The 65,172-nt window shown below is 40.7% G+C and overlaps 2 protein-coding genes across 3 annotated transcripts; one reads left to right on the top strand and one right to left on the bottom strand.

Annotated features, from left to right (window-relative positions):
* Positions 1 to 10,023: 10,023 nt before the first annotated feature.
* On the bottom strand, positions 10,024 to 54,731 carry nisch (nischarin). 2 transcript variants are annotated; one of them, XM_033626841.2, is made up of 28 exons: positions 54,500 to 54,731; positions 53,327 to 53,410; positions 51,193 to 51,375; positions 48,759 to 48,807; positions 48,056 to 48,219; positions 47,867 to 47,962; positions 46,524 to 46,619; positions 46,276 to 46,428; positions 45,884 to 45,952; positions 45,473 to 45,658; positions 43,582 to 43,710; positions 43,117 to 43,230; positions 40,041 to 40,215; positions 35,610 to 35,728; positions 35,246 to 35,337; positions 32,841 to 33,116; positions 30,587 to 30,936; positions 29,282 to 29,493; positions 26,468 to 26,931; positions 24,489 to 24,673; positions 24,288 to 24,351; positions 23,317 to 23,455; positions 22,994 to 23,144; positions 21,173 to 21,292; positions 20,829 to 20,990; positions 19,002 to 19,174; positions 16,531 to 16,721; positions 10,024 to 11,498 (listed from the first exon to the last, which is right to left on the bottom strand). In XM_033626841.2, exons 1-28 carry the CDS (start codon positions 54,578 to 54,580, stop codon positions 11,171 to 11,173), a joined length of 4,605 nt encoding a protein of 1,534 aa, XP_033482732.2. In that variant the 5' UTR covers positions 54,581 to 54,731; the 3' UTR covers positions 10,024 to 11,170. The 2 variants fall into 2 exon arrangements, with proteins under 2 accessions (XP_033482732.2, XP_033482734.2); XM_033626843.2 differs by lacking the exons at positions 10,024 to 11,498; positions 16,531 to 16,721; positions 19,002 to 19,174; ... (9 more) ...; positions 32,841 to 33,116; positions 35,246 to 35,337 and having other exon boundaries at positions 35,617 to 35,728; positions 40,033 to 40,215.
* Positions 54,732 to 62,294: 7,563 nt separating this feature from the next.
* Positions 62,295 to 64,091, top strand: LOC117256321 (uncharacterized). Its single transcript, XM_033625665.2, has one exon. The coding sequence runs from the start codon at positions 62,756 to 62,758 to the stop codon at positions 63,443 to 63,445; it is 690 nt and encodes a 229-aa protein (XP_033481556.1). The 5' UTR covers positions 62,295 to 62,755; the 3' UTR covers positions 63,446 to 64,091.
* The last annotated feature ends 1,081 nt before the right edge of the window (positions 64,092 to 65,172 follow it).

Below are 65,172 nucleotides of genomic sequence, written 5' to 3'. Positions count from 1 at the left end.
TATATATATTTTACTCACCGGGGCAGGAGTGGTTCTTGGCTGTGGGTGTTCCTGTTAGGCATGCCGGTGAGCCCACATGAACAACACCAGGATCCTGGCTAATGTTAGTCATCACTAAAGTTAGTTTCACCTTTTTATTAACAAGTCGAACTGTCAAATACTGTGAAAAAAGTCATTCATACACTGGTGCGAGTATTAAATCATTTAAAAGTAACAATACTACACAATGTAAACATGAAAATCACTAAATTTCTCCATTTTTTAAAACCAAACAAACAAAAGTAGGTATTGTGAAGAATGGTTTCAGTATTGTACTCCAGTCTGACCACATTATAAAACACTAACAATGTGTCATGTTGTCACTGTCACGCATCATAAGTTGTGATAACTTCAGATCAGTTGTGGGGTCACATGCTTCTCTACAGGTTGAATGTATTCTTTCTATTCACTTTGATAACCTAAATATTGTATCAGAGTACAGCAAGTGAGTAAAAATACTCAGTTAACGTCCACCTCTGCAGCAACGTTTGGTCATGGACTTTCCACGTCCACATACGACATGCAAGGTGCATTGGTTGTTGATGTTCTGGGACGCCGTGTCAAGTTCTGCCTGTTACATGCATTGTCTTCTTTCAAAATAAACTTCCATTTTTACAGGAAATTTAACATTTACATACAGTCTCTTTCAAAATAAACGCACTCCCTCGGTACAACACCATGAACTGATGTTTTTGCCTCCAACAACAAACACACGTGGTTGGGTTTAGGTAAAAAGAACAGTGTTTGGCTTTAGAATCTTACAGGACGCAAACACTGCTCTCTTGGGTGAAATTCGGGGTTTGTTGGACCCATTCAACATCTGCCGCCCGCCCCAGTTGCACTTTTGCCACCTTAACTTTCATCCTTGTCCCGCCACGTTTCCCCCTGAAGCCAACGGGCGCCATTAAACTGTAACAGCAACTGGCTGTGTATCGTGCCGACAATAAAGAATGCCTTTTTTCAATGGATTCTGATGCTGCAAGTCACTGCCCAAGATTTTGGCGACTTCGGAGTGAGACTGGGCTTGTTATAGTCGCCGTTTGACACACAGTAATTTATTTTGTAGCTCTTTGTAACAGTGCTGTAAAATAAAGTTTATTATAAAACAAAATGAGACACAATGACATCACAGAAACTTCAGTTAGAAATATGAGCGTGGAGCTGCCAGAGGAACAACAGTCATAGAAACACTCCGACCTTTGGATTTAATCACTCCGGTTTATCACTTTGAAACTGTTTTAATAACGACATAAATAAAGATTGGTATATTTTGTAAGTCATTTGACACATTTTCTGTTTATCTTTTGTAATTTGTCTTTTCCCTCTGAGGTCTCCTGCTGCAGGTTGTCTGAGGACATAAACTGTTGCTGCTATAAACCCTTTGACACACCGGTGGTATTGGATGATTCAGATAAAGTGGATATACTGTATTGGTAGAAAAATTTACTCAGTGAGTATTACAGCAGGTAATACAATGTTTGACCTCTAACTATGAGGTTTGTCTGAGAACAGAGAGAGAGAGAGAGAGAGAGAGAAAGATTGTGAGAAATCCTCTCTTTTTCCTGACAGGAAGTTTTGGGCGGACTTCCTCCCCTGGTCGTCCCAGTGGAGCGCTGCAATTTGGACGGATTTCCTCGTCAGCTGACACAACTCCTCATCTGCTTCTCAGAATGAAAAGGAACAAATGTGAAAGCCGAGTTTCTTTTCCTGTTTTAATTTAGTTGGACTCTACCAACAGATGACAGACACGGCGAGGTGAGACTGACCAGAGAGAGGGTCAAAGGTCAACGTGCAAGCAGACAGAACAATAGCAGGAAGCAGGCAGTCAAACTGCTGCAGTACTCAGAGGTTTACTACCTTGCTCGCCAGCAAGGAGATTTTAACCAGCAACTTTCAAGCTACAATATTCTATCACCTTTTTTTTTTTTTTTTTTTTTTTACAAAAATGTATATTTAAAAATGTCTCTGTTGTTAAATGGTTGCATCAATGTAATCATTAATGATGCATCTTGAGCTGGTAAAACTAATTTTGAAAGCAAAGCAAGCATTTTCACTTCTTATTTGACCAAATTGGAGGACTGCAGTGTTTTTGCAGTCTGTATTTACTTGTTCCAGACAACTCATTTCTACCAACTTTATTGAAATTAACTATGGCTAGCTAGCAACATACACACTGACTGTGTATATCTGTTGCAGTTCAGAATCTGACTGATCTCAGAACTCACCAAGAACTCCAGTTCTGTTGTTTAGAGCCAACAGAATTTTAAATTTTAGATGCCCTACAGGAAAAGTCAGGAGATCACATAAGTCATTAGATTTCATTGTCTGGGAACCATTTCATGCAATTCCTTAAATACTTGCACAGATATATTGTCTGGATCAAAAGACATACAGACCAACTTTGCCATTCATGGAGCCACACCACTAAAAAGAAACCTAGGTGGAATTTGTTGACCCCACTGGCAAATTTACTTGGACAATACCAAGTGGTTCATAATAATAAGGCCTTTAAAGGAGGTAAAACAGTGATTGTTCTACATCTGTATTTCACACATTTATGATGAGAGTACAGACCGACAAAAAAGAGGTCACTGTTGGACCACATTCAATGCCCCAAATAGACTGCGATTTGTTCCTCATAAAATCATATTACTTGCATGTTTATGTTTTGTCAGTAGTTGGAGATAATGTGTGTCCCTGCGTGCTGCTGACCAGCGGATACTGTGTCTTACTATGTATGATGTATTTTGTTTTGGCTTCTGTGATGTGGTCTCTCATCGGTGATACCTCACAAATGCCTGATTAAATACAAGTTAAGTGAATTACAACACTGTGTCAAGGACGCCATGGTAATTGTTATATTTGAGTGTTGCATAATGGCATCAACACACACACACACACACACACACACACACACACAGTAACTCACTACTGACTCCTGAAAAGTGAAGAAAAAACATGAATCATTAAGTAAAGAAAGAAAAAGAGGCCCGAGCCAGAGGTCGTGGATGTATCTCAGCCCATGTCCCGGTGACCATCTCAGCTTCAACAAATGCCTCCAATCAGCACTCTGAGCCGGAAAACAGCAGGACAGACAAGAAAAAACATGAAAGATAAGAGGAAGTGAGAAAGGATTTACTATCAGTGCCATATCCTTCTGGTGTTCCCTGTGCTCCAACTGTTTATCAAAGGAGACTTTTAAATGGTTTCAAAAGAATATTCAGAACACCTCACAGTACCATGAATACATACACCAGGGCCAAAATGTGTAATGGAACAAAAATATTCATTTACTTTGGTGTCGGCATGTTTTCTACCAACTTTATATATATCATATTAAATACAATACACCTATCTTTGTGCACTAAGATACTTTAACAGTTAGCACAAAGGAAAATTTAACCACTGCGTCATTTAGTGCAAAATGGTGAATGAATCCGCTGTTAAACTAAACTGTTAGCAACCTTAACTGTTTCAGCTGCTGAACTGAAATGTTAAAAAACCTGAACAAAGTATCAGGTGCTAAACTGACCTGTTCATCAGATGCCAACCTAAACTGATAGCTTACCTGATCCAAATATTAACTGAAAAACCTAGTCAAAAACCAAACTATCTCTCCTGGTTAATCAAACTATTATACAATGTGAATAAAACAATTTGCTGCTATTCTGTACCAAACTGTTATAGCCATTAACTTGGACCATTAAGTTAATTAACTTGTACCAAACTGTTATAACAATTCCTATTAAACTGGACCATTAGCTAACCTGTGCCAAACTGTTGTAGCCGTAGACCTGGACAGTCAGCTAACCTGTAGCAAACTGCTTTCGCCATTAACCTGGACTCTTAGCTAACCTGTAGTAAACTGTTGTAGCCATTAACCTAGATCGTTAGCTAAGCTGTACCAAACTGTTATAACAATACCTATTAAACTGGACCATTAGCTAACCTGTACCGAACTGTTATAGCCATTAACTTGGACTATTAATTTAGCTAACCTGTACAAAACTGTTATAACAATACCTATTAAACTGGACCATTAGCTAACCTGTACCTAACTGTTATAGCCATTAACTTGGACTATTAATTTAGCTAACCTGTACGAAACTGTTATAACAATACCTATTAAACTGAACCGTTAGCTAACCTGTGCCAAACTGTTGTAGCTGTAGACCTGGACTGTTAGCTAACCTGTAGCAAACTGTTGTAGCCGTTAACTTGGACCATTAAGTTAGCTAACCTGTACCAAACTGTTATAATAATACCTATTAAACTGGACCGTTAGCTAACCTGTAGCAAACTGCTTTAGCCATTAACCTGGACTGTTAGCTTACCTGCAGCAAACTGTTGCAGCCGTTAACCTGGACTGTTAGCTAACCTGTAGAAAACTATTGTAACAATACCTATTAAATTGGACCATTAGCTAACCTGTACCAAACTGTTACAGCCATTAACTTGGACCATTAAGTTAGCTAACCTGTACCAAACTGTTATAACAATACCTATTAAACTGGACCGTTAGCTAACCTGTGCCAAACTGTTGTAGCCGTGGACGTGGACTGTTAGCTAACCTGTAGCAAACTGTTGTAGCTGTTAACCTGGACTGTTAGCTAACCTGTAGCAAACTGTTGTAGCTGTTAACCTGGACTGTTAGCTAACCTGTAGCAAACTGTTGTAGCTGTTAACCTGGACTGTTAGCTAACCTGTAGAAAACTGTTGTAAGCAATACCCATTAAATTGGACAGTCAGCTAACCTGTGACAACTGTTATGGCTGTTATCCTGGACCGTTAGCTAACCTGTACCAAATTGTGAAAGCAGTTAACCTGGACCACTAACCTATTCCAAACTGTTATAGCTATTAACCTGGACCATTAGCTAACCTGTGCCAAACTGTTGTAGCTGTAAACCTGGACTGTAAGCTAACCCGTACCAAACTTTTGTAGCTGATACCTTGGACTGTTAGCTAACCTGTATCAAACCATAATAGCCCTTAAACTGTACCAGTGGCAAACCTGTACCACACTGTTTTAGCGTTAGCCAATCTTAAGTGGACCACTAGCCAACTGGCATAGCTGTTGAACTGAAGTGTTAATTAAACTTTTACAAACTGTTAAACTGCTAACCTGTGCCAAACTTGTACGGTCGTTAAAGTGGACCATTAGCTGGACCAAACAGGGTATGCACCAAGGTAAGGGCCTTTTGTACTAGAGCTCACACAGCGTGTAATGCCACCAAGGCAGCGCAATCCTTTAAATTTGTCAGTTTAACAACAGAATATGTGTTCAACATTTTAATCTGCATATGAATATACATCAAAATTCAAATACAGCATACATGAGCCGATTGTTTTCATTTAAGTAGGTCCAGCACTTTGTGAGAAAATAGTAAAAAGTTCCTAACTTGCAATGTGATTCAGCATCAAATTGTCCAGTGACCAACAGCTGAATTTTCCACCAGATTAAATGTAAATATGTTGAGAAATTTAATGCTGATAATGAACGTATCGGATAAAAAAAAACATCCTTGGCAGATGTGAAATGTGAACACTGATGACCTGAGTAGTTTCCCAGCCTCACTGTAACCCTGTTTGCTCTTCAAAATGCATTGTCATGTCATCTTGGCACATTGTTGCTTTGTTCCAAACAGAAATCCTGTTTGGATCCAGTCTCTCCATGTGATAAAGATTTGAACAACGTAATTTGTTTCTCTCTTACATTTTTTTCTTGTGAAAACAGAGGCTGGAACTGAAATTCATTCCTATTGGTAATCTGACCTATTGGCACCCAGAGAATGCAAATGCAAGGTCAGTTAGCCAGTTTTGCTGATCGCACTTCCTCGTACAGTATCTCTGCCCTCTGTCTGTTGAAGTGTCCCTAAAAAGGAAATCTGCCGAAATTCATGGTGAGCAGCTCCGACAGACAGGAAATAGAGGAAGTTGAACAAGTTGAAAGGTGGCAGTGGGTTTCGTGCTTCTGAAACGTCTAGTCATCAAAACCTCACAAAGCGTCGAGAGCAATTAAGTGCTGACTAGAACTTTTGGTCAACTTTTGGTCAATTTTTAATGTCTTTTTTTCTCTGGAAAACAATATGATTCACAACAGTCAGGAGTTAAAAAAAACACTGAGGTCATAGATCAGAGTCCTCTCCCAACAATCTCATTTTGAACTTCCCTATAGTTAACACAGAATTACATATTGTAGGTCTTTCCAGTAAACTTACTTAGAAATTAATAATTAATAAAAGCATTTTGCAAGTGTTTTAGATCTAAACATTATGGTCTAAATGCCGTTGCAAAAGCTCTTTTCATATTGCCAGGAATATTTTCTGTTGGAGAATTTCTGAATACCTTATTTTGTTGGCCTAAATTTAGTTTTATAAAAGTATTAGGTCTGAATATTTAAGACTCCGGCTTAAAAAGGTTTTAACCGAATGTAAAGTTCCCAAAGTTGGACACGAACCTCAGTGTCCTCAATGGTATCTACGGCACTGCAGGACACAAAAAGTTCTCTTAATGTCTTTTTAGGAACTGCTATCATTACAAAATATCGAAAAATCTTAACTAAGCGCTAAATTATTTGCACAAACTTGTATCTGAAGTGCTGTGCTGGCTCACATTGGGAAGCATGTAACAGTGACTGTCACTGTGTTTTTCTGAGTGATATTGTTTATTGGGTGGGAATGCTGTAAAGTATGTTATGTTATTCTATGCAAAAATTTTTCCCACTTTTTTGTCACGCTACTGCCTCCACGTTTTTCAACACAGAAACTTCATTCAAACATCAAACTATTCAGCTCAATTAGGACGTGTGCTTATATTTTTGATCATTCATATCTTTCAAATTTTCTGAAATATTTACAATTTTCTGGGAAATTTAAACCATTCAAAAAAATGAAGGAATGTTCAAATTTGACACAAATTCAAGGTTTTTCAAGCATTTTCAAAGCCTATGTCTTCATTCAGAAACTCCATTCAAACTTTAAAATGTTCCCCATCTTTCGTACATTCTGGCTTGTATTCAACTTTCAAATGGCATTCGAACTTTTCCAAATATTCAGATATGTTTGGAGCTTGGTAATAATGCCCTTCTCTGATTTTTACATTGGTTTCTATTGGACAGAATGTTCAGAGCTAGAGTGGGGGACTCAATGCGCAGAGAGCTTATTAAACATCTCTCTTTAACCCACCGTCACGCCCACAATATTCCCTCTACATACACCATTTTTGGTAAAAGTGGAGTAAAACTTGTGCTCTTTAAAACAATGTTGCTGTAGAAGCAAACAGACTTACACATTTGGCATAGTGAGCCTTAAAGTGAGAGATACTCCACCAGGCAGGCAGCTTTTAGCGACAGGCTGTTTGCTGATAATGTCCTCAGCTTCTCAGTCAGATCCACCCCTCGCTCCTCCACAGCTCCATTCTCTTGTCCAAATATGGTCACTTCTGGCTCCAAAAATCCAAGATGGCGACAACTGAAATGCTAAGGCTTTAAAACAGTAGTCCACAAACCAATGGGTGACATTATGGTAGCTACATCCATTGTTTTTTTAGTCTATGGTTATACTCAAGAGTTGGAAATGACCTTTTTTTGACCACCAGCAACTGTAGCTACTGGATTCCAAAATCTACCAGTCACTCAATAGATTAGCATTGGTTTTTTTAACTAATGAGTGAAGAAAATCTGGCAGTCACTTGCATATTTTACGAGCACGTGGCTGGTGCTAATTTAGAACCCATTACATATGCAGTAACATGCAGTTGATGTTGTAGCTGGTCAAAAATAAGCAACTATTAACCACTTCTTATACAGTTCAGTTAATAAATCTATAACAAATATATAATCAAATCATAATGCATCATAAACTGAGCATGTATTTTGTATGTGCAGTATAACCTTGATCTAAAAAGTAACTAGAAACTAAAGCTGTCACATAAATGTGAATTGTCTCTAAGACGTATGGGTGTGGAAGTGGAAAATAACATAAAATAGAAATACTCAAGTAAAGTACAAGTACATTTACTTGAGTAATTGTCATTGTAATACACTTAATATTTCCAGATTTAATAATACATGTCAAATAAACCTTTGCAGTAACTGTGTCTATCACAGTGTCAGTTTCAGTTGTCATTCCCACAGAAACATGGAGTGACTAACATCTTGTTGGTCAGACTGGTTTTCTGGATAAGTCGCTGCCTCAGCTTAAATGTTTGCTAACTGTGGTAAATCCTGCTGATTTTCTAAGAATCAAATCACTGTCACTACACCAAACGGGAAATATTCTTACTTTCTTCATTTTCATTTTAATTCAGTGGCATTCCCCTTTAACAAGACAACAAGATGTAACGTAAACAACAAGTGGTGAAGAGTGGGTAGTCCATTGCCGGCTGGTTGGCTTCCCATTTGTCCATAATAATAATGTATGAAAAACAAAACATACAATAAAACAAAACACAAAGAAAATATAAAAAATAATACTCAATGATAATACTTAATATGACATTTAAGAGTTCTTTTTGGAAACATTATGAAGACCTCCATGTTTAGTACAAAATCTGCTTCAGGATGGAAAACATCCGTCTGTCCCAAAACATAATTATATTAATATAATATTAATAAAAAGCTTCAATATACAGTTCAATAATACTGCTTCATTAATTACAATGTGCAAGGGATAAAATGTTCAGAGAGCAGATTGTGCCGAGCAGCAGTGTGAGTGTGAATGTGTGTGTGAGTGTGTGAGAGAGAGAGAGAGAGAGAGAGAGTTTGTGTGCTCCTAAAAACAACATTTTGGGATATCATCTTGTGACCTCGTCCAGAGTCAGATTGCGCACATGTGAAAAACGTTTTTGGTTTTAAGAGCAACTTTACACAAACACCAACATGTAAATCAAACAACTTTGGAGATTTTTGGAGGGTGGATTTGTTTTATCCTTTGATGACGCTAGGCTAGCAGTTTCCCTCTGCTTCCAGTCTTTGTGCTAAGCTAGGCTGAACATATCCTGGACAAACAGAGATGAAAATGATGCACATCTTACAGTCTGACTCTGGAGAGGAGAGAGAACAAGAGGATTTACCAGAAATGACAAACTGTTCCTTGAAGGTAAGGTTGATTAAAATCTCGTAGGACTCCTGTGGACTGTCTGCAGCGCCCCCTGCTGTGCAACATCAGTCTGTCTGTCAGTCTGTCTGTCAATCAAGTCTGAAATGTGAGACACTTTGCAAGAAAGAGAAGTTGTGCCAGAAACTCCCAATATTTCGGCTTCTTGTGAGGTCACAGGTCTGTAGTGGCAGTCTGGTGTCTGTTGAGTCTGACTGAGCCTCAGTTTCTTTTCTGTAGTGGACACCAAACAGTGTGTGCAGAGCCACATCCCTTTCAAATGGAGTGCGACTAAAGGCCCCAGTATGCTTCAAACTGAGCACCTGTTGGATCATCTAACAGCATCTGAGACCACCTCCAATACCAACAATCACTCCCACTTACTTCTGTCTCTTTTCATGAATGACTGAGTGCAACAGGATGAATTCCTTCGAGAAGAGTGTGTTAAAGTGTGCACTGTTATCCCCATTTGAGTGAATCAGGACGTCAAGACTACAAAGACACACAAAAGACACAGAGTTGTTAGAGAGTAAGTGAGGAGGCAGTGTGACACAGCCAGGACCGCCTAATGACAGGGGGCATTTCACCCCATTTTAAGTGTGGACGTACAGAACGAGAAGAAACATCTATTAACGAGTTCCTTAGAGGCATACTGAGGCCTCTGCAGTGGTCTTCTTGGACTGAACATCTTTTTTCAGTAAGGTGCCAGCTCCCCAAAAGTGAAGCCAGAACATCTTGATCGCCCCCTGGTGGCTGGCTGCAGTATAGGTCGTAAGCCCCACCCTCTCTATGCTAAAAACTTAGAGGTAAACGTCGATATCTTTTTCCCAAAATGGTTTCTGTCATATTAGGTATTCTTATCATGCTTATGTTTGCTGGAGTTTTCATTTTTCCCATAAGTGCAGTTTAATTTGTTATTTGATACTATAAAAAGGGGGTTGAATGTGCCCATCAAGTGGAGATCGCTACTGTGCAGACTCTGTCTCCGAGTGACATCACCACTACAAGATGGCGGCGCCTGTATCTGGGTTATTTTGGCTTCATTTTTGTCCAGCTGGAGGTAGCGGAGACGTGTCGTCCATCTTTATATACAGGTATTAGCTGCAACACAATGTGACGTCGGAACACAAACCCCCTATTTGTTTTCTCTGGCGTGCTCACTGAGAGTGGGTCCGCTCCATTTCAGTGCACTGGTGCACCGCTTAACAGGTAATGGTGAAGGCCAGGAAAACTGTTTAAATGAAGTGCTATCTGCCAGCGGCAGCAACAACCTAATGTTCAGCTGACAAAACATCAGCCTACAGGGCAAAAGCCATAATAGCTTTCATAGCTGACAAATAATTGCCTCTTCACAATATGATTTTAGCCTGAACGACATTCACCAGTTCTCTGTCTTACCATTATCTTGTTTGTGTCCGTATGGGCAATGTGGTGGTGGTGTTGTAAATGCCTCTCTTGCCACTGAAATTTAGTGTCAGATCCGGCATATCTGCCAGCTACAATAAAACTCAGATTGTGTGCAGACTCCGTCTACTCAGTGCACCATAGGAATACACCAGCAGGCTAAAGGCGCGGACACAGTATAAATCAGTAACACACGGTGAGATGATGCGACTGGCTTGGAGTGTGGAGCTATATAAGTAGGCCGCATTTAAACTTCTCTCTTACGTAACTGTCTCTGTCACTGTTCATGTGACCAACCAAGGGCAATGATGAATGCCTTCAAGGCGACACTGAACGTGTGCATCTTTATCCCCATTTAATTGATTCATTGCAGCTCTTCGTCTCTATGACGACAGGCTGCCTTTCAGTGAGACCATTTGGAGCAGCTAGAAAAAGCTTTGTCTTTGGACGGTTTCAGACAAGACTTTACACAAACTACTCGGTTTGAAGCATATCAAGGCCTTTAAACAGCCCCCCACGCCCTGAATCTGTATGTTAATTATCCTGGTCACATGATGACTCCACCTGCCAATCAGCTCCCAACGACGAACGAGGTGCTGAACAGTCAACTGTCTTTCCATCATCCAGCAATCAGCCAGTGAGCTCCACAGGAAGCTCCCGGCTGCACAGCGCCTCCCACTGGCGGGCGAGGAGAGAGATTAGCCTCTCTCTGCTGTCGGCTCCTGGGACAAAGACGCACCACTGGACTTCACCCTCTGCCCCACTGCTGGCTCCACCTTCTCTGGGCAGGACCTCCTCCCCTGCAGCAGCAAAGTGGTCCATGGTGAGATGGCAGAGCAGGTCGGGGCCGGGCAGGTCATCAAACACCAGGGTCAGAGCCTGAGGGTATGTCTGGTACCCCAGCAGCACTCGGTCCAGGTCTCTGATCCTCCGAGCCTCACGCAGCTGGTACCGCTCCCTGATGGGGGATGAGGAAGATGAAGATGAGAAGGAGGAGGATGACTACTACCACACTGTAAAAGGTTGTCATAAAGACGTCACTTCTGTCAAACACACAACAATCTTTTCTTTGAGAAAAGGGGTTCATTAATAATTATTATAAATAAAATTAATATTTAATCAGTCAAAGATTTGTGATTTTATCATAGAAAATTTATATGTTTTAAGATGATCCATGGAAGTCTGTAACTAATATTTCTCAATTAAAATGATCTGCAACAAGTGGAATTTCATTTCCCAAAGTCATGAAATAAACCTTGGATAAAACTAAGGGCAAAACAAGTGTTGGGTTATTTAGAATCTGATTTTTTTTTGTAATAATATTTTTTATAAGATTCAAAAATATTTAAAATTAAGAAAGGGCACACAACAAGAAGCAGCTCTGAAACAGAAGGGAACAAAGGGTTGTGCATCTTCTTCATCAGGCTCACAATGAATGTATAAAAAGTAACCAACGTGCCTGTGAAACTGGGGCCATATTCACACACATTCAGAGAATGCTCTGACAGAGCTCCTAACTTTGCCTAAAAATTTTTTAGTAAGGAGTCCTAACTTAGGAGTGATTTAGGAAAGTTCTCAGAGCAACGTTTACCTTAGTGAGGAGGTGTGGTTGATCCTGTTGCTAGGTGTAACACACTCTTTTAACAGATGTGATTGGCTGTCACAGACACACCCTTTTCCGAGCCTGCATGGCGCAGACACCCAGTGGGAATGAAATGAAATAAACAGCCAACTGTGAAAGGGTTGTCACTGTTAGTGTGATCACTCTGCTGATGAAAGGGTGAGACAGACCCAAGTGATCACTGCTGCACTCTATTGCATCATCCAGTTTTATAAATATCTTGGTGTTGGTGGTTTATGTAATAACTATCTCTGGCATTATAGCATTATTGCGTTGGGTGGGAAATGTATGCATACTCTAATGAGATCAACCACATATTATCCCTGCACGATCTAATCTGTAGCATTTCATTAACATTACTGTCATCAAGCGTTTAGAGAACATTTCTCCCACTTCTTTGTGTTTCCACCACTTTCTCCTCTGCTAAAGAAACTCTTAAGCCTCTTAAAAGTCCTCTCTCCCTGCTCCTAACAGTTTTTCACATTAGGAGCTCTTTTAAGGTCTAATATACTCTGTAAATAACTTTTACCTTTAAGGACCTAGTCTTAAATTTAACTGGTAATTCTAAGAAAACGTCACAGTTCTAAGAATTCTCTTCGAATGTCGTCACTAGGAGCAACTCTTGGCACTGACATTTGAAACAGTTTTACAGAAAGAGAAAAGGCAGATGTTTTGATTTAAAAAAATAAAAATGAGATACTGATACTGAAAACCTCTGTACTCTGTGACCACATGATGTCACTGTGGTGGTTACAGGTACAACAAAGAACACCATACGGTCCTACACTCATTCTCTTTAAGCTCTCTTTTTAGTCTCTACCAACTCCTGAGGAAAATATCTGTCTTGAGCTGCTGAATGATCACTCTTATCTCACCTCAAAGGTCTGGTGCTTCATTTTCAAGTGTCTTTTATTAGGGATGCTGGTTGATCAAGACATTTTCAAATGGATCTGTATCAGCAGTTTGAAGCTCAGCTGAGCTCAATCACTTTCAGATTGTTACTCAGTTTGAACACTGGAACAGTCCCCTCATGAACGACACAGCGAGTCAGTAAACTGCAGAGCAACACAAACAAACACCGACCAGCAGTTTCAGTTAATGATCTCCACGCTGAGAGAGAGTGATGCAGCAGATCTGCCCTGCCTCTGGGCTGATAAAACTGTCACTGCTTCTGTATCAGCAACATTTCTCTCAGGTGCATCTCTGAAGTACCGCATTTGGAATTTCAAGTGTTTTGTTTACGAGGAAAATAAAAAGAGAGCTGTTTTAAATGTGGTTCGTATTTTCCAGCTGTTACAGATCCACAATGGCAAATATTACACAGCCACCCATATCTGACCTGTGTTTAAAACAGGTCTGGTAAAGGCTGTTTCCCTGGTTGGAAAACGTACTGAGCAAATCAGAGCTCAGTAGAAAGGGTTGAAAATGGGGACATCATCTTCCTTTGCCGGAGCCAGAACACAATGACATAAATATGGATGATATGGACACAGCTCTACAAGTAGTTGTATGTCAGCTTACAGAATCAAAAACCTGTTAAATCAACACATTTGTTTTGATCAACAAGAGATACACTCCAGTCCAAGTCAATGAAATAGACGTCAACAGGAGAGAAACATCATCACCACTAAATAATTGCCCTCCCGAACGAAGATCAACTAAAGCCGGGCTCAGACTGCAGGATTTCTGGGCCAGTTTATCCCTGATTCACCCCTCCAGACAAACGGAGGATAAATCCGGTCTGGGACTTTGGTTGGTACTGATGCTCGGCCCAGATTATCTGGTACTGTGAGAGGTTTACAAATCTAGTTTTAAACCTCTTGAACTGCTCACAGACTCATGGAGGCCACCCTGATAGCTTCACACATGAACATGTTTCATTTCCTCCCGGCTCGACTATTGCAATTCGTTATATTTTGGTATTACTCATTCTTGTTTATCCCGTCTTCAACTTGTCCAAAATGCAGCAGCAAGAGTTTTAGCAAAGTCAAAAAAGAGGGAGGGCATTACACCCATTCTTTCCTCCCTACACTGGCTGCCTGTTAGCGACAGGAAGCATTATAAGATTCTGATGTTTGTTGATGAAGTGTTAAACAGCCTCGCCCCCTCTTACATTATAGAGCTCCACTCCTGGCTCTGGAATTCTCTTCCTCCTGCCATCAAGATTTTCAAGAATCTTCTTACAACACTTTTATTCTATTGCCTTTAATTGCGCATAGTGTGACTGTCTTTGTTGGTGTTACTGTTACACTGTGGTGACAAAAAACCCCACTTATACTATAGGTGCGATAACAGCAGAAGTGATATGTTATCATTACTGTTATTACCACCCACCTGGATGATTATGTCGGTATGCAGCAGCTGACGGCTTTTCCAACCACTGATTAACATTATTGCCTTTAAAGCTAACAGTAGCTACTATACTACTGTTGACAGGTATTAAAACTGACAGTTAAAATCTCACCTTCAGTTCTTCCTGAAGAACAGACAGCCCATGTTGACCATTTTCTTATCCAGACTTGTTTCGCAATCTGCTTTTGTTTTGGTCACTGCAAAGCATTGTTTACATTACAGGAAGTTGTCGCATCCTCTAAAGTGTCCTATTTGTTTATATCTGCTTCCCTATAATATCACGGGAGGTGGTGCATTCATGTTCCCTCTAGCACGATAATCTCAGTCTTATCTTGTAGCGTGTGATGTGCTGTTATTTTCAAATCTTGTGGTGTGTGCATGTTTGTGATAAGATAGAGGAACGTCTTGTCAATGTGTGTGTGATGCAACCAGATTTCAAAGTTCAGGATTTTAAAACCACTGTATTCTGAGCCCGCCTTAACACGGACATGATGTTGGACAAAATGTGTATCCACCTTATTCCTAGCTCCCATGATACCTTGTGCAAATTATGGGTGCAATTTCCGGCGTTGAACCAAAACCGGCTATTTCCAATGGCAACCGTTTGTCTCCAGCACTCTATTCTTCTTTCCAAGAGCAATTGGGAAATAAAACATGGAACACACCACCTGTTATAGCTCAAACGGGATTATGTGATCATACCTCTGCCATCTCTGACAGCCATCTCAAAGCATTGTTTTTTTTTCCTTTTCAACCAAGCACGCTAGCAGTTAGCTTGCCTTGCTCCGTTAAAATATTGTTAACTTTAACATGGCCCGAGCTAGCTTAAGGTAAACACCTGTTCCCTCTAAAGATGATTTATGATTTCTGATGACTTATTAAGGGATCCTAACACATGTGGAAAAAATGTAACATAATTCGGTGCTAACTGTAGCTGCATGTAAAGTGAATAAATGTGATGTTTCCAAGCTAATCCTCAGTTTTTTTTCAGCCATTTACACGTTTCTTTAACTTCTGATTTATTAAAAACTGTTCTGAGTGACACATGATGCTGAATTTAGCAGCAGACTTCAGTAACAGAAATATAAAGTGGTAGTAAAGATAGGAATATCATGTACTGACGTTGAGGTACCAGAGCTCCGCAAAGACATTTTAGAAAATGCTAGTTAACATTAGTTAAATATTTGTTAAAAAATAAATCAGTATTTGCTAAACTGAAGGCAAATTACTTTCGAAAAGAACCAGCGTTGGTGGTTTGCCACCAAGAGTAGCCACTGGGATGAACCACAGACAGTCTATGGGACTAATTAGCTTACTGCTACTTCCGCTATCTCACTGGAAGTTGCGCCCATAATCATTTCTCCAGTAGCACCCTCAGGGATAAGGTGGATACAGACTAATATTTTCTTTAGTTAAATAAAGAGCACGTTTTTTTGTGAGCCTACTGTAAGCTCGCTCTGCAGCTGTGTCATGTAAGAAAATGTAAACACCACAATGTGTGTTGACCAATAGTCACTTCTTCAGGACTCAGACATCCCTTTAAATTATATCTCACCAGCTGAGCACTGATGAATCAAAATGTGTGTGTGAGTTATCTGCGACTAAATAATTAAGGGACACAAAGGGACTGATTTGATGCTCTGCCTCTTGGGCTTCAGTGAATATTGATTTCAGCTTTTCTTCCCCCCGAGTGCCCCATGTTCCCTGTAACTAAACTGTCTACGCGTCTCTCACAGTATGTCAGTCAGTCACTGTCTCCTCTTCTTCCTCTTTTCCTGCAGCAGACGAGTAAGAGGGAACAGTTTTTTTTAACTTGCTGCCAAATAACAACTCTGCAGCGTTCACTGGAGATGACACGTGTCACTGATGTTATTGTTAAGTGTTTGTCCACCCTGCCTCCCAAACCTGAGGGCCTTTACTGTGAATAATTCTGCTCTTAAGTGATCCACCTGGATAAAGACGGATAATGACTTTGAAATGTTGTGGTATTGGAGGGTAGGGCTTCCTGTGTGCTCACCTGGAGGGAGGTTCTTTGGCAAAGTCGGGCAGAGGATAGCTGACATAGTCCTCGTCCAATAGGAACACATCGGTGCTGGTCAGGATCAAAGTCCTGGGCTGGAGTACTGGAGATGAGCCGGAGCCAGAAACAGAAGAGGAGTGGCCTGATAGAGTGGAGCCTTGGCTGAGCAGAGTGCTGGGGATCTGCACCTGGAGGAAAGAAGAACAATTATTTCTGTAAGAGTTTAAAATAATAAAACAGAAGCAAATACAAAGAGTGGAAATATAAAATCAAGGCAAAACCAGTTAAGAAATTATCAATAGGGAAGGCAAAATTATTTATATAACACATTTCAGCAACAAGGAGAGTCAAAGTGCAAAATAAACACATTACAAAAGTACATTTACATCAAATTCAAAAGGAAAATAGAAACAGGGCAAAACAGAATAAGACAAAAATGAATGAGTAAAATTTCCAGAGGAGAGTAAGGAATGAATATTTGATTTAATAAAATGCAGCAACCAACAGAAAAGTCTTCAGCCTTGATTAAAAGGAGCTGAGAGTTGGGAGTTTGCACACCAAACCAATTACTGGGTTTTTTAAACCTGCAATAACTGATGTCTTTAAACACTTGGGGGTGATGGAAAAAGGCTGTGAACACAAAACTGACATTAATATTACCCCACATGTAAGCAAACAGTGAACCAGTTACCCTGACTCCCCCTCACAAAAAACTATTCTCATAATGTTCTTATGGTTATGCCACTCTCTTTATCTGCTGGCCCTGCGGTGTCTCCCTGGCAGAGCAGGGCTGCTATTGTGACTATTGACCTGACGTACACTTTGGTATGTTTTTTTTCTCGCACTTCAGTTTTTATTGGCGACGGTTTCATTTGCACTATTGTATTTTATTTGCACTATCTATATTACAGTTTTTTTTGCACTTTTAATTATGATCTCCTGGGCTAGTGCAACCTTAAGGAGTTTTATTCTTCTAGCCTTACCTGTTATGACAAAGTTGATGTATTTATTTCGCCCAGAAGTCCTGATTGTACAATCATGTTATTCAAATCTGCGTTCTTGACGTACTACATCATTGCCTACTGTGTGTCTTGATTGTCCATGATTTTTGTATCTGCTATGCAGCTATGTGTCCAAAACAAATTTCCCGTTTGGGACAATAAAGTTTATCTTATCTTATTGCCAAAAACATGGTTTGTGAGGTCAGTGACCTTTGACCACCAAATTCAAATCAATCGAAATCCCTTCAAGACGTTCTTGAGATGTCGTGTACTCAAGAACTAGACAGATGCAAGATCACAATGACCCTTCATCCATTTTCATTCATTCACTCATTTACCATAACCGCTTGTCACATTAGGGGTGTTACTGTGCGAGAGGCGGGGTACACCCTGGACAGGTCACCAGACTATCACAGGGCTGACACACAGAGACAGACAAACATTCACACTCACATTCACACCTATGGACAATTTAGAGTCACCAATTAACCTGCATGTCTTTGGACTGTGGGAGGAAGCTGGAGTACCTGGAGAAAACCCACAATGACACAGGGAGAACATGCAAACTCGGCACAGAACGGCTCCCCCACCCTGGGTTGGAACCAGGAACCCTCTTGCTGTGAGGCGACAATGCGAATCACTGCAACTGTGTGCAGCCACAGTGACCCTTAACCACCAAAATTCAATCACTTAATTGTTCAGTCCAAGTGGACATTTGTGCCAAATTTAAGAAATTCCCAAAAGGCATTCTCACGATATCACATTCACAAAAACGGGACAGACATAGGCACATACAGAAACCCCGAAAACATAATGTCTCTGGCCACGGCTATCACCAGCATGGAGGCATTAAAATAAAACTGATCTGATTGTTTCATGGTGGTTACGTTCTAAAGCACAAATAAACACACCCAAACAACCCTGTAGGAAGCTGCTGCATTGCTTGACTTTGTTTCTTCAACTAAGGCCCATGCTTGTATATGTGTCTCAAACAGACACACGGACCTGCAGCCCATATTCACAAAGCAGAGGAGAGAAACGGCTGGTCGCGATTTTTTTATAGTCCCCTGACCTTGTGCTGCTATTGGCTGGGGGCTACCCACCACTACCCAAAGCCTGATACCTGGAAACGTCCCAAACAAGCAATAATAAGACGAACATGAGAAAATCCAGGTAGGGGGGTAGGTCCTCTACAGATACAGACACCGCCACACACTGAGAGTGGGTCATAAGTGATGATTGAGAGGGTTTACTTTTTTGTGAGTCTATATATTGTTTTTTTTTTTAAGGGAATCCTGCTTAGTGTGCCTTTAAGCTCACTGAAAAACATTACAAAGCTTCACATGATTGGGAGGGGAACTGTAGTCAGGTGAGGGCAGCCATGGTCCGTTGCTAGAGGCAATGCTAAGAAGGACTTGGCGAATGAATACGCTGTTACTTGTCTCCCCCATCACAAAGGGTTCTTACCTGGAAGACCAGCAGGTACAGCAGGACGTTGAAGGAGCGTGAGGACGATGATGCTGCACTTGCCACAGTCTTCCTCTCCGCAACAATGAAGGTCAGGTCTCCCATCTCCTCCTCACTGGGATAAATAAACTTCACCCTGCTGCTGTGCACCAGCTCGTAGTTCTGCATTTTACCTGCAGGGGTAGACAAAATCACATCTGTCACCATCATCAGCTTAATAACAGGTCAGCAATTTAGATCAGTCTTCCAAACAATTTGTGCACAGATGTATTTTGGGATAGGATTTTTTATTTAAACAAATTCACATATCAGGATAAAAACACATATTAAAATAGGTAAATCTAAAAATAACATGTCTGTCCACATTCTGACATTCTTCTTTGTACCAAAAGGGGCTGACGATGATGTTTAAATGTCAAATAAGACAATGTTTTTTCTGGATATTACTTTGAAAAAGGTGAGGTTGTATTATTATGATTTGAGGACTAGATACTCTCTGTTCTCTCTCTGGTCCCTGGGTTATAGAGCGAGCCTGTTACATTAAGAGAGAGTAGCATTTTGTGTTCTTGTGGCCTAGATGTTGCTAGGCTATCATGTTTCTTTGTGTCTGTTAATAGTGTGTCTCTTAGAGTATGTCAGACATGAAGTGTCTAAGGAGCCCAGTTGTACCTTCAGGAGTTAATGTAACATGTGACATGTTTCAGAGAAGCTAATGAGTTGAAAGTGTCTCCTGGCGTCTGAGAAATGAATTCTGACCCCTTCTAAGAGCCTGACAGGTAAGAGTGTGAGTACTGCACATGACTGATAAACAACTTGGACAAAATATGGGATTCATACTGTAATAAATGTTTTTCGTGTTTCACTTTTATAAAGAAAAGGCTTCAAGGGTGATAAATATCTCGTCCTTGGACAACATGTATCTTGGCAAAAATGTCCCCAACAGGACTGGTCTGTTTTTAGAGCTGTTAAGGAACAGCTGCATCCAGTGGTTGTTGAAGATTCTCTTTGAAAGTATTAAATGTAAATATAGTTGAAAGGCCATGGTACTTGACCGCAGTTGACAAATTTGTAGGTTTTTTTTTTACACTTTTTGACGCATTTAGAGATTTTATTTTTTCCCAAGAAAACAGAACATGAACATTGGCAGGCATTATGACAGTTATCTTACCTGGATAAAAGACATACTATGATATGGGTTGTAAGCAGGAGGCCCTACTACAGCAGTTAATAATTTACATATAATTTACCTTGATTATCAAAGCAGACAGCAAATAGGAGGTAAATTATATGTTGGGTAATGAGGATGGGTGGGGTGAATCAGCAAACACGTTCCTTATTCCAAGAAATATGTCATCCATTTTGTCTGTCTTGTAATTTATAAATAATTTCTCAATCTTATTGGGAAAGTCTGTCTTTCCATCTCATGAATCTCTTTTGGCAAGTTGCCCAAATAAAGTCACATGCATGTCAGTGGGATCTGTAAATCAATGCAACCTCCGCGAGCTGTTTGTTGCTGTTGTTTTCATGTTCTGTCTCTCCACATTCACTCCTCTCAGTAGTATAGTGGTAGTTGAGTGGGCATCAGAAAGCTTTTGTTGTTTTGACATGATAACGAAACAGCGTGTTTCAGTGTTCACGTGACGTTGGATAACTTGCCCATCTTCCCCAGTAACGGACATTTTTGAAGTTTGAGTGTCAGCAATGTGTTATATTTACATGTAGAGGGAAGCACTTTGAACAGATGATCATGAACCAATCAGGTTGTTCAGGTAGGATTTGATGTCATCACAGATATTCAACTGCCTCTGAGTGTCCCTGCATGGTTACCTGTGTTTGTGTTGGTGAACTGAGAGTAGAAGTCCTGATCTGACGGCTCTGGAGGAGGAAGCTGCTGCTGCAGACTGAGAGCCGACATCAGCTCCTGAAGGAAGACGCCCGTCCCGTAACTGTCCCTGCTGAGGCAGCACACAATGTGATCGGCCGAATGACCTGCAGATACAGACAGACAGAGAGAGAGAGAGAGAGAGAGAGAGAGAGAGAGAGAGAGAGAGAATCCATGGATAGACAGTAGGAGGATAAAGAGGATAACACAGGATAACATCAGCATTAAACAGCAGATTGGTGTAAATTTGTTTATACACCAGAGATAAGGTGTACAAACATTCACTGACCTACGACTCTGAAGTACTGGTCGAACAGTCCCACGTTGACAGACAGCAGATCAGACAGCCTGATGGACAGACAGCAGCATAGACAGACGTCTGGATCTCCAGAGTCCGTTATGTCCAACACTGACAGACAGACAGACAGAGAGAGAAAGACAGACGGAGATAAAAAAAAAAAACAGAAGAGATTAAACAAAGATGACAGTGACACACTCTCTCAGAGGGTGAGATGCTCACTACACAACAGAAAACAAACTGTTGAGTGACTGAAAAATAAAAGAAACTCCTACTGTTTTTCAATTTGTACCTTTTTATTTCTTATTAGTTTTAAGTGTGTTTGTCTGTTAGGATCCTCATTAGCTTAGCATTCAGGGAAAATAAACTAAGACAATTTCTATGTGATTACATAAATCAAAGTAGGTGAAAATAACATTACAAACACTACTACTACTAATGTACCCTAGTGCATTTTTTACCTAAATCTAAAAGGGTTGGATAAATATTATTTGGACAATAAGCAAAAACATGGCAGACAGTTGGGTTCAAGTGATTTATTACAGCTGTAAGTTCAGACGTGTTATTTTGGGCTGTATAAAGAAAACTGACTTGACTTAACATCCAACTAAACAGGAGAACCAGCAGTAGATGTAGAGACAGTAGTATCAGTTACAGTGGCACAGAAGTAGTAGTAGTACAGTTTATTTCTCTGTGCACCACAGAAAATGAACTACTAAATATTTATTAAAGCAGTGGTTCCCAACATGGTCCAAAAGTGGGTCACAGGTCCATTCTGAATGGACTGCAAGTGACTCGCGAATGTGTCAAGTTTGTAAAAGACACATTTTATTTTAAAGCACAGTGAATTTCCAGCACAGAGCTTTTATTGTGAAGTGCCGATTCCTGTTGAGCGAGTGAATAACAGACAGCTACTTGACAGAGACAGCTAACTAGCTTGACGACATGGCCAAGCACAAGTATGACACTGAATATTTTAAACTGTGTGGACCTTGAACTAATGACTAAGGACAAATCTTGACCCTGTGGCTGGACCAGTTGGGAACAGCTGCAGTAAAGCATATGAAAATGAACCTGATAAAAAGGTTTTTTCAATGGGCCTTCAACACCTTAATAAAGAAAATATATTTAAAATGAAAACAAGAAAGGAAGCTGAGGGTAATCTGACAATCACACAAGGGAAATGGGAAGTGAGATTTGGACAGCAACGGAGAACAACATGCTCCGCATCCTGAAGAAAATTTAGCTGGAAGAATGTCACAAGTTACTTCTGTACAGCTGCCCAGAAGAAATCTTAGTTAAATTAGACGGACTGTTGGTGATCGAACAGGGAAAAAGATGCAAATCAGTTCCAAATTTTTTAAAGGTGTCCCTCTGAGGCTCATTTTTGGGAAGTGTTTTCAACGAAAATCACTTTTAATTTTGAGCTGATGTACTTGGTTAGACTGGAGAAACTCGAGTGGAGAAAAAAGGATAAATATCTGTTAAGAATATTATCAGTGGCCTGCAATAAATCCCTAACCGAGAAATGGCTGAAAAAAAAGTACCTGGTGTCGACAAGTGGATTGACTTGGTGTATATTAGTCATATAATGGAGAGAATGACTTTTAATTTGAGACGCCAGGAGGATACTTTTATTGAGAACCGGGCAAAATGATTAGTGTATGTCTCAAATGTTAGATCTGATTTTGTGTAAGTATTAAAAACACACTGTAGTGTAACCAGTGGCCCCACATCATCTGTGTGTATGTTTTGATTCAATAACTTCTCTCACTCTGACTGAACCAATTCAATCATGTCAATTCATCATACCTGAGTGATGGCCGAGCGTAGAGGCGGAGTCCTCCAAGAGGAAGTAGATAGTATCAGTGGAGAGCAGCAGACAGCAGGTGAGCTCAGACTCTGGAGACTTGTAGAGAACCACAGACAGCCACAACACCTGTTTCACCTCCTCCGCCTCAGACTGACACACACAAAAAAAAAAAAGTTCAGTTGAATTTTAAAGGTATACTATGTAGTAGTTTCCTAAAAATAATGCATAGACTCATACAGAAGTAATCATCAATTATGACCCACTAGAAGTGTGTGGCCGTGTATTTTTCTACAGAGACTGTGTGTGTGTGTGTGTGTCCTACCACTGCTATATATCTGTGGAAGAAGGCCAGCAGCTGCTGTCCTCCGAGCCCAGCCAAGAGCTTTAGGCCTGGGGAGAGACCTGGGATGAGGTGGGGGGACGGCTGGTTCTCCTCCACCTGAAGGCGGGAAGAGTCCCAACTGAGGAGGAGGAGGAGGACAAAGATAATAAGCCATGATCACCACAGAGCTGCTGTGGGAAAAGAAGATGACACACTACGCTCACTACACACACTACACTAATCATTTTTTTTTTAATTTATCATTAGAATTTTTTATTTCATTTATTTTTAATTATTAGTTTTGTTTAATCGTGTCTTTAGTCTGTTGGTGTTTTTGTCTTTGGGTTTTTACATGTGTCCTAAACATAAAACTAAAATATGAAAATGAAATATATAAAACAACAACAACAACAAAAAAACCTCCAGCAATATTTGTTTTATGACCTTCACAAAACATTCTGATAAGGAGTATTTAATTTCTTAAAGAACTGTGACTAGATTATCTACTAAGTGGGACATTTTATTCGATAAGAAATAAACTTGTCAGTGCGCTCTGGTGAACAAACGATGTAATGGAGACACTGTTTTAATATTACCTTAAACATACCATCTCTAATGTTTATTATTACGTACACCCAACACTTAGCTGATACCTTTATATCTGTGAAAAGATCAAATCAGTGGATAACACTGACAATGCCAACGTATCGGCCGGACTCTTGTGATTAAATTACAGCTTAACTGACGTCCATCAGTGGCTCTGCGTCATGTTTTGTTTTAGATAAATAAATGTCATACACACTCACTGATAAATGAGTGTGCAGATAAGATAAGTTCACTGTGTTTACAGTGTTATCAAACTGGGACACATATTAGCATGTAGCTCTAAATGCAGGCACAAGAAGAGAAGTAAATGACATGGAGAGAATGTAATCTATGTTGGACGACACAGAAGAGCTTCAGAAGTCTACCTGTTGGTGCTGTGTGATTTCCTCTGACTGGTACAGCAGCACTGGTCCCTTGATCCGTGACGGCCTGGAAACACAACACAGAGGTGTCAAACACATTGGGACAAGAGACCAGCGAGGGTCAAACTAAATTAAACTATGAGCTAAAATAGGGCCTGAGGGAAATTCCCTTCCTGAGTGTATGGGCAGGTAGTTTGTCTTCACCTTGTGTGTGTTGCCCTTGCTGAGGACAGGGCCGGCAGGGCAGAGGCAGAGCCACCATCTTCAGCCCCTCCAGAGAAGCTCTCCGCTGGCTCAGCTCCCCTAGGAAGGAGCTCCTGTTCTGGGCCAGAGGGAAGAGCAGCAGCAGCCTCTGACCACCCAGCAGCAGCTCCACAGTGTGACTCCTCCTGCACACAACGTGATGGTTAAAGTACAGATAATAACTCCAGTTACATGGACAATACTTCTTCAATCTGATTGAATCATTCTGATTAGAGATTCCAGCTGAACTGTTTACCTGGACGCTAAATAAATAAGTTTACATACCACAAAGTTTTTGATCAGAATTTAACTTTTTTTGACTCCGCCCACTGCTAAACATCCAATCTGCTGAAAAATATACCAGAGGAGGTTGTTCTCTGAAGCTATCAATTACAGATGTCCCCGATACACATTGCAAATTTGCGAATGCTAAGATAGCGAAGGAATAACCTCCCCTACTCTCCCTATGATTGGCAAGTGCTCGTTTCCTTCAGTGGTTAGATTGGTTAGGGTCAGGTGAAGAGTGTCAGTGTAAGACAATCAAAGGCACAGTATGGTGGGTTATTCCTTCGCTATTCTAGGATTCGCAAATTTGCAAACACCTCACACATATGGGAGAAGTTTTTCTTGTAGGCTTTCTGACAGAAATCCATTCATTTTAACCCAATCCACAACTTTTTCCCTAATCTTAACCAAGAGATCCCTTTCTCATAGAAAGCCTTCAAGGAAAATTTCTCCCAACTGCACATCTCACATGTGCCTCACATCTGTAGACATTACAATTTATCAAAGTTCCCTTAATGCCACATATGCAGGCTAATGCTTGGGACTGGGAGACAAAATCGAACATAATATTTCTTTCTGTCCAAATGCCCTCTCTGATGTGACATGGGATGGCTATTTTTTTTTTTTTTGTCAGAAAATAATAACACAATGAGATTTCTGATCAACAGTCACCAATAATGTAAATAAAATGACTAAGTGAGTTACAGCAAGTGTTTAAACAAACAGAAAAGTCTGGTAAGTGGACAAATTTACATCACTTACTGTAACGCAGCCTTTAAAATGACATCATTTATGCCATATCACGATACAACAATATCCAAAATCTAAGACAAAACATAGTCTCATATCTCGATAACAATATAATACCTTCATATTTCCCAGCCCTATGCTACCGCTAGCGATAAACGACTGTTAAGTCCAGTGACTCCACATCACAGCCTGTAACGTTTCATAAGGTTTCTGTTTCACTCACATGAGATGATAGCAATACCAGAGTACTAGATAGTTTTTGAGTTTTTGCACAGAAACACCTGTTGCAGCATGTCGTTTGTAGCACATGACGTCTCCTAATGCTACCCACCACATGGGGCAGACATGCAAAAAGAATATATTTATTCAACCAGAAAAAAATGATCGGATTAAGCGTTAACTTGGTTATAGGTGCTAATATTTTCCTACCGAACATATTATCAGAGGTTTACATCATCCCTCTCAGCCTGATTGAAAATTCCTTCCAATCAGGCCGGATCGGGTCAGTCTCTTCTGACTGAGGCATTTATATGGTGCATTATTTTGATTATTGGTGGAATATTAGGTTCCATGCAAACATACCTAATGACAAACTAACAGAGCAAACAAAAATGAAATCATTAATGTACGAGAATCAATTTTATCAGTCTGTTTTATGAAGACTTGGAATTCATCTTTGTGTGCCCTCAGAATAATTACAGATTTTTACTGTGTTTAATCTTATCAATGGCTAAGCCTAATCAATTTGTCATACAGGGATTAAATAAATGTGCATGTTAATGACACACAACTTAAAGTAAGGTGCTTGTGAAATTTTTGTCCGAAATTATATGTCTGGCAAAAATACACAGACACATAAAAAAGCTTAAGTAAATGGAGTTAAAACATCTCTTCAGCTTCTGTACCTGTGGTGGTGTTTTGGGTCAGGGCAGGAGGTGTTGCTGGTTCTGTCCCCGACCTGAGACGCTCTCTCTCTGGGGTGAAGCAAAACAGAGCCGAGGGGCACGTGAACCAGCCTGCACCAGGAGGAGGAGGAGGAGGAGGTGGAGGAGGAGGAGGAGTGATGACTGTCAACACTATGCCCTCTCTCCCTTTCTGCCAGCTCTCTGAAGTCCATCTTCAGCACCCAGAAGTGTCGGTGAGTGAGGAAGAGGAGAGAGGGGAGACTGGGGTCCTCTGTCTTAGAGAGGATGTCTGACAGGAGGGGGTGTGCGTCCGAGGTAGAGGAGGAGGAAGTGAGGGTAAGAAGGAGGGCAGGATAGCCTCCCTGGGCTCCCTGACTCTCCTCCAGCTCCCAGGAGTTGATGAGCGAGCGAGGGAAGAGCTGAGGATCACTGGGCGGCTCTGGGTCAGTCTGAGACTTTGCTACCTGGAAAAACAAGTGAGGAGGTTTTTGAGCTTCAGATATAATGACAGACTTCAGTCTGATTCAAGCTTCACACTCTGTCAGTACGGTTTAATCCCAGGACACTGATTCCTGAGAGATATACATCCAAACTATTTCCTGTTTCCTGAGAAATATAATAACTGAAAAATGAGAAAAACTAGTTACATTCTAAGCATCAACAGAATCGGCTGATATGTAGAAAATATACAAATCACTACAGAAACAAGAAGTCCTTCGCGTCCTCCCACACAGATGCAATTCAAGGAGTCGGCAGGGATGCAAAACTCAGCAGCACAACAATAAATTTCTTTCGGCCCACCAAATTCATTTTTTGTAGGCTCAACCATGTACATCAGGCTAACACAACATGATGTCCACCAATAACTTTGCTTGGAAATACTTCCAAAGATTGAACAATGATAAACAGAATATAGAATCCATCTCAGCTTAATAGCTTGTTTGAAATCATGTGACTATTATGATGCACAAAATTCAGATGGAGGGCATTTAGATTCATGTACTGCATGACGTGGAGATAGAGCAAAGTGACTACATAAAAGGGTTGGATGAACCTGCAGGCAGCAGGCATCGTCAGAACAATGAAACTAATGTTGGATGTGATCCATACAAAACAAAGTTACTTTTCCCTCAACTCGATCAATTTGCCCGGTGTGGATCGTCGTTATCAATTACCTCGTCCTCCAGACCTTCTAACATTACTAATGTTACACTGGCAGCTGATCAAAGTGTACAGGAGTCTAGTGGACTAAAATGTTAAGTATTATGTATGAAGTTGGGTATGTATGTTTGTTTTTTAAACCTCTAACTTGGTTGTTCTGACAAAACTAAATGAACTAAAAACTGATGTCTTTCCTTGTTGGTGCTGTGGATGAAGTGTAAAGAGAAGAGAGGAGTGCTTTGATTAAGGAAAGAGGATGAGGGTAAGGTTTGGATGTGGAGGTTGGACTTGAGGGGGTTAGAGATGCTGGGATTTGGGTTTTTTGTTTGTTTGTTTGTTTTGTTAATGTTTTAATTGTCTAATTTGTATGTCCTTTGTTTGTTTTGTTTGTATTTTGTCTGTTTTATATATAAAAAAACAACTACTATTTTCTACCTACTAGGTCGACTGTTCCCAGAGCTCTGGTGAAACACTGCTAAAAATCTGTATCATGGCTAAAATCATGCAGAAGTTGTCACAGCACACTGTAATTGCATCCAACTCGAGGCGTGTTTAACACAACATTGTTATGCTTATGTTTAAAATTAGCTGACTCCACTCCTCACAACTGAAAAAGGTGGTTGTTGATCCACATCTGCTGCCATTTCTCAGTGACCTTACTTCTCCCCTTTACGTCCTACTATTGTTGGGACTTAAAGTGGCCCTCGATTTTTTTCCAATTTGATTGTTTGGAACAACTGTAAACAGCTTAAGTTAAAAACATTTGTGCAGTGTTGGTTGTCTTTGCCTCCAGCTGCCTGCCCTACAACTGGACAGCATATCAATGTATGACGTCACATGCAAAGGAGCTACAGAATGACTTTAAAAAGCCAAATTACTTGCTTTGATGAATGTCTATGCTTGTGGGGTGAAAAATCATCAAATATCACTTCCATGAGCCTGTTCTCAGCAGAGAGATCACACGCAACAAGCTTGGCATTTCATATTTCTCACAGCTACAGTCAAGTTCAGGCTTCATGTGGAGATTATGTTCATTCTAATGTTTATATAACGCTGTTCTGTTGCCTTGATTATTAATTCCACCAAATAATAAATTAAAGCAGTCAGATTGAGAACACAAAGGTTTATGCATATTTCTCCTTGTTGCAAGTAGAGTTGCTTGAAATATGCAATGCATTTTAATTGTGGCTGAAGTTATACCCCAAATACAAGTCATGGCACCTGGGACAAAAAATGTCAAAGTTTTGGGAAAAATATGAATCTCTACTTCCCGTGTGATACCTGTGCCTCTAATAAAAGTTTATACATAATACAGCAGAAATTAAAACTCTGTTTGATCCTGTTATAGACTGAACTGTGTCAAATGACGTAATCAGTAAGTTGGATCTTAATATGTTTTACTTGCGTGGATTCTGTGTCTTTACTTGCGACATAAAATGTCTGCAAATTAAATTTCACTTCTAGGAAATAAATCACTGAGCTGCATTGCTCTCTACTGGGAGAACGTTGTGATATTGAAAACAGAATTTAACACCTAACATAAAGAAAACAATTTCTTATGTGGTCAAACCTTACAGACCATCTGCAGCAATCGGAAATTGAGCAGAAGCTTAAATTTAGGGACTCTTAATGGCTCATGTTGTGCTCTCTGACCTGGATCAGCACCATCAGCTCAGTCCTGGTCTGCCGCAGCTCCTCGGCCTCTGAGAAGATGTACCAGCGGGTCGGGCTGGCTCGAAGGCCGAGTCCGAGGCAGGAGTCAGGGAGCTCACCTGGAGAGGAGAGCATGAGCTGGGAGTACGGCAGCAGGAGGTCTACCTGCAGGCTGGACAGCACCTCCTCCACAGGTGGACTCTGCTCCTGATCTGAGAACAGAAGAACAGATCGCTTTTAATATTTCAGCATGCAGCAGAATCATTTCTGCACAACAGCTCTATCACACCAATCATAACTGACTGTATATTACAGCTGCTACTAACTTTGTTTTCATCCATTACTGATTAATCCTCTGATTAATTTCTAGATTTATGGATAACCTGTTGGTGTATAAAACATCCACAAAATCATCTTCACATTGGCCATTAATGGCCACCAAGTTAGTGTTTGTCCTGTTGTTGGTGTTAATTTGGCCTTACGATTTGACTGTTAACATTTCTTCAACGTTAGGTTAATTGGCCGAAGTTAAACAAACACAAATCCCAGTTATGATAATCATTTATTTTACGTGAAAATATGTTTGATGACACATTCTGCACTTGGTGACATAAACATATGTTTGACTATCATTAGCCAAAATTTATGGTTATATTACCAAAAGGAGCGTGTTGAGGTGTAATTTATACATTTCTTCTTCATCATCCTCCTCGTTCTGGTTCAACAACAGCAGCAGGGAGGAGTGAGTGTAGGCCAACAGTCACATCACGATGTTATATTCCTTGCTATCAATTTTCTTTCACTTTAAGCCCCCCCCGCCTTTTGAAGAAATGTCACGAGATTTTCTGAAATGTCTGAACACAAGTCATGCTCAGTTTCACTTCCTGTTACTAAACAGTGGTCATGAATGTGTCTGTCAGATTTGTTTCTGTCTTGAAGAACACAGAACTTCAAAAAGTCTCATCATTTTGGACAAGATGTTGAAAAAATTGTCCACAACTTGCTGCAACAATTTCTTTTAGTTACTCGTCCTCAAACAAAGGCCACTTTCAGAATTAGTTAAAGGCGCTGTATGTAAGAATGTGGCCAAAACGGTTACTGCAAGCAGCAAAGTTACTCAGCTAACATAATAATCCTGAAACATTACAGAAGTTTTCACATGAACTTTAATTAATTTATTAAATCCAAGACGGATAGCCAAACACAATTCATACCAACAAACATGAAAAATAAGAGCAGGAGCCACAGCTTCCATATTTGTTTGGATAAAGTATAAAAACACCTGAGCGTGACTGTGCTGCTTACCTGCGTCCTGATTGGTCCATGTGAAATCATCTGACAGGTACAGCAGGCCCAGCACCCGGTCCGTCAGCACCAGACACACCTCCCTCTGCTCCACCTCCCTCTGCTCCACCTCCTCCTTCACCTGAAGACAGTAGCACCACAGAACCCTGCTAACCTGCACGTCCTCCCCCTCATTTTCCTCCTCCTCCTCCTCCTCCTCCTCCTCCTCCTCCTCTTTACACAGCTCCCTCTGGTGGCCACCGGGCTCCTCTACAGGAGGAACAACGAGCGATGTGGAGGAGGAGGAGCAGACCGACTCCTCAACAGAGTCATCCAGACCCATCTCGAAGTAACCGTCCCTGGAGCTTGGACTGGAGTAATGAGCATAAAACATGAATCAAGAAAAACACTTGTATTCGTTTGGACACACCATCATCATCATCATCATCATCATTTCAGAATCTGTGTGAATTTTAGGGGATCTCAGAGACCAGTCTGACCTTAAGGTGATCTCAGACACCAGTAGGAATTTTTAATACTCTCAGATATGATGGTAAATGTTCCAAAATGCTAACGCTTGTAGAGCAAAAAGCTGAACTAATTAAACTGAACTAACTAAATATTCTCACACATGAGCTGAATATGAGAGCTTGTAGAAAAAAATTGAATTTGTGAGTTGAAAAATTGACTCATTACTTAGAAAATATTCACTCAACCATGTCTAATGTAAAGTCTCAGAAAAAAATATTCACAAATGTGTTGACTGACATTTACATAATACAACATCAGCTGTGTGAACTGGTAATACAATATTTTCATATATAGTTTTTCCTGCAGTTAATTTTCTAATACAACCACAGCTTTGTCTTTTCAACCTCTCAAATCACTGCACCTTCACTAATGTGCTCTCTTGCAACACAAAGCGACGAATCTGCGTTCCCTGTCTTTTGTAACACTTCTTGCAATAAATGAGTTGCAAAGTCATATTTGACAGGACTGGCGTGAGTTCAGCTTCAATAGGAACGTAGCCGTTGAGTCTTTCATCATGCTAAAGATGCCGACAGGCTTGCCCACCCCTCTAGCACTGTTATCTCTCACTTCCACAGCTATCTGTGCAAGTTTTGCAAAACATTAATCTACAAGTTCTTGCATCAAAGCCTCGTTTCCGCGTTAGAACCAAAACTAACCCCAATGGACATGTAGCTAGACCCTGGATCCATTTAGACAGTAGACAGTACTTTAAAATGTGGGCAGGGTTATTGTCATTCACTGCTCCGACCAGCTTTCACTGTATTTTCTCTTCACCAGTGATTCAGAGGAATGTCTGCATCTTGTTTATTGTCCACGTTAGGGGGTTAGCACACTGACATTTTCAGAACAAAAAGTTCAGGTTGGGGTAAGAGTCTCTCTCAATGGGATATTTAAAAACAGCAGTTCTATGTATTGAATCCTTGTCGAGCAAGAGCAGGGGTGTAGTGCTGCCGAAGAGCATTTGAACAATGCTTTGCCATGTTTATCTCCGAGTGAGGATTAGATATATACCAACTGAAATTCATATACATTTTAAATGCTACAAACATTAAGATCCAATCATCACTAAAGTTCATGTTATCTAAGAGAGACAAAAAAAAAAACATAACGGAATGGTCAAAGTTGTCACTGACATTTCAGGTGTGTTGACTCATTTATGCCAACTCAACGGTGACGCTGGCAGTTGGCATAATGAATTAAATCATTTTTTTCTGAGACTACAGCTGCTGCTGCTACAGGCAGCAAAACATCCTTTCATTTTATAGTTTTAGCTTTATAACATGTAAAACTTGCCACAGTATGAACAGTGGTTACAAAACCAGCCACAACTCAGCCCTGAGCAAGAGTGATGGTTTTCTATTGATCGATTGACGGATTGCAATGTTTCTAGCTTCACCTTTTAGTATCGGATCTTTGTGCTAGGTACCCCAACAGAGGGGGGACCTAAAATGGGGACAGTTCTATTGGCACCATCACCAACTTTACACACTGGAAACGGAACAATAATGGTAATGTGTGATGAACTGAAATTAACTGAACCAAGTCTGAAAGCTCTCTCAGTTTGTAACAAATTAACCTTCGTGCTCATCCCCGATGGAAATCCCATAATCCAGTGGGAACTTTAGGAAACCTGAGGAACAACTGAGAAACCCAAAAGCCAGCAGGAACTTTTGGAAGTCACTTAACCAGAGGTACTTTTAGGGGATCTCAGAAACCAGTGAGAGGACGATGCTTGTTGAATTACCTGGAACTTCTCAACTCGGTGTGCTCCACATGGGACTGAACCTCTTTGGTTTCAGACCTCTTCTCTTCCTCCCTCTCCTCCTCCTTCTCTTCCTCCTCCTCCTTCCCTTTTTGCTCTTTCAGGATGGAGCTGAGATGCTGGGAGAGCTGGGTAATGAAGTCTTTGTTGAAGGAGGAAAGGGAGAGCAGGTGAGAAGGAAGCAGGGGACACCGGGCTACGCTGCAGGAGACGCAGGTGGTTTCAACTGGCATGGAGGAGGAACAGGAGCAGACACAACTGGAGAAGAGAAAGAAACAGAGGTAGAGATTTTTATTTTTATTTTCCATTATGTCATGAACACAGAAGATACACCTGTTAAAATATGACTTCATCACATGACATTCACTCACTTCAGTCGTCCTATCAGCTCATATTAATTGACACACCTGCCATTATTCAACCAGCTGCACCTTCAACCTTTAAACAAAATGAGGCTTTAATGTTACTAATTTTATTTCTTTTTGCTTTCAGTCAGAGATTTAGGAGGAGGAGGAGCAGCTGCACCTCCTGCTGGATGCATACTGAACTACACCTGCCTCTATCGTGACTACCTGCAGACTCTGTTGGCAGGAGAGAGGCCTGAACAACAACCTGGAACTGAGGAGAAAAGAACATCAACCGCTTCACCTCCGAATGTCCGGTCAACCCTCCCACATCCAATATACTTTCTCCACAAGGGAAAAACAGGAAAGCAACCTCCATGTCCTTTAAAGCAACTTCAAAGAGTGCAGCCAGGGACTGGAAGTAGCTGGTTGACCTTGGCCAGAAACTTGTCTTTCCCCCAGAATTCACCTTCACCAGCCTGAGACCAAATCTTGTACTCTGGTCTAAAGTCCAGTGGTGTGTCTTCATCACTGAGCTAACAGTACCTTAGGAGGATGCTGTCGATGAGGCACTTGAGGAGAAGAAGCTGCAATATGCTAAACCTGCAGCAGAAGCAGAAAGCTGAAGCTTGAAGGTCGAGTTGCGCCCAGTGGAAGTCGGATGCAGGGGATTTGTGGCCAACTCCACAACAAAGCTCCTGAGAGAGCTGGGAATCAGACGGCAGGCCAGCAGGAGAGCAATCAAGGAAATAGCTGAGGCTGCTGAAGTCATTGGCTATAGATTAAAGGACGAACCTCATCTGGACTCAGCACCTAGATTTGCCAGTAATTGGCTGTGGGACAAACACCCAGGACTGATCACCCTGCAGTGGGCCTGTCTCAGCTAAGGGTGTATTGTAAGTACAAGGCCGAAACACCCGAGGATGATGAGGAAGATGTGTCCCTAAGGGCTTGTCTACACAGTTAACACAAGCTTACCGGTGACAAAAGCGCAACACTCACCAGCAGTAGCTTATCTAAAGAAGCAGCACTGTCATACTTAATTGTTTAAGACATCCAGATTGAATATGTAGTAGACAGCACGTACACAGACAGTGACATGGCTGAATGCAGGAAGAAAATACTGGCTGGATTTTGCCTTGAGGTAGCCCGAGGACATGCTCTAGGTACCATTTTAAAGCAGAATTTACTTGTTTCCAACAGCAAAAATGTCATCCCAAGATATGAGTGCAGAGGATGTTATTCACAGTATTTCGCCTGACTCGGATATTCAGACGTATTTATTTGAGCCAGAATGTACGGCTTAAGAAATTCAGCTGAGAGAGCCCGAGGCTGCGGCTGCATTAGCCATGCAAGAGGGTATCGCCGACGGGGATCCTCCAGACCCCCCAAGGCCAACAGAAACTGAATCATTACACTGCACTGAATTTGAGTGTGGGAAGTTTTTGTTGGATGCTGTCTGCGATGCTGGGAGAGACCTGGGAATGTGTGCGTTACTTTGCATTAAAGTTTTACTCCTCACTTGGACAGAGGTGTGCTTTGTCTCCTAACCTTATTGTAAGATGTTTGGTTGCGTTGCCTCTTAGCAAAAAGCTCTGTTTTTTTTAATAAGTTGGACTTTTAATGTAACAGGTAAGAAATCAGAGGGAGTGAAGCAGTAATGCACTGCTTTAGACAATGTGAAAATTAATATGGAGTGTTGGCATCTTTGCTCAAGCTGGTTCAAAGTGCGGAGTCTCCTCGCTTTTATTTTGTTACCTCTTTTTACGCCAGAAGCTCATGAGCAATGCATACTGATATATGTAGGCACTGCTGGCACAGCTCCACAAGCAGAGAACTCCGCTTTCTCCATAAATTAAGCCCACACTGAGGAATTCACTGCTTCCATTGACTACTTTACCATCAAAACTGAACGGACATCCATAAAAGATGGCAAATTTACCCTTTAACTGCAATAAAAAAAAAGCATTTTAAGTAAAGCACAAACAATAATTTAGAGTTGTTAATTTAAATTATGGTAAATTGATGCTATTTGATACTGACCAGACAGAATTTGTAGAAGAAGTAGTAGTAGTAGTAGTAATGGTTGTAGGAGATCCACAGTGTTCAGACAGACTGACAGCAAGTTGTTGTACCTGCAGAAATACACATCAAGCAACATCAGAGCCCAGCTGAGACAAACACAAACATCTAAACATTCTTTACAACACATATTATTTTTGTAGCAATACATATTGAACAGCTGTTAAACTCCTAATCTAAGTCCTTTGTTTAATTTGTTGTCACATAATTATTCCTTTACAGATCTATAAACAATCAAACTGCCTCTCTCTTTGTAACTGATACCCTGCTGGCTGTCACGGTAACATATGCCTTCCTGCCCTGGTGTATCAGGTGGGTGTCTGACCTGGGCGGGGTGAGCAGATAGGATGGGTGTATCAGTGTTAAAGCTTGCAGGGGGGGGTGCAGCGTCCACAGGGGGGAGAACACAGGGGGGAGCTGCGGCTTCTTCTCTGCTCGTCACCTCTGAAACAGGAAACCAAACAGATCAGCGATGCTGTGAGGAGAGGAGAGCACGCTCTGCAAAGTTTGACTGATGTAACACCGTTCAGTGCTGATAATTTTGGTTTGATTCTGACGATAATTTTGTGCCATGGCCTGACATCGTTAAATATGACCATCTCTGTGAGGAATAATTTCAAGTGTTGACAAAGTTTTACCTAAATAAAACTGAACTGTGTTCAGAATGATGCTGCAGTTATGATATGAGTTGATTAAATATCTTGAGGTTTTGGATTGTTTGTCGGGCAAATAAAGACCAAACACTAATCGATTATGTGAGAAAATAATCGTTAGTTGCAACTCTATGATGGCCTTAAAAATCATTGACACTGGTGGCTGCTCTAAGCTTCAGTCGAAAACATTTTCATGCATTCTCAGTTCTGACAGAAATATGTTTTTGGGCAACGTGCAGAGTTTGAATCAGATACAATTTTCAAATATCATGAAAAAAGAAACATTAATGCCACAAAACAGTCAAACTCTGTTTCACTGGGCAAGCATAAAAAACACCAACGTGCATCTGGTTCATACTGTTAGATTCAGACATTCACAGTTTGCAGCCTGCACTGAGCCAGAGCAAATATTAGTGTCACAGAAGGAGGTTAGTGAGCGTTAGCAGGATGTAACACAACCTCCGGGCAAACATTACGGACTGTTCTTTACTTATCAGAGGAGGGAGGTGGCTGAGGTGTGACTTTGGGTTTTTTTTTGTTTTTAATCCCTGAAGCTACAAATATTTTTCTTTGAAACTCCCTGAGTGACTGGCAAACAATGCATGACCTTCCCTCCACCATAAATTTGTTGTTAGATTTTTAAAACGTACCCTTTGTTGTTTAAAAGTTAAAAGTTACAAGTTGAAAACGAAATCCTGGAGTCCTGGAATCCTGGAAAAGCCTTGGTTTTACACTCTTGTCGTGCTGCTGGTTAGTTCGTCCAAATGGTTTATTTTTGGCCAAAGTTTAGATGAGACATAGGAGAAAAAGATTTGGATGTACTATCACTATTTTCAACTCCGATTTTTAATTTTTTTTTTTCTGATGGAAGCATTCGTCACACATGATGTGTCCGAGGACTGTTGAAAAGTTGAAAAACCAACGATAATTTCTGTTTTTACACTTACTGGATATGACAAATGGTGTAATTTTGGCTATTTTGGCTTTCGGCTAAATGCAAAATACAATCATTTAAATTTGTTTGCCCCTCCCCTAAGACAAAATACAAGACATAAGTCACTTCCTAATGCTTAAAAAATAATTTCACATGCCTCCCCCTTTTTGCACCAATGAAGAGTCCCTTAGTCAATATCAGTCACCAGTCAGTACAAGGGTTGCAATGGTATGAAATATTCACGGTACAATCACCGTCTCAGTAAATATTAAGGTTTCACAGTATTCCACTCTTACCTATACCTATGTATATATATAATAAAAATATGTTAAAAAAAACATACATATACAGTACAGGCCAAAAGTTTGGACACACCTTCTCATTCAATGCATTTTCTTTATTTTCATGACTATTTACATTGTAGATTCTCACTGAAGGCATCAAAACTATGAATGAACACATGTGGAGTTATGTACTTAACAAAAAAAGGTGAAATAACTGAAAACATGCTTTATATTCTAGTTTCTTCAAAATAGCCACCCTTTGCTCTGATTACTGCTTTGCACACTCTTGGCATTCTCTCCATGAGCTTCAAGAGGTAGTCACCTGAAATGGTTTCCACTTCACAGGTGTGCCTTATCAGGGTTAATTAGTGGAATTTCTTGCTTTATCAATGGGGTTGGGACCATCAGTTGTGTTGTGCAGAAGTCAGGTTAATACACAGCCGACAGCCCTATTGGACAACTGTTAAAATTCATATTATGGCAAGAACCAATCAGCTAACTAAAGAAAAACGAGTGGCCATCATTACTTTAAGAAATGAAGGTCAGTCAGTCCGGAAAATTGCAAAAACTTTAAATGTGTCCCCAAGTGGAGTCGCAAAAACCATCAAGCGCTACAACGAAACTGGCACACATGAGGACCGACCCAGGAAAGGAAGACCAAGAGTCACCTCTGCTTCTGAGGATAAGTTCATCCGAGTCACCAGCCTCAGAAATGGCAAGTTAACAGCAGCTCAGATCAGAGACCAGATGAATGCCACACAGAGTTCTAGCAGCAGACCCATCTCTAGAACAACTGTTAAGAGGAGACTGCGCGAATCAGGCCTTCATGGTCAAATAGCTGCTAGGAAACCACTGCTAAGGAGAGGCAACAAGCAGAAGAGATTTGTTTGGGCCAAGAAACACAAGGAATGGACATTAGACCAGTGGAAATCTGTGCTTTGGTCTGATGAGTCCAAATTTGAGATCTTTGGTTCCAACCGCCGTGTCTTTGTGAGATGCAGAAAAGGTGAACGGATGGATTCCACATGCCTGGTTCCCACTGTGAAGCATGGAGGAGGAGGTGTGATGGTGTGGGGGTGTTTTGCTGGTGACACTGTTGGGGATTTATTCAAAATTGAAGGCACACTGAACCAGCATGGCTACCACAGCATCCTGCAGCGACATGCCATCCCATCCGGTTTGCGTTTAGTTGGACGATCATTTATTTTTCAACAGGACAATGACCCCAAACACACCTCCAGGCTGTGTAAGGGCTATTTGACCAAGAAGGAGAGTGATGGAGTGCTGCGGCAGATGACCTGGCCTCCACGGTCACCGGACCTGAACCCAATCCAGATGGTTTGGGGTGAGCTGGACCGCAGAGTGAAGGCAAAGGGGCCAACAAGTGCTAAACACCTCTGGGAACTCCTTCAAGACTGTTGGAAAACCATTTCAGGTGACTACCTCTTGAAGCTCATGGAGAGAATGCCAAGAGTGTGCAAAGCAGTAATTAGAGCAAAGGGTGGCTATTTTGAAGAAACTAGAATAGAAAACATGTTTTCAGTTATTTCACCTTTTTTTGTTAAGTACATAACTCCACATGTGTTCATTCATAGTTTTGATGCCTTCAGTGAGAATCTACAATGTAAATAGTCATGAAAATAAAGAAAACGCATTGAATGAGAAGGTGTGTCCAAACTTTTGGCCTGTACTGTAAGTTAATTTTGTGCTACAGACTGTGACAGATATATGAGCAAGGGGGTCAAAAGTCACAGCGCAATGTTATCATGAAGTGGTGCAGTCCATACAACAGTACGTACTATGAATTCGCAACACAGCCCATGTTTCTGACTATGGACATGAAGATGATGACATCCCCCTCTCATAATTGGCTCAGTAGTTTTTCCAATCAGGGAAACAGTTGATAAGTATGCATTGTTGTAATAGCTGGTGTTACAGGTACATTTTTCATAAGAATTAATGAGGCCGGTTCAACCTGTGTAATTAGTAAATGTTAACTTGGCCAATATTTATGTTATGAGGCAGAGTATGAGCAGCTGATTCAACAGGTTGAATTTTAATGTTATAAAAGACTCTCAGTCTGAGCAGAAAGCAAAGCATCGACAACAGGAAATATAAAGCTGCGACTATCCTGTTTAATACAAGATGTTCTCCATCAGAAGTGACAGCAGCACGGTACCCAGAGGAAAATTTTGCTGCTCACAAAAGTCTTTTTTGTCTCATCAGAAATAAATCAGCTTCTTATTTAGAGATTACCAAATTCTGATCTGTTTCTCCTAAACATCCCCTCGTCAGGAGCTCTTTTGCTGTGCTCACAGGCTTCTCAGAGGTTTCTCGACTCTGAGAACAGATAAAATACACAGAGTCCAAACTTGAATTTGATCATTCTGAAATTGTGCAGGCTCATTTATAAGCCAAGTCAAGTTTTCTCTTGGATCTAACTGTTATCTAAAAGCTGATTATTTCAGACAAATGAGGATAGCTGCAGTGAGAGAGGAAAAAGAGCATTTTAAGATCTTAAATTAGGATCCGGCTGAGAAGAGGAAGGCTATTTCTCAGGAGTTGAATTTAACAAGTATGAGAGAACTCAGAATCTCATATTGATGTTATACTGAGCTGAGTTATGTCGCAGAGAAACAGGCTGGACAAAGAAGAGATCTTATTTTGAATTTTTCCTCTGGGTAGCTTCGTCAGCCGATGACATTTTACTGACTAAACAACAGGCAATTTAATTTATAGGTGCGGCACCAGTAACAGTCAGCTGCTGTTTTTGGGAGTTGCCACTTTCCAGACAAAGAGCAGAGGAACCTTCTCGTTTGTCTGGAAATAAAAACCACCGCCCTCCCCTCCCTCAGCCCTGCACAGCCTGATACATACATGATTACCTTGGCTGGGGCAGACAGCCTGCGGGGCCGGACAGGAAGAGGAGGAAGAGGAAGAGGAGGAGGAGGTGACAGCAGGAGGAGCAACAGTAGAGGAGCAGCAGGAGGAAGAGGAGGGGGGAGAGGAGGAGGAGAGGTGAGGAGGTGCAGCAGCAGACAGCCTGGTCTCCTCACTGATCTGACGAGAGGACAGAGAGGAGGAAGCCTTCAGAGAGGAGCAGTCACCTACATCATCAACCAGATCAAATCCTAAAACCAGCAACCAGCAGCTCCATCAGCAGCAGAGAAACAGTCTGTCAGGGTCTTCAAACACATCTTATGACTTGTTTTTAGCCATTGATGCAGTAGTCTATCATCAAACTGTGAAGTTCAAGAGCTAAATGTGTCCTGCTGCAATACTTTGTGCAGTTATTCAACTGTGAAATATTCTTTTCAGTATCCTAATTTGTTCTTTCTTACAATAGTCTTCAATGTTTAACATGATGCACTTATTGCACACATTTCTTATTCTTGTTTTTCTATTTCTATTTATATGTTGTTTTGTGTTGTGCAGCATCACGTACGTATTTTTAATTTTCAAATACTTTACTTTACATGTGTGCCATATCATCTTGTTCACAATAATACTGGTATATTTTTTAATATCACATGAAAAATTCATATTGTGATACTTGCCATATTTCAATTGTTGACATATTGACATCATACTGTTACCCACGGCGACAACAAGCGAAATTATTACATACTCTGTGGTGGTTCCAAAAAGAGAAGCAGCTTCAGTAGTGTGGAATAAACTGTGGCGTCCTGAATGTTTTATGAACAGCCCCGGACTTCTCAGACTCTTTTGGTGAGTTACTGTTCAGAGGGAACTCAGTCAGCGGCTCCTCTGGCAGCAGCACAGTGTCTCTCCCTCTCCTCTCTCGCCGTGCGCACACAGGAGTCGGTGTCGTCAAGTGATTTTGTCATAAACCTCTGGTAATGTAAACCTACGTGATACTCAGCTTGACAAAATCTCCATATATGTGAATGTGGCGATAGCTGTGGTATCATAACAGCCTGTCACAGGTTACAGCGTGATGATTAGAGGAGAACTGGCAGAGCATAAAGGTCCAGGTGGAAAACAAACAAATCAATCATTTAGGATTTTACTAAAAGAAGGAAATCACCTGTTGATTTATATATATAGATCCCAGGGGACAATTTTTGTATTTGTGAACTGTTTAAATGTGTAATTTGTGGTACTACTAATATTGTATACAGGATCTGAATCTCACCCTGAGTTACTGTTGTTGATCACAAACTAAAGAAATGAGTGATCGTTTTTCTTTAGTTTTTACTGAATATCTGAAGGCAAACTGTAAAAATAGATCATTAACTCTATGGTCTTAAATTAATAATACTTTTTATTTTACTAATTTGTCTTATCGTCAACAATATCATTATCGCAGAGATCCCTGAAATATCATGATATTCAGGGCTTGACGCTAACTTTTTTCCCAAGGAGCACATGTGCTCCTAAGTTGAAAAAGTAAGGAGCGCACAAAGAACTTAGGGGCACAATGTAAATTGATCAAATAATGTGTTTTCCGTAATAAACGTGATGCAAATAGACATTTACAGGCAAAATTATTTAATGAATTTGTATACAAAATGTACAGAAAGGTAAAATCATCAACTTTTGAAAAAGTATTGCAATTTAATTTTGTCTTTAATGTTATCTTATATACATTATCTTTGCAATATGATTATCTTATATAATGTTATTACTATCCTAAAACATTCTCCAGGTCCTCTGAAACTCTGCAGGACTTATTTACACCCTGTCCAGCAGCGGTACCGTGGCGAACGGTCCCTAACTGCGGGGAGAACGGAGCAGGCTTCCCTGGAGGTCCGCCGCTTTTCCCGGTCCCTCTTCTCCGCCACACTTTGACTTATTCCCACCCAGCTGACAGCCTGGCCGTGGAGAACGGTCTCTAACTGCGGGGAGAACGGAGCAGGCTTCCCCGGAGGTCCGCCGCTTAATCCGGTCCGTCTCCTCTACACTTTGACTTATTTCCACGCTGCCGACAGTGGGACTTATATTCATTGTGCCGACAGTGGCTTGGAAAACCGCCCATAACCGTGTCACATGGGGAAGAGGGAAGGCGGCTGGGGTTCCTCCAACATTTGCGGTTAGATTATCATATTTTTTTATTGACAAAAACATAGGCTGCTTCGGCTGATTTTTTTATGCGCACATGGGCCCTTAAATATTTTTTACAGTTCGCACACACCTATTTTTAGTCGCAAATGCGAGTGAAACGCTCGCACTGTCGAGCCCTGATATTATTTTTAGGGCAATATCGTCCACCCCTACTTTCCATAATTGTGTTTAACACTGTAGCATAATGCACACATTTCTATATACCTCTTATTTTCATACTTCTTATTTCTTATAATTCTCTGTGCTATATATCAGAGAGCTTTAGCTAATGAACTTCACAGATGAATTCACGTAGTTGTGTTTTTTTTTTTTGTTTTTTTTTTTACAATAAATAAGATTACAACCTCACACACTTTCACCATCATGTTTGTTTTTATACTTCTTTGATTCATAGGATATTTGTATGACATCTTAACTCTGCTGCTGATGTGCACAGTCTTCAGGCCTCAGAGATCTGTTAGTAATTAACCTCATTATTAGTCACATCTAATGGTGGTGATCTCTAATCGGTCTACAATCAGGTAAGAATTATAAAACCTCTACAAAAGGGTTAATTCATTATAAAGCTACAGTTACAGGGTACAACTACAAAAGATGTAACATTCAACTCTGGTTTGAGATCAAGATTGACTCATGAGAGTTCAAAGGTCAGAGTCTTAGAGGAGTCAAATCAGTGCACAGTTTGAGTTACTTTCCTCTAATACTGATAATGTTGCAATGTAATATTCAAATATAAAAATAAATATACACAAAATGTAATAATCTTTGAAGTGCAAAATGAAGGTCAATATAACTGATACATATTAAACCATGTAAACTGGTCTCAGCATGTCCGATTCGGCCTCCTGATGTATGATTCAGTGCGACACATCGTACCTTCTTGTCACCGCTGCTCATCCTGTCTTTGACTTCTTTGGCTTTCTGAATGGCTTTCAGCACTTCCACTGTGTCCAGCTCCTTCTCTGTCGTCACTTTACCGTCCAGACAAACCTGAGGACGCAGAGACAAAGGATAAACAGGAAGTAGAATCAAGAGTATTAACAACAGTTGCTGTAGAAGGATAAACAAACAGTTGCAGCAGTCATACTGTCAGTCATTGCCTCCTGGGCTTAGCGCCACCCAAGATGACTATTATTGGTTAAAATAAATACAAAACATCCCAGAACATTCTTTCCCCTTCTTTCCCTTCATCCAGCCCTGGCACAGTGTGAGAGGAGTCTGGCTATACAAGACTATAGCAAGAGTATAGCAAGTAAACCCTTTTTGTGCTGTTGGCTGCTATAGAAGTAGTAGTGCGAGGACAGTAGTAATATTGACATTGTGGTGGTTTTGGTGATCTACCTCTGCTGCACGGTCTCCAAACTGGGCCAGCACTTTGGTTCTGTAGTCTGGGATGATGCACATGGGGTTACTGGACAGGTTGAGTTTCTCCAGACAGGGCAGAGAGCCGATGTTCCGGATCTCCTCCAACTGGAAACAAACACACACAAGTCACAAACAAACCACACCACCCTTACACTGACTCCATTGTTAATCCATTTTTTTCACTAAGCTACAGTTGGATGTTTTTCTACACAGCTTGCACTGGAGAGTGGACAGTCAAGAGATGACAGAAAATCAGGAGAGTTAAGGATAATATGGATGATCAATTACAGCTACTTGCTGGTAATTTCACTAATACTTGTATTTATCAATTTCTTTCTATTTTGGTAATCACATATTTAACACATTTTGTAAGTGATCAATTTTATTTCTTTTTTTTTCAATTTTAATGCAAAAACTATGCAGGAAACTTATCCTTTGCACATATTTCCATAATGTATCTATGTCACTTTGACCACTGGACCATCAGGACAGGGGCGTCGCACCCGTGGGGGATGGGGGTGTTTTGACACCCCCACTTTTACAGCAAGATGATTTCATCCCCCCCACATTTTCACCCCCCCCACATTTTCCAAAGGTAAACCCGTTTGCCCACCCTGGCAGTGCACCAGCATACAAAAATGGAGCGCATTTTTGTATGCTGGTGCACCCCCCCCCCATGCTGCATGAAAAGGCATTGGTCAAATTGAACAGACATTCACCCAATCACAGACTGTTGTCCGCGACCTGCAAAATTTGAAGTTACATCAGTCGGAGCTTCTGTCACTCACCGATGGCTGACATTGAACAACACTGACACACAACAGAGAGAAGAAGGAGGCAGAGATGCCAAAAGGAAGAGGCAGCAGCAGAAAACTGACTTCTTTTTCAAGTCAAGTTGTCATGTAAGTGAATGCAGAGGAAACTGGCTCTCCGCCACCCCCTCAAATCAACATCATCTCTCTGTCGGCGGAGACCCTGCTCTCCCCCGCAGCCCGCACCACACCACACAAAGGAACTTAATGGGGAAAACTGTGATCAGAAGCTTACTCTTTTGGCGATCTACGGTGGGCTCAGGACAATCTTTTCGAGAAAGTTTTCAATCCAGCCGTTAAGTGCAGAGGTTTTTTTTTCTCTCCCAAGAACCTCGTAGCCTAGGTTACAGTAAATCCACCGTGATAACTCCGCGATAGTAATTAAATATTACATTTTGTGATTAAAAACGTGTAAATTATGATACCGTACCTCCATTGTGAGGCTTGACCTTTTTTATAAACAGTCTATGGGCAATGACGACTTCTGGTCAGTCTCTTGACCAATCAGATGCTACTATTTCTTCTTCTTTTGTTTTTTGACGGTAGCATCCAATCAGGAGCAGCCAAAGATCAACTTGAGGCAAGATAGTTTTCTGCCAGAATTGAAAAGAAAGGAATAGCCTAATAATCCTCCATGATAAAATAAAGATAAATTGATACCTGTTGATATGTGTGTTGTTTAAAAATAAAATTCTGTGAAATTCAATTCCCGGTTAATTTTTTTAAATTTTTTCTTTTGTTTTTGTAGTCATATAACTTTTAATCCATTCATGTGACATCATTAAATGATGTCACATGAATGAATATGTATGCTGAAATTTTCAGCACACATATTCTGATTTTCCAGGTTGGCCTGAATAATAATTAATGACTCTCAGTTCATAATGACCGACTCTATGTTGGAAGAACTCTGAATACTGTCTGGGAGCATTAATTTTGGAGAGGGAAACAGCCAAAGGCAGGCAGGATGTGGTGCTCATGTGCCACCCCTGGAACACCCCCACATTTAAAATCACTGCTCCACCCCTGCATCACGACGTCAGCAGTGTGATTACCTGAGCCAGCTGGTTGTGGCTGAGGTCAAGGTTGACCAGTGAGTAGAGCTTGGTGAGGCCGGTCAGTTGGTCCAGGTGGTTGCCAGCCAGGCTCAAGGTTTTGATGTTGCCCAGACGAGTGTGAGCAGCTTCCAGAACCCGCAGGTTGTTATAGGACAGATCCACGTGGACCAGATTGTACAGGTGCTGCAACCACAAGACAGTTACTTCAATCTTACTGTTAATGACAAACTACACTTCTGTAGGTGTGTCTAATAGGACCAGCTGGCTGATGCAGCAGCTGAGCGTAAGTTTGATCCTAAGTTTGAGTGTAAAGCCAACACTAACTGCTTAATTGCAACTATTTAGTTGCACATTTAATCTCAGAAGTTTAATGTGTGTTTTCATGTCCTTCATCACGCTGTCACGCACCTGGAGGTTTTCCACCGTTGACAGCTGGTTGTGGCTCAGATCCAGAAATTCCACCTTAGGAATCAGTTTCTACAACAGACAAAAACTCAGAGTAAGTTCACACCACCTGGTGTATTGAACCTAAACTGTCCTTTATTTACACACCCAGCTTTTAATTTTTAGCCCCATGTCAAGACAGAGCTATCAAGAACCTGTCCTCCTGATACAACAGCTACTGAGCCAGCATGACTGTATCAAATCAACATCTGAGATATTGTATGTAATGGACCAGGTTCTGTCAGAATTTCTTCCCCTAATTTCACTGTGAAAAAAAAAAATCAAATACTGGAACTGACTTTTAAACACCATTATCAAAGTTTACAGTGTGTTTAGGTTTGGTGGGCGCATCTCACCACTGAGTTGTCGATGGCGCTGATGCTGTTGTGACTCATGTCCAGTGTGGTCAGGTTTCTCCACACGGGGATGACAGCGGTGACAGGACAGCCAGACTCCACCCCCTCAGCCTCCCACTGAGAGAACTCGCACGCCTCTGGGACCAAGATCGACTAGAGGATGCCGGAAAAAGCACAAGCATCAGTACACAACATCAAACACTGTATAAACATGTAAACGACAGAGTAGTATTTGATCTAAACTGTACCATCATAGATTCTGTGGAGTGGTGGATACTCAGAGTTGCGAGACTCGCCCTCAGAGACGACAGACCTCTAATCTGCTGAGAGCTGCACTCACTGATCTGAAGACAGACAGAGAGACAGAAGTTATCACCCAGATCCTGTTGGGTTTTCAGTGAATTTCCGAAAAAATAAAGATGACTTTAACCTGTTGATAAATCCTCAAACTAACCATCATGATGTGATATATGAAAAATATGTACAACTTTTAAATGCTAAAATATATTGACATTTAGATGGATTAAATTATGTCCAACAACAAAATTCTACTCAAATGGGGGATATCAGTGCATTATCTTGCATCACTAGATGCCCAAACAGGCTTACAAGGCCGATGATTAGTTTCCATGTACACAGGTGAGACCAAACATTCAAGTTACAGTAAACATGATTAGTATATTCTATACACCTTCATACTAATGTGTTATTCAGTTTAGTCTGCCTAATTTTCCAGACTTTAGAAAAAAAATAGCTGATATTGGCCCGCTCAGTCCAACTACTCATTTCTATCAAACCAAAATAATTAACTCATGTGCTTAATTCAAGTCTCGTATGCTGAGACTTCGAGCTTGCCAAAGCATGCGCTGCTGAGTCCTGTGAAACCCTGCCCATCCATGTGAAATACAAGTTTTTAGGAAGAGGTTGGTGGCCTGTTAGCTGCTGCAATTAACGTTTACAACTCTACCCATGCTATTTCCTGCCGCCCCGCCCCCTGTTTTTAGCAATGCCAGTGATGTAAAACCGCTGCAAACCTGAGTCTGTGTGTGATTAAGCTCACACCGGTATTAATGACACTCAAATTTCAGGCAAAAATACACTTATTTCATTGCAGGGAGCAGCAGATTTACTTGAGGGGGTGATGTGGATCCACACAGAGCTGAGCAAACGAGTTCAGTGTTGGTGAACTTTGACAAACTAATTTACACCAGTTACAAAAAGTATTACCAGTGCTGACCTTTGATTCAACAGAGAGGCTGAGAGTCCAAAATTGAGTTAGTTATCATAATAGCTGAATCGCAGCATCCAATTGTATGTAACCCTGCTGTGTCTAATGTGATATCCGCTGTGAGGGTCCATGGACAGAGGGATGTTGTATGCTGTAAAGCCCTCTGAGGCAAATTGTGATTTGTGATATTGGGCTTTAGAAATAAAATTGAACTGAAGTGAATTGAATATGCTACTAACTGGTGTCACCAGGTTCTAACCTGGGAACATATTCTGTTATGAATGGGCTTACCCATTGATTCTACATGTGTATAAACAAGAGTATTTCTAGGAGAGACAGACAGAGACACAGACAGACAGTTACCTCTATCTGCAGCAGTGATTTGAACACTGACAAGTCGAAGGGGAGCGTGCTCTCCTGGATGTTACTGGTTCCTACTGGACCTCTGGTGCCACACATCTGACCAACAGAGACAAACTCAGTGAGAACATTCACCACCACAACACTTCACTGTACGATGGGGATTCTGAGCTAAATTTAGAGGTGTGTGACCTTGAGGTATCGCAGCCTGCAGGTGAAGTCGAGGATGTGTCCCAGGTCGGTTTTGGCGTCTCCGTTACAGCAGGTTGGCTTGGCCAGACGTAGCTGCTGGGAGACGGAGTAAAGCTGCAGAGGACGGAGAGAAAACACCTCGCCGGCCTGCAGCAGCTGCTCACCTACAACACAAACCAGGAGGAGATAAAACTTCGATGATTCTTTTGAAAAACTGCGTCAGTGCAGCAGCTCAGAGTCACATGATTCAGCTGGGACAGATCACAAACTATTAAAAGTAGTATTGAGATATTTTGAGACTTTAAGTGACCAAAAAATGAAACACATTAAACTTAACAGGCTACTGTTTTACATTATGTCATTGTGCAATCAAAGGGTAACCTCAGGTTTTATAATTGTGGATTAAAATAATCCATTTCACTAAAATCTGCCACATTTACATCTATATTATGTCAATTAATGTGTACTGTCCCTGATTAATGAAGTACAGTAAATTCAGAGTGTCGAAGCATTCTAGTTTACTGCATTTTATATCTTAAATTCAACAACAGTTAGTGTTTTATAACGGCTATAAGTGACAACTACAGGGAGCTACACAGGGTGGAAACACACAACTCCACTGATGGAATTTCCTTAATTGTTAACACAGTTGCAGAAACACTAGATGAAGGGGGAAAGGTCAAAGGTCAGGAAGGAAGCTAACCTTTATGGAACAACTCTTCAGCCAGAGCTGCTGTGATGCCGTTGATTTCCTGAAAGAGACAAGGAGTTTGTTAAAAACTGGAATCCCTTCCTGCTCGGCAGACAGCTGGACATGGTTTGTACTCTCTACTGATGTTTGCTGTTGCCTTTCTTGATAAATGTTTTGAACACACTGTTTTGTCAGCGTAGCTTCATAGAAAATTGACACATCAAACCTCTTATCTACATACACTCGCCAGGCACTTTATTAGGTACATCTGTTAAACTGCTCCTCCAGTAAGTAGCAGTTCTCTGAGGTCAGAGGAGAATGGCCAGACTGGTTCAAGATGATAGAAAGGCAACAGTAACTCAAATAACCACTGGTTACAACCAAGGTCTGCAGAAGACCATCTCTGAACCAACAACACGTCCGACCTTGAAGCAGATGGGCTACAGCAGCAGAAGACCACACCAGGTGCCACTCCTGTCAGCTAACAACAGGAAAGTGAGGCTACAATTCACACAGGCTCACCAAAACTGGACAATAGAAGATTGGAAAAACGTTGCCTGGTCTGATGAGTCTGGATTTCTGCTGCCACATTCAGATGGTAGGGTCAGAGTTTGGTGTAAACAACATGAAAGCATGGATCCATCCTGCCTTGTATCAACAGTTCAGGCTGCTGGTGGTGGTGTAATGGTGTGGGGGAGATTTTCTTGGCACATTTTGGGCCCCTTAGTACCAACTGAGCATGGTTTAAACACCACAGCCTACCTGAGTTTTGCTGCTGACCATGTCCATACTACTTCCAGCAGGATAACACACCATCTCAAACTGGTTTCTTGAACATGACAATGACTTCACTGTACTCCAACGGCCTCCACACTCACCAGATCTCAGTCCAGTAGAGCACCTTTGGGATGTGGTTCTCTCATGTCAATATGGACCAAAATCTCTGAGGAATGTTTCCAGCACTTTCTTGAATCTATGTCACAAAGAATTAAGGCAGTCTTGTATGCAAAAGGAAGTCCAATCCAGTACTAGCAAGGTGTACCTAATAAAGTGGCCGGTGTGTGTATTTAGCTGGATAATGTCATGCTAGCCTGGATAAGTTAAACTAGATTTGAAGAACTAAGCAACACTTGCAGAGGCCTGAAGCTCACCTCACACAGTGAACATCATGTTTCAGTTGTTTCCACCACAGTTACATATACAGCAGTTATGTGCAGCATTAATGCAGCTTGATAATAAACAGCAATTAAACTCTTTTCTAAAATCATCTGTGGCAGTCACATGGTGACCATCTCTCCTCACATGAGAGGGTTTCTCTGTCTGCTGTTTACTCTGCAGAGTCCTGAGGGCTCAAACAACACTGCTCTGTTGTTGTACTGACATCATATGACCACTGTCACTGACATCACAAAGCCTTAAACTGCTGCTAACACCAGCCTCCAGCAGAGCTTCTCAACCTCTGAAATAATCACCATTTACACACTCTCATTATATTTTATCCTATGACACACCAAACAGTTTTCAGCCAATCAGCAATTTTTGACATGACCACTGTGTTAAGAACCAGAACACAACAAGTTGAGACACAACTGAGACAAGTGAAATAAAAACCTTTTGTATCTGGTTTTAGTGCAAAAGGTTGTGTCACAGCATTTTAAAAAAAGAGAGCAGCCAATTACCAGACGAGATTTTTATCTTGATACACATGTTGAGTTTATCTCACAATTATCTTTTCAATTACTAAATGTTTTATCTATAAAACGTCTGAAAACAGTGAACAAAATTCACAATTTTCCAGAGCTGACAATTTCAAGTTGCTCTTTTTCTCAGACCATCATTTCAAAATCAAAAGACATTCAGTTTACAATTATAAACAACACAGACAAGCAGCAAATCCTCACACTGGAGAAGCAGCAACCAGAGAATGGTTGGCATCATTACTTTATAAAGTCCTCCAGCTTTATAGAAGACCAATAATTAATAACTGGAGATTAACAGGAACCTATTAAACTGTTGTGTTGTTTGGTGAAGTTTGTTTCATGTTTCAACATGACGACGCCTGCCATGCACAAAGCCAGATCCATAAAAAAATGCTTTCCCAGTTTGGAGTGGAAGAAGTTGTCTGGCCTGCACAGAGCCCTGACCGCAACCCCACTCTAAACCTTTGGGATGAACTGGAATGCCAGCTGTGAACCAGACCTCATCACCAACATCAGTGCTGGACCTCATTAATACTCTTGTGGCTGAATGGGAGCAGATCCCTGCAGCCAGGTTATAGCAGCAGATGAATGCTTATGGTGTCAAATCACATGTTCAACTGCATCATAGAGCTGCAATGCTCACAAGTCCACATACTAGTACCCGCAGCCTGAGTACTATCAGGTGCGGCACCATAAGTCTGAAGCACCTGAACAGGTTACTGTGCATGTGCCTCAGGTGTACTCACATAGAGGTGAAAGTGCAAGAAGCAGGCGAGCGGAGCGGGTGTGGCCTGTGGGAACTGCTGTAGCAGTGTCTGCAGGTAGAGCTCCAGCTCCTTCTGTCGCCGCTCCACCAGACTTTTCGAGTTCTTCCCCAACATCTTCTTTGGAGGAAGCAACCGTCTGTCTACCTTCTTCTCTGCCGTCAGCTGAGGGGAAACACGTCAAGAAAAAACGTTAAGTTACTACGTGAGAATGTCAAACACTTTCTGGGTGCTGCTTCTCCAATGTGAAGAATCGCTTCTCTTCTCTGTTTTACATTTTGTAAACTGAATATGTTTGGGATTTGGACTGCTGGTCAGACAAAACAAGACATTTACAAACTTCAGCTTGGACTCTAAAAAATTGTGACTAACATTTTTACCACTGTATAAATGATTTATTAATTAATCAAGGAAATAATAAACAAACTCATCAAAATCTAATCGCTGAAACTAATCGCTAGTTACAGGATTTGTGTGTAAGAGAAGTGTAAACCCAGAGGTGTTTTCACCACAGTCGGAAGTTCCTCCTCTCTGTTCCCTTACAAGTTTGAATGAATTAAGACACTCCAAAAGTTTTTAAAACAGCCGTATGTCCCACAGGGCTCAACATGGATAAATAACTTAAGTTTTCAAAGGGTAATACTGTCATTTTTATGATTTAGCACATTCAATTCAAATCACATTTGCTGTACATTACTGCCAACCACTTTTCAGACAGCACACTGGTAATCAATCACAGTCAAACTTTGGTCAACATTATTTGGTCAAAGTTGTGCAATAATGCACTCAATGAACGGATGTGGTGCTTCACTGACATAATGCATGATGGTTATTAATGGGTGGGGATGCACAGTGTATCCGTAGCCAGCATATTATCCTCTGATAAATGAGAAATGTAAATTATTAATCATTGTTCCGATAATGGAATTTAAGGGAATAATTCCATCCGGTAATGTGGAGCTTTTCTTACAACAGCAGTGGGGTGTGGTTACTTTGTGACTGTGAATGAACATCACAAGTATAATTAGGATAAGTATAATGTCTCACAGGTAAACATCAGTTGCACTGCTGCTTGTTAGCACATGTAACATAAAGAAGGATGTCAGTAGAATTGGCCAGTCTTATGGTAACGACAAAGTGTTTGTAAACGTTGTATTCAGAGTAGGAAAATTAGTCTGTTTATCAGAAAGGCAGCCTCTATTGTCCACTTCACATTCTTGCAATTGCAAGATGGACAATCACAGTTATTGGCCCTTAAAGTCCAAATTGTGCATCTCTAATAATTATTAATAATTATCATTTAAATATGGTTTCTTGTGGCATTATAACATTGACCAATACGCTGTAGTGCTTTAGTTAAGCAGTGGTAAACTTAGTGTAAGAAACACTGCTTCATGCATCACAGCACAAAACTGAATTCAAAAATATTTGTCTTGCTGTTAGTTTACCTGGATGGAGTACAAAATCAATGTTGGGTGAAAGGCAAGGCAGCTTTACTTGTATCGGACATCTCACACACCAGAGTAATTCAAACATAAGAAGATTAAAATGACTAATGAGTTTAACAATGAATTTGCAGTCATTACAAGAGGGAGTTGGTGATGTAAAAAAGGAACATTTTTAACTTTGACATAAAGTGACCAGAGTCGGGCTTGTCGAACATGATCTGGGAGGATATTCCAGGTTTATGCTGCATGATAACAAAATGCTACTTCACCATCTTTTGTTCTCACTCTTGGGACTGTCAGTAGGCCAGCACCAGATGTCCTAAGGGTCCTAGAAGGTTCTTCTATCAGGATGTCAGAGATATATTTGGGCGCTTGTGATTTATACACAAGGAGTGAGATTTTGAAATCAGTTCTCTGAGTGACAGGTAGCCAGTGTGAGGATTTTTATGGAGTAATGTGGTCATGTTTCCTAGTTTTTGTCACGACCCTTGCAGCCACATTCTGAATGAGCTGAAGTGAAAGTGATCATCAAACAGTGTTTCACTTCTGTTGGTGCGTAGCGCCCCCCTCAGTGGTTAGGGTTAGGGCTAAAGGTTTGGTTCAGGTTTAGGTAGGTGACACATATATTAGCAGGTAACAGTCTTTGACAAAACAACAACGTCTTTTACCTTCTCATGGAGATCGTGGAAGTCACTGTAGCGGTGCTTCACAGACCATTTGTGCTCTCCATCTGACACCTCGATGATGTAGACCTAAAACACACCAGCAGGACATTCAGTTGTAACAACTTCTCTGAATTAAATACTGCTTCCTGAGCTGCAGGGATAAAGAATGCTCAAGCACCAGCTTTGAACCATCTCCCCTCTAAACACATCCACCTGTTGTCAGGTGAACTACGTTCTACACTTTGCTGGAGTGATAACAATTGAACAATTTCTATGAAAGCCCAATAGACCGAGGATGACGGTGGGATGCAGCTGAAAGCTTCATAACGGTTCCAGTAAGCGGACCTTGAGCTGATGTCCAACGTCAATGATGAACCTTCAAGTTATTTTTGTCATATGCACATAAATATAAAGAAGGAGGTCTTGGCATTGACAATCTTAGATCTCAGGCTTCCTTCAACAATGCTCATACAAATACATCTAAAACAAGATAATTTTTACTCATCTCATGATTACTGTAGAAAGTCATACATTTTATTGCCCTATAAATTATCACTCCTAATTGAACTGTTGTTTTTTCTTTTACTGGACGAAAATTGCTTCAGTAATGATTTGTTTAAATGTTTAGCAAAGAAAACTACCTGGCTTTTATAAAGGGTTTGTCATCTGAATGTTGTGGATGTCATGGTGCTGTTGCCTTTGTACATAAAGGATATATCTTTTAAATCTAGATGTTAAAAACAGATAATTTGAGGAGCTGTGGTGAACAATCATGATTTTTTTCCTGCCATGTCAGCGGTTGCCTGTCTGTCAAACGTTCCAGTTCAGACAGTTACACCATAAATACATTAAATATCGTCTCTGATCGAGAAATAAAAAGCTGCATTGGGCTGTCAGGTCTGTAGGGAACGTTGAAAATACATTATGACAGCTCAGATAGCCCGGCAGCTAGCAGTTAGCTTATCAGTACTTTCGTTTCTTATAGTCCAGCCTCGGAGGATAAAGACATAACGACTGACAGGGGAAAAGTAGAATAACTGAGCAGATAATGTTTCCACTGATAGCGTTTTTCTCCAACATTAACTCACTGTCACTTTCACAGACCAAAAGCTAAGTGTAGCTACAAGCTAAGCTAAGCTAACGGGTGCTACGCTAAAGGTCCCGGACGTAGCTTACTGTGTAGTTTTCCACCAGCTCCGACCCGACAACACACACTTTCCTCTCCGAAACCTCCTCTGGAAACGGGGCGGACTCCATCTTGAGATTACGACGAAGTAAATGATTTCTGTAATTTAGTTTAAAAAAGCCTCTACAGGAAAACGGCTTTAGAGGTTTCCCAGCAATTCCCTTCAGCTAGCCGTTAGCCGCCTCCCGCCGCCATGTTTGTTGTGGTGCCGCACGGAGCAGCTGACCGCCTTCAAAACCCTCTAACTTTATTAGTCTGCCTTTGTGCTGGGACATACTGTTCTCTACGTCTTCATGTCAGGAAAATCTGTTTCTTGTTAAACGTTTATCAAACATACGATTATCGAATGAGTAGTAAGGTAACGTTACAAGATTACTCAAACAATAAAGCTTAAATAAAACTACAAAAGAAGAAAATGACCGAAATGTGTCCTCTTTGTCCGATAATAGGAACATGACTCATCTTCCAAATATTTATCGCAGCATTATGACTGTTTATTAATAGCAGCTCAGTAGCAGTGATGACAGTGAGAGACATAGGTGCAGTATGAGGTAACCGACCTAATCCATCCATGTAAGAGGAGTGGTGCTGTGACCTGGTTGCAAAATATTTCTAAGGCAGAGAACAGCCCAACAAGTGACAAATCCAGTGCAGTAACTGGGAACATTAGAGACATTTCTCTTTAAAACAAAGCACAGTTTTATTAAATGAAGATTTGAAGGACATATTTTACTAATATGAGAAGCAGCTGAGGCGAGGCAGGTGTACAGCTGTGGAAAAAGTGCTCAGATATAGTTTAGTAAAAGTAGCAACACCAAAATGTGTAGATATTTTATTACAAGTAAAAGTCCTGCATTCAAAACCTTACTTAAGTATAAATCAAGTATTAGTACCATAATAAAGCAGCAAAATTAAAAGTTGTCATTAAGCAGAATGGCCCATGTCAGAATCACTTTAATACTGCAGCTAAAGGTGGAGCTAATGTAACTTTTTTTTTTTTTTTTTTTACTGCAGAATAATTTATTATGTAATCATAATGCATCATAGTTTATTTTTTAATGATATAGTGCAGTAAAAGTACAATATTTCCCTCTATTGCAGTGGAGAAGAAGTATTAAATAGCTACACTGAAATAATCAAGGAAACAACTATTATTGTTTTATTCTACTGATATTGTAGTTAAATTTTCACACTTACAGCCTCAGCACAGTGACAATATATATTTTATTTTTAATATTTCATTTTTAATATCTTACATACCAGTGCTAAACACTCTAGCATAATACACATTTTATTTTTATGTCAATGCACATTTTATTTCTACTTTATTTTATGTTATTGCTTTATATTTACATACTTTTATTTCATACTCTTATTCTTACATTTTATAATTCTCTACTCTATTCTTACATCGGAGCAACTGTAATGAATTTGGTGAATGAAGTTCCCCTCGGGCATCAATAAAGTATTTCTGATTCTGATTCTGAAAGTAGAATTACATCAAAACTGAACTTGAGTACAGTACTTGAGCAAATGTACATTCCACCATTGGTATCTCTATAACTTTATATTTAGACTGGGATATTTTGTTTTTGGCATTCACAAATATTATAGGGTAGATGCAGATTCACAGTCAATCTTACTGTTTTCAAGGCAAATACTTTCTACACAAAAATGTTTGAATTATTAAAACCGAGCTTTAATGTAGTGTATTTGATTTGATTTGATTTTTATTTGTCTCAAACAAGCACAAGCATAAAAACAGGCAGTATATGTAATAGAAAAAAAAATGGCACACTGTGATAACGTGCAAGTTCGAGAAGGGGCTGAAGGAAGCAAAGCTTATCATGTTCAGCACCCCCTTACATTGTCATATAAGCACATACATAATCGATAAATCTGTAAAATCTTAAAAAATTTAAAACATTTAGTCTTTAATATGAAATAGAGCCCTGCTTATAAACATACAAGGCTAAATATAATCCTGTTTATGTTACATCTCTAACATTAAGATGATCCCCTCATCAAAAAAGAAGTGGCAATGAAGATATATTGATTATGGCAGTGATAGCCATGCTCTCTTTATGTTATCACAGTTTTTGTATTTTATATATATATATTTTTTTATTAATTCACTTGGTCTATTTTTATTTTTCCACAATCAGTGTTTAACCCTGACTGAGTTTAATTTTTGCCATGACTGTTGTACATCTAGCCAATATAGAAAACAAGTTGTTTCTGTGCTGCTGTAAGTCTCATAAACTCCATGTTACTATGGCAACAAATATTAGTGGATTATAAGGACGGCTGGTGACGACTTGTATTGAAATAGTCTAAATAGTCAGCACATAGTACACCATATGTCTCATCAGTGAGGGTAACAGTAGTTTATTGTTGCCTGATGGGATCATCCTCATGTGTTTGTCCTGCACATGATTCAGTCAATAAATCAATCATATTTTATTTGTATAGCACCTTTCACACAGGTTCGCCCAGTCCAAAGTTCCTCGCAGGTAATTTACAGGCTGATAAGACGGAACATGTGTAGGCCGTAAAAACAACAAAAAGACCAAAACAATTAAATAATCTGAGACAACAGCACACAAGACAAAAGGAATGATGAAAATGCAATAAGGTAGCCTGGATTTATGAGCCATAATAACAGTAAAAGTACAAGTAAAATAGAAATAAAAAGAAGATTGAAGAACTTAAGTAAATAGGAAGAACTAGATTAAAATGATAACAATAAAATAGGCCTACTGTAAAAAAAGTGCTATAATAATAACAATAAAAGAAGAGCAATTAAATAAAAGCTAGACTAAAAGCTAGATACTGGTCTCCATAACAAGAATCAGCCACATCAAAATCCATTTTCAGAGAAAAAGCAATCAGCTTTCCAAACTCAAACTGTCCTGGACTGTGCACACCCCAGTGACTCCATCAACTCTCAGGACAAACTTAAACATTTTAAGAAACACTATTATGGTGTCAGTTGTGGTGAGGTATAACAGATGAATCTCTTAAAGGGGAACTATGCCTATTTTTAAAATTCATAAATGTTATTTCTGTGGTCAAAGACTGTCCAAAAATATAAGTAAATATGAACATCTATCTCCCAACTTTAAAAGCTAGAGTGCTAAAACTCAAACTTGTGATGTCATCAAGCATACAGTCTGGAACTGCTCCATAGGCAGATGCTGCATCCGAAATCCCATACTATGCACTAGTGTTGTAGTACGCCCCCTGCACACACAGGATGGAGACGGCAGGAGGAGAGGCTGTGTGAACTCATCGTTGTGAAAGATGTCTGCCAACAATTATTAAGTTTGGTTTCACACAACACAAGGAGTTTATTTGTGACAGGAGGAAAGACAGAGAGGGAGGGGAAGAAGGAAGGAAAAAGAGAAAGGGAGGAGGGAAGGAAAGAAGGAAGGAAGGAGGGAGGAAAGAAAGGGAAGGAGGGGAAGAAGGGAGGAAAAAAGAGAAAGAGGGAAGAAGGATGGAAAGAAGGAAGGGAGGAGGGAGGAAAGAAAGAGAGAAGGAGGGAGGGAGGAAGGAAGGAGAGAAGGAACAGTCAAAACAGATGGGGACCCCGGAGGACAATACAAAGGTTAATTTAGGCCTTGTTCTTTACTGTTTTTCATTCTTTCTCTCTGAAATGAAAGGTTTATTGTGACTTGTCAGGTCAATTTAGTTTTGATATGGTGAACTATTTCAAAAAGTGAAACAACAAGTTTGCTAAGATTTGTTTCATTGTGCTCTGCAACAACAGAGCAGATATTGTTTTTGTTGTTCTATTTATTTAAAAGCAAACTTACATAAAAAAAACTCACATTTTGATGTTTTGTTATGATTTTCCTTTGATATATATGGTCTTGGTCTCGGTCTTCAAATGTCTTGGTCCTGTCTCGGTCTCGGTACTCTCTGGTCTCTGTAATGTCTTGGTCTCCGTTGGTGTGGTCTTGACTACAACACTACTATGCACTACATACCCAATATGTGTACTATCTTTCAACATACTTTTGTTTACATAAACAGTAGTATGTCCATCCATCCATCCATCCATTTCCACCTGCTTATCCGGGGCTAAGCACCCTAGACATCTCTCTCCCAGCAATGCTTCCCGGTTCCTCCTGGGGGACCCAAGGCATTCCCAGGCCAGATGAGATATGTAGTCCCTCCAGTGTGTTCTGGGTCTGCCCCGGGGCCTCCTACCAGTGGAACGTGCCCAGAACACCTCTAACAGGAGGCGCCCAGGAGGCATCCTGATCAGATGTCCAGACCGCCTTATCTGACCCCTTTTGAGGCGAAGGAGCAGCGGCTCTACTCCAAGTTCCCGTACAATAGTAAATATCTTTTTGGATGTACTGAGCCGTGATTAACACATTACTTCCTCAGAGCCTTGTTGCCAGTTGGAGATGCGTAACTATGGTAAACCCTTGCCATCCTCAGCTCTACCGGTAATTTAAAAATAAATTTGAAACTATATAACTTACATTCTCAAATTCTTAACACTTAAATTTAAGCGTATTAAATAGCATGTAGTATGGAATGTCGGACACAGCCAGTTCATTGGGAAAGTTGTTATAGTCGACACTGAGAGCACCCAGGAGAATGATCTCTCTGTTTCAGAGGTGAGAACACTACAATAGAATAAAGTTTATTTGGGTACAAAAAAGAAAACAAACACACTGATGCACAAAAACAGTCCATTCATTGTCTATGGAGCAGCTCCAGACTTTATACCCTATGACATCACAAGTTTGAGACTTCTCTGGTCTCTGGCTTTTAGTGAGAGCAGCTCATGTTCACAAATATTGATCGAGCTTTTCCAGACTGTGGAAATGACGTATTGGTATTTTCAGTTTAGTTGGTGTTCCCCTTTAAAGCAGCCAAGACTGTTTCTGGATGGATGACATAAACACCAACCTCTCCCTCTGCCTCAAACTGCTCTGTGTATTATGCAACACGGCCACATGGGGTCACTGGTGCAGCTGCAAACACATCAATTGTCATCATGTGGTCTCTCCTTTGTTAGATTTAATTGACCTACATACTGTATCTTTGAACTAAACAGATTGAAATATTGGAGATAGCTGTGTTTATAATAGCTGCAGGAAGCCATATTAGTTTTAATGCTCTTCTTCAAGTGGAAATGCTTTGTGTGATAAAGGTGACACTAAACACAAAGTTCACGTTTTATCGATCATTTAACTGATTAAGGGGCTGTATTTATTTGGCAAAAGGTCATTTATGATTACTTCTTCTGGCTAGATGATTATAAATAAGACTACAGTCTACAGTGAAACAGCTTTGTGAGGCTGTACGTAGGCACACCTGTGCTTAGAGCTAAATGCTAATGTGAGCATGCAGACTGCATTTGCTCATAAACCAAAGAATCCAAAACTTTGAACTGATGATGCTGCCAGACGAAAAGTCAAGGGATCATAAAGTTTTTACTATTCATGCTGAGGGGGATGTGGATGTCTTAAACCAAATTTCATGGAAATCTATCCAAAAGTGTTGAGATTTTTCACTAAACGCTCAAATATGAACCTTGTGGTGGCACTGGATCTGGGGCGTTAATATAGATTGTGGAGGTGGTGAGGTTGCGCTGGGGCCCTTGGGGTGGAGGGGCCTGATTGCCACCAAAGAAGAACTCAAGTTAATAAAGAAAATGGTGCAATTTTCTATATATATACCCTCAAAAACACAAACCCATCTCCATTATGGTTTTCTATTGTTGTAAAATAGTATCAGTCTATAACAAAATTATATTCTTATTCTGCATAATCTATTAAAAAAACCCTAATTTAACTGTAATTTCCTCTTTTCTTTTGTAGTTTTTGTCATATACACATGATGATTGCTGGGTAATATGTATGTCAGTGACCCATATCAAGATTTACAGCAGCTAGTTTAGGTGCAAATCTCTCAAAACTGACAAGCTGGGCACATCTGCAAGCAGATAGAAGATAATAGCAGCAGTAAGACACACCGTTGGTAAAATATATATATGCCTAAAACTCTGTGTGTGTGTATGTGTGTGTGTGTGTAACTAGGCCCGTCATAATAGCATGCACTGGGGCCCATCGTAACTACCTTACACCACTGCACTAGATGAAATGTAAGGGAATCAATAAAGTCAGTGGGATGCATTTTATTGGGAGATTGAACATAAAGCCTCTTTTCCACTGCACAAAAAACCTACTAACACCCACTAACATCTGTGCATTTAATGTGATGGAAAAGGTTACAATCAGCATTCACTTCTGGGTCAAATCTCTCTGCAGTAGTCACGCGTATTTATCGGCATTGATTGAAGTACAACACCTGGATAAACATGCTAATTTTAGCTTCTTTACCGGCGAGATGCAATGATGCGCCACCATAAAATACTGTCCATTTCTACCCAAGCACTCAAACACTGATCCAGTATAGTCTGCACTGAGTTTGAAAGAGAGACTGAATAAGTAGGAGATCCTCATTCTGTGGACGATAAACAAGGTGCAGACTTCCATCTTTGTTTATTTTATTTTAGTTTATTTACTTTTTATTAATCCCCCTGAGGGGAAATTCAATGTTTTCACTCTTGCTTGTCAATTGCCCTTGGTCAGGCGCCCCGAGCGGTTTGGTGCCTTGCTCAAGAGGTGAACTGGCACCTCTCCAGCCACCAGTCCACGCTCCATATTTTGGTCCAGACGGGGACTCGAACAGGCGACCCTCCAGTTCCCAACCCAAGTCCCTATGGACTGAGCTACTGCCGCCCCATCGATAATGAGGAAATACAGTGAGTGCTGGACGGAGCAGTGAGTGACAACAACCTCCCCCACATTTAAGAGGACTGTTTACGGTGGAAACACTAGGGACTAGGTACCATGTCTGAAGGATTACTGTTGGTTCCAAAGGTACCATACTGAAAGTGTTTGGTGGAAACAGGGCTTACAGATCAACTCCAGACTTTCTATTGTATGACATCACAAATTTTAGTTTTAGCATCGTAGTTTCTGGACTTGGGAGAGAGTTGTTCATTATATAATATTTTTGGACTGTCCTAGACCATAGGAATACAATGTACTAATTTTGACGAAAGGTATAGTTCCCCTTTAATACATCCAATATTTTTTTAGAAAGGCCTTGCTTACTTTGAACCAAAAGCAGTGGACAGCCTGACTGACGCTGCCATCCTTCGAGCCACGTTGTAGCATGGCTATAATATTGAGTTGTGTTTTAGATAAAGAATCTATTTTGAGCAGATTCTGTTTGTAGACAAAAGACAACCAGTTTGTAATGTAATGCTGTATTTAAAAAACAGTGTTCACCACTGAAACAATGTTTTCAGTGTCTTATAATTCCATGTGGGTTGAGTACTTGCATGTGCATTACACAATAACTAACTACTGTTACTGCTATTACAGTAACAACCACTGTCCTCCTGCCCCAGTGCTGCTGGTTGTTGTTGCTGTACAGTGTTTCTGTTGTCAGAGGGGGCAGGAACAGCAGCAGCTGTGGATCAGATTTCAGCTGCTAAAACTGAAGCGGAGTGAACCATCCTGCTGCAGGGAGAGGCTTAATGCTTATTATGACCACAGCATGCACTGAGACACCTGTAAAACAACATATATGTTGTAATGTCTAATAAACATATGCAGAAGTAATACTGTGCAGGAATGGTCTTGTTACAATGTTGTTAATCAGCAGTGGGGAAACCTGCTAACCCTGCCCCCATCCTCCTGTTGAAGCTGTGAATGGATCCTTCCATCTCTTTATCCAGGCTGAGAGGGGACGGAAGAGCCACAGTCAGAGCTGGTCAGAGCTGAGTATGCACCACTCACTGGCCTAAAACTGAGAAAAAAAACAGCTTTTACTCAACTAGACGACGCTTAAATCACCTTCAGCAGCTCATTTCAGTTCACTAACCAGAGCTGTAAGACGCTGATTTGACTCTTAGAGAGGCTAAGAAGAGAGATTAGTGAGACAGGAGGGCGTGACAGGGAGCCAGCCGAGCAGGCAAGCTGCTGCTGCAAGGGGAGGAAGAGCAGGCTATGCATCGGCGAAAGCCAGAGGTCAAGAAAAAAAGTGAAAGAATAGTAAAAAGGTAGACTCTGAGGGAGGAGGGTCATTTGTGATCTGAGCCAGAAAACCTGAAACCAGCCTCTCTTTGTTGTTGTTGTGTGGGCCACCGGGCAGGGATGTGAAGAAGAGCGGCAGGGAGGAAGGGAGGCGTCTGCAAGAAAGACAAGAATATGCTATCTGAGATGATGTGCAGGAGACACTGCCAGCAACAGCTGCATCAGCAGCAAGATGGACAAGAGGCTCCGCAGAGGGACCCATCCAGCCGCAGGAAACACGGCTGGACCAAGAGCTGCAGGGGGCGCCTGCAGGGGCGGAGGACAGGAGGGGGAGGGTGGCCGAGAGGGCGCAATCACCACCACCAGCACCCTCAGCGTCATCATCCTCATTACAATCATCCCCGACATTTTGAGAGGCCGATGATGTCCCTTCGGCCCGTCAACGTCAAAGGAAACAGAGCGAGGGGGATGCGGGCCCCCAAGAACACCAACCAGTTTCTAATGCACGAGAAGTATCAGATGCTACACATGCGCTCCGACTCAGTGGGGAGCGACAGTGGCATGAGCTCAGACAGTGACGTGGAGCTCACAGACATGGACTCGTACCTGGGCGTCCTGGAGAATGCAAGAGGAGCCCTCTTGGACAGTCCCAACCCACATGGCTCAACAACGCCACCAGGACAGATCCTGGTACTGCACGAGGACAGTTTGCATCTGCACGAGGACAACCTGTGCTTGCAGCGGGACAATCTGCGTTTGCAGGAGGACAGCATGCAGTATTTCCCCTCTGAAGACGACCTGATTCAGAGCCAGAATTTCATGCAGAGGGACTTTGTTGAGTTCTGTGACATCCTGACACCCTAAGGGGAAACTTTGAGGGGGCCATTTTGTTCCCAGCAGAGTGAAACCTCAGACTGAACGGGGTCAGGTTTGTTCTGCTTCATGTTCACAGACTTTTTTATATTAAAAAAAAAATCTCCATCTTATCGAGTCATTTAGCCTTAACGTGTTAAGAATCTGCTTGCAGGGTAAGATGATTCCACTAGTTTCCAGCAGAAATCAACTTTTTAAAAATGTTTTTTAAATCAAGTTTAATTCTTATAATACCCGTGCAGTTATCTGCCTTAGTAAATCTTTTTTAAGATGCTGAAATGAAGTGAAATGATCTCACCCTGTTGGCATTTTTCTAGGTTTAAGAAAAAAAACAACTGAATGCAAGATTAAATGACATTAAGACGGATGTTTTTTACAGATCTTGTTTGAATCACGTTTGGTTCATGTACAGTGTTGTGTCTGGGTGCTGTAAAGTGTTGCCTTTCTGTTGTTGCTGTTGCACACAAAGGGAGAAGGGTTGGGTGGTGGGAGTGAGACCAAACAGCCAATTGGCATCAAGCTGGCTGGATCAGCCTGCAGATGATTGGCTGATGCAGACTCACATCAACAAAAACTCCCTTTACTGTACATTAAAAAAGAAAAGAAAAAACAACAAATAAATATCTTATTGATGTAACATGAGCTTGATTGATTTTCTTTGTGGAGTCACATGAGTGTAAATTATTATTATTTATAAAATGTCAGAATAATCAGGGTTAGTGTGTCACTGAGTCATTTCATTCAGCTCAGACTGAATAATGCACAGGTATTTTTATGGTCTATGTGCACAGTTAAGAAACGTAAAAATAAATACTTAGTGGTGCTCATATTCATTAAAATAGCAGGTCACATGACAATATGTGAGAGGAGCAGGAAGAGCAGAGATGAGCAGTAAAGAAACACATTCAAGAAATCTAGCATTAAATACACACATGCAGAAATAAGCATTTAGAAACTTTTTTTGATAAATTATTAGATAACTTTGACTTGATTTGACTTTTCTTTGCCATAAACCAACACACATAAAGCACTTAAAGTAGACAAAGACATTTGAAACTGAAGCATAACACAGACTTGATCAAAAGTTCATATAACTTATTTCCACTGTGGTCATGGCCACCAAAAATCATCATATTAATAAATACTGCTGAATGACATATTTAATAATCATGGGTATTAGTTATTAAATGAATAGTACATAAACTAAGACAATCAATACAGTCATTCATTCATAAATCTACTGTTTCCTTATACTTAAATAAAACAAAAAAAAGCCTGTCATTAAGAAATGAGTTATTTTCCATTCAGAACTTTTAGACGTGCATTAAAGCACAGTGGAGGGAGAAACACTGTTCCTACACAGAGAGCAGTTGAAGTGGATTACATAAAATGAAGTGGGCCGGTCACACCCACTTGGACGTGCAGGAAGGAAGGCCCATAAGCCTCTTTGTGTTAGTGTGTCATAAACTAATAACGGGAACAGGTCAAAGTGTGAGGAACGGGGGGGTTATACATGTTGTTTACTCTTATTTAAGATCTATAATTATGCTTTTTAAAGTGAGAGAACGGTGACTACAGAAGAAAGTTTAAGTTTTCAGGCTGGTAGGTAAACTGTAAAATAAAAAATAATGTTGTAGCTAATGCTTTCATTTAAGGCCTTTTTGATCGGATTATTTTACCCCACAAAATGTCAGTGGGACAGAGTGTACAGTGACTCA

The sequence above is a fragment of the Epinephelus lanceolatus genome, chromosome 1 (assembly GCF_041903045.1).
Source record: "Epinephelus lanceolatus isolate andai-2023 chromosome 1, ASM4190304v1, whole genome shotgun sequence".
Classification (NCBI taxonomy): domain Eukaryota; kingdom Metazoa; phylum Chordata; class Actinopteri; order Perciformes; family Serranidae; genus Epinephelus; species Epinephelus lanceolatus.
Note: the sequence above shows the minus strand (reverse complement) of the source record. Positions and strands in the feature narration are given on the sequence as shown.

Coding starts and splice junctions, on each gene's coding strand:
- nisch (XM_033626841.2), bottom strand. CDS start 54,580: ATGGAGTCCGCCCCGTTTCCAGAGGAGGTTTCGGAGAGGAAAGTGTGT. Junction 53,411..54,499: donor AGCTGGTGGAAAACTACACA/GTAAGCTACGTC, acceptor GGTGTGTTTTAG/GTCTACATCATCGAGGTGTC. Junction 30,937..32,840: donor ACCGAGTTGAGAAGTTCCAG/GTAATTCAACAA, acceptor TCATTACTCCAG/TCCAAGCTCCAGGGACGGTT.
- LOC117256321 (XM_033625665.2), top strand. CDS start 62,756: ATGCTATCTGAGATGATGTGCAGGAGACACTGCCAGCAACAGCTGCAT.